The sequence below is a fragment of the Hylobates moloch genome, unplaced genomic scaffold, assembly GCF_009828535.3.
Source record: "Hylobates moloch isolate HMO894 unplaced genomic scaffold, HMol_V3 SCAFFOLD_5, whole genome shotgun sequence".
Classification (NCBI taxonomy): domain Eukaryota; kingdom Metazoa; phylum Chordata; class Mammalia; order Primates; family Hylobatidae; genus Hylobates; species Hylobates moloch.
The window spans coordinates 77,972,691-78,044,779 of record NW_026652280.1 but is presented as its reverse complement, the minus strand read 5'-3'; the positions used below and the strand labels follow the sequence as shown (position 1 = coordinate 78,044,779).

The 72,089-nt window shown below is 38.4% G+C and overlaps 3 protein-coding genes and 2 pseudogenes across 3 annotated transcripts in view; 4 read left to right on the top strand and 1 right to left on the bottom strand.

The window, feature by feature from the left end:
• LOC116468208 (olfactory receptor 5AN1) overlaps positions 1-7,022 on the bottom strand; it is a 12,818-nt gene extending 5,796 nt beyond the window's left edge. The window contains exons 1-2 of the mRNA XM_058439883.1: positions 6,645-7,022; positions 1-1,471 (exon numbers count right to left, since the gene is read on the bottom strand). The exon at positions 1-1,471 is cut by the window's left edge and continues 5,796 nt beyond it. Of these exons, the coding sequence (XP_058295866.1) occupies positions 523-1,458 (936 nt within the window). The 5' untranslated portion in view covers positions 1,459-1,471; positions 6,645-7,022 and the 3' untranslated portion in view covers positions 1-522. The remainder of the gene's footprint in view (positions 1,472-6,644) is intronic.
• A 29,285-nt stretch (positions 7,023-36,307) lies between these two features.
• On the top strand, positions 36,308-36,879 carry LOC116467867 (olfactory receptor 5AN6-like; annotated as a pseudogene).
• Positions 36,880-51,138: 14,259 nt separating this feature from the next.
• On the top strand, positions 51,139-51,976 carry LOC116468821 (RNA-binding protein 3-like). Its single transcript, XM_032755401.2, has one exon. The coding sequence runs from the start codon at positions 51,236-51,238 to the stop codon at positions 51,707-51,709; it is 474 nt and encodes a 157-aa protein (XP_032611292.1). The 5' UTR covers positions 51,139-51,235; the 3' UTR covers positions 51,710-51,976.
• Positions 51,977-61,340: 9,364 nt separating this feature from the next.
• Positions 61,341-62,141, top strand: LOC116467865 (olfactory receptor 5AN6-like). Its single transcript, XM_032151507.1, has one exon. The coding sequence runs from the start codon at positions 61,341-61,343 to the stop codon at positions 62,139-62,141; it is 801 nt and encodes a 266-aa protein (XP_032007398.1).
• Positions 62,142-68,634: 6,493 nt separating this feature from the next.
• Positions 68,635-72,089, top strand: part of LOC116467864 (macrophage-expressed gene 1 protein-like) — a 15,162-nt pseudogene continuing 11,707 nt past the window's right edge.

The following is a 72,089-nucleotide window of genomic DNA, read 5'->3' as shown; positions in this document are numbered from 1 at the left end:
TACATTGCTTTTTTCCCTTTCCAATGGCAGAACCCCTCTGTCTGTTTATTCTCTCCTGTCCAGAAACACAGAATAATCAATGGTTACCACCATGTCTTTATTATGCTGTATCAGCATATATGGTAGATGATGTTTCTAAACTCCTGGGCATCTGTGCCAGGCCTCATTTCTCTAGTGGCAAATTCTTAACATTGAGCCATCTTTGACCTGAGAAGCCACAGGAAACAAAAGATTTCTAAATCTTGTTGTTTCACAAATACTTTTGGACAAATTAATAAATGGTGAGGCCACACCTGATGTAGGATAAAAATAATGAACCTCCAGGACCTAAAGATCCTGATGTCTGTGGCATTGAGCCATCTGTTGGTCCATATTGGCATATTTTCTGCATCAAATCAAGCCTTCTTTGTCCAAAAGGCAGTAGGCAGCGTGAATTTTGTTATAGTCCATTCATGATCATATTTTGTGGGTTAAGGGGATTCTGATGGGCCATATCTGGCAGAAATCTCAGAATCTGTAAACTCAGCAGCACCTTCTCTTTTGCAACCTCTTTAAGGCATCTTTAATTTCTTTGTTCCTCAAACTGTAAATCAAGGGATTTAACATGGGTATGACCACAGTGTAGAAAACTGATGCAAATCTGTCAAAGCTGGAAGAGCCTCCAGAGCTGGAACTCAAATAGACAAAGATTCCTGATGTATAGAAGAGGGAAACAGCTGTTAGATGAGAAGCACAGGTGTTGAATGCCTTGGACCTGCCTTTAGCTGAAGTGATCTTCATGATAGAGGTGCCAATATAGCCATAGGATATCATGATAACTAGGGCACTTGCTATCCCAAAGAACATGGTTAATATAGCAGTCATGACCTGTACAAAGAAAGTGTCAGTACACGATAAGATTAACAGTTGGGGCATGTCACAGAAGAAGTGTCTGATGACATTAGACCCACAGAAGTGGAATTGAAGCAAAGCACCAATTTGGAATAAAGAAGCAGTGAGGCCAGTCACGTAGGCTCCCAGTACCATCCAAACACAGAGGGTGGGTGACATGATGGATGAATAGAGAAGGGGGTTACAAATGGCAGCATAACGATCATAAGCCATGGCTGTCATGAGACAAGACTCACTCAGTCCCATCGTTGAAAAGATAAAGTACTGAATAACACAACCAACAAAAGTGATAGTTTGCTGTTCCTGTAAGAAGTTGGAGAGCATCTTGGGGACTGTGGAGCTGATATAGCATACATCTATAAAGGACAGGTTACTGAGGAAGAAATACATGGGTGTATGGAGGTGGGAATCCATCCTTATTAAAACAATGAGGGACAGGTTCCAGGCCAGAGATGTAATGTAGATCACCAGGAATATAGTGAAGAGCAGCGTTATGATCCTGGGAAAATCTGAGAATCCCAGCAGGATGAAATAGGTGATTTCTGTAATATTTCCTCCCCCAGTCATTGGCTCGGTGCTCCTAATATCAGAAAGGAGACAAGAGAATGGATTGCTAACTCAGGTGAAGTGATAACATTACCATCTTCCTATGTGTACATCTTTTCTTCCAACAAGCACTGGAAAATGAGAAATGTTTCACTCTTCTGATGGGAAGACCCCAACTTTTCTTGAATTGCCAGCATGTAACTGCACAATATTTCAGGTTCTTGATTAATTCATGGAGTATCCTGAGAATTAAAAAATATATTTTAAAAGTTGACTGGCAATTTTAAAAAAATATGCTATGGAAATGCTGAGAGTATTACGTACAAGGTAAAGATCACTAATTAAGATAATAGTTTTTCTTCAAAAAGACCTCTGGTGATTCATTATATAACTGTTGCTTTAAAATTATGAAAGCTTAGGCCGGGCATGGTGGCTCATGCCTGTAATCCTAGCACCTTGGGAGGCTGAGGTGGGTGGATCACCTTTATTCAGGAGTTTGAGACCAGCCTGGCCAAAATGGCAAAACACCATCTCTACTAAAAATACAAAAATTAGCCGGGCGTGGTTGCACAGGCCTGTAATCCCAGCTACTTGGGAGGCTGAGGCAGGAGAATTGCTTGAACCCAGGAGGCAGAGGATGCAGTGAGGTGAGATCATGCCACTGCTCTCTAGCCTACGTGACAGAGCGAGACTCTGTCTCAACAACAACAACAAAAATTATGAAAGCTTAAATGGCATCCTTCCAAAATATATTTGATGGACAACTGTCCTGTCCTGGATTGTTATCTAAGTAGATTTAAAATACTTTTTATTTTACCTTTTAGAAAAATTGCTTTCTCTGTTTATAATAACTTCTCCTATTTTAATAAAAATGTATTTAATATAACATATCCAAACTGGCCTTAACAATAATGTCATAAATTTGGATAACATTTTGAGGCAGAGAGAGCATGGGTGTCCAATAAAGTTTTGGAATAAGTCTTCTCAGGGAAGCCTTCATACAAAGGATTCCAGAAGGAGGCTAGTGCAGCTCAATCTTGGCCCCAACTATTGTCTCAATTTTAGGGTATCTGGGAAACAGCATAGTAATGTGGCTAAGAGTTGGGACTTTGGAGTTTATTTCCAATACCTTCTGCTTCTATTAACTTGTACCAGTGACATAAAAACGTTAAGCTTAATTTACTACTAATAATGTAAGGACAAGAAAAGCTTCTAACTTCCCAGTTTACTGGGAAGGTTATAAGTGAAAATTCATGCAAAAACTTAGCACACAATTAAGTATACAGCAATTGTTCAATAGAGACTGGCTATTGTTATCATGGATTGCTTACAAATAACCATGAGTGGCAGGTATACCTGTGGGTAGGAATGTGAAAAGTAATATTTTCATGGGTTAATTTGAGGAAATTCATGAGACAGCATCAGCCCTATAGACAGCCAGGCATCATTGCCTCTAGGCAGGTGTAGATTCAGACCTAGTGTCCATGCCGGTTAAACCACCTAAAGCCATGATGATTGATATAAGCCACATAAGCCATTTTTTCTTCAGTTTGCTTGCCTTTGGGTACACTAGGTTGATGGAAAACCAGCATCAAATTATGATGGATCTTAATTAGAGAAAAAGTCAAAGTAAATATTTCAATTTTCTAATAATACAGAGGTATATCTTTTCATTTTTTGGTAGATACAATCAGCAAGTTAGAGCTTACCAACAGACTTATAGTATTAGGTTGGTGTAAAAGTAATTGCACCAACCAAAGGTATGCATAGATAATGTACATACACTCTGCTCCATACTCAGGCTGTCCTTTCTTGAGATCAAAGGGAAACCAATGACAATAGCCAAGAAGATTTTGAAAAAGATGAATAATTAGAAAGGATTTTAACTTTCAGATATGAAAAAGTATTATTAACATTGATAATTCATTATTCTTATAATAATAGACATGTGCCAAAAGAACAAATAAAAATTTCATAAATAAATACGTGTTGGTAAGAATTTTATATATGAAAAAGTATTTTCAATTGATAGTGAAAGAGCAAACTCTTCTATAAATGGTCTGTGAGGTCTGCCTCACTATGAGTAAAAGAGTATTTGAGGAATAAATAGATGTGCATTTATATAATCTTTGGATGGAAGTGATATTAAATAACAATAAAACAGAAATTATAAGAGAAAAAATATGGCAAAGCAATTTAAAACTTGGTTGCGGCAGAAAAAACCCTTATATAAAGCATATTCGAAAGACAATTGATGAATGGTGGAAAATAGTGATAAAACAGAAAAAGACAATATAATTATTATCTTAATATATAAGATATTGTATAAATCAGTAAGGAATGGGCACTCATATGACCACTGATGAGTGCACAAGGTAGTTCTACTTTTCTGGAGAAAAATCATTTGCTTTTTATAAACTCTTTTGCATGCGTGAGCTCTCTCTCCCTTCCCCCAGTCTCTTCTCTCTCTCTCTGTCTCTCTCTCTCTCTCACACACACACACACACACACACACCTTACAAACCATTTATAATGTCAAACATTAAAAGTAATGAATGGTATCATTTTGATTTTCTTCTTTATACTTATCTGCATTCTCTTGTTTTCCTACAGCTTCTACATTTATGATAAAAATATTATTAAATGTAAAAATCATTAATAGGGTGGAGAAAGGGGGAGGAGGAAGGAAGAGGGAGAGGACAGAGAAAAAGGGGGAGAAAGAGATAGAATGTGAGAGAGTAGACTTTCCTGAGTCTTACTTGCTGGCTGTGTGATGTTTAGCACATGATTAACCTCTCTGTACCTCAGTTGCTTCATCTATAAGTGAAGCTGATAATCATTAAACCTCAAAGGGTTGTTGCAAGGATGGAATGACATAAAGGGCTTAAAACAATAAGGCCTCGGCCAGACGCGGTGGCTCAGACCTGTAATCCCAGCACTATGAGAGGCTGAGGCAGGTGGATTGCCTGAGGTCAGGTGTTTGAGACCAGTCTGGCTAACATGGTAAAGCTCCGCCTCTACGAAAAATACAAAAATTAGCCAGGCGTTGTGGCGCATGTAGTCCCAGCTACTCGCGAGGCTGAGAAGGGTAATTGTTTGAACCCGGGAGGCGGAGGTTGCAGTGAACCTAGATTGTGCCACCGCACTCCAGCCTGGGCAACAGAGTGAGGCTCCATCTCAAAACAAAAAAACAAAAACAATAAGGCCTCAAAAAATGTTAGCAATGATCATTCCCATCATCACTTCTCTCTTAAAGGGGAATAAAGGAAGAACTAGTACTGAAGTATTAAGGAGCTCTTAATACAATTATTTATGATTTCTAAACCAGACTAAAGAATATTGTTGACAAATGATTGTATTTCTTTCTATCTTGTAGCATTGTGTTATCTCCCACATAGCTGAATTGTCAATTCCCGATGCCGCTTTTTGTTCCAGCACCACCAAGTACCGTCAAGCTGAGAACGCTGACTGTATAGAGCACACTGATAAGTAGAGACGTTTGGTTACTTAATGCTAAGCATTGTATATACTAATATTTGCAGAACTCAACAAGTTTGTGTTTAACACATTAATAAATGGTTCTTTCACTCAGGCTTGGATGTCAAACTAGAAAATCTTATTTTTGTTTTATTTCCATTATGGTTTTGTTAACTTGGAAATCTTTCTGTTTACTCTAGAATAGTTCTAAAAAGGAATGAGATCATGTCCTTTGCAGGGTCATGGATGGAGCTGGAAGCCATTATCCTCAGCAAACGAATACAGAGTCATTATCCTCAGCAAATTAGTGCAGGAACAGAAAACCAAACACCATATCTTCGCACTTATAAGTGGGAGCTGAACTATGAGAACACATGGATACAGCCAGAGGAATAACACACACTGGGGCCTGTCAGCAGGCGGAGTGCGGCGAGGGAGAGCATTAGGAGAAATAGCTAATGCATGCTGGGCTTAATACTTAGGTGATGGGTTGATAGGCTCAGAAAACCACGATGACGTACATTTACCTATGTAGCAAATCTGAACATCGTGCACATGTACCCCGGAACTTATAAAAATAAAAATAAAAATGAAAAAAAGATTTAAAAATAAGAAAACCCTCTAATACCATATCTCAGGTATGTTATCCAAGGTGAGTTAGATTTAATGGAAATATTTTTAAAATATAAGCTCTCACAGATAACCTCCCCCAAACACGAATATAACTGGTCAATTCAGTGAAAATAAGTCAAATTGTTGATCAGTTGGTTGCACTGAAACTCCTTACTTTTTTATTACATTCTGGTGACACAGGCAGACATAATTAAATGTACTCTATGTAATCTACCATTTCCAGTAAAGAACAAGGAGTTGTGGATTGCTTTTCTTATTCATGATAAAATTTATCCTGAAAACTTACCTTGTTAACATTTGATAAGCTAGAGAAAAAGAGAAAAAACTCTGGATATATTCACTCTCTTTGATTAATTCCTTGCATATGTTCACCATCTCCTGAGACAATTCGCAGAGGAAAAGATAATTGATGTAAATATTGGTTAAAGATTTTACTAGATGAATGTAGGTGATCAAAATCCTATCCAGTGCTAATCTAATAAGGACATGGTCAGTTTGCGAAGTTGTGCAGGGTACAAAATCAGGTAAAGCCAGAAACGTTGCTGAATAAAGAACGATATATGTACAAGAAGGTTACAAGGAATATTTAAACCAACGCTTCTTGTGCTTGGAGTGGGTATCTCTGTGTTGCCCAGGACGGTGTCTTCAGATTCCAGGGTCTCCAAAAATTACAACAGAGAGCAATTTGAAGATTTCAGAAGTTCTAATAGCCCTATATAGGGGTACTCCGTCATATCATTAAGACTCAGTGTGTCTCTTGTTATTCAGAGATCATAAATCAAAGCTATGTATTTAAACAGAATCAAGTTAATTATTAGCATTTTGAAAACAGAATCCTGAAAGATAAATATTAAATTAAAGGGTCCTTGGGGTGGAGAAAACTGGGAAACATACCCAAGCAATTTTTGATCTTAGGAAATTCCTCTGAAACTCAGTAAATTATTATTTTTGATTCATCTTTCAGGCTTTATAGACAACATATATTTGACTATAGATTATTCCAACATCCCCATTTTACAGGTGAAAAAAAGAAGATAGCAGTGTTCAAGGTCACATCCTTAAGAATTCAATACCCATCCCTCACTCCAGAATAATACCTGAAATTTTATGTTTGAGGTTTTTGTTTTTACAGAAGGTTGAGTAAGGAGAAAGACAATCCAGCGAAGAACTTTAGGTACAGAATGTGGAAGTGAGGAAGAGGGAAGAGTTGAAGAATGAGAGAGACTGAGGACGATAAACTCTGTTCCATGTGTGTCCTTACTGGAAGAATTACATGGATATTGAGACGGTACAGAATCCACTGTTCTAAGTCTTGTCCTGTGACCTTGACCCAGGTCCCCCAAGAAGACAGAGTTATTGCCAAAGGTCGAAATTGCTTATTTCTTTTCCAACAAAAGTTTTCAGGTGTGCGTATCACACTCCAAGATGGGCATGTTTGACCACAAAATTGGCTGTCCACTCACAGCAAGAGAGATGGCCTCAAGTGGGGATCCTTTTAAATGTGCCTCTGAGAGCAGAGATGAAAGGAGAAAAACCAATTAGAGAGAGAAAGCATGCCAGGTACTTGCTCTCTGGTGCCATGGTTGTCATGGAGTTTTTGTCCCTGCTGATCTCATGCCCCGCTTTGCTATGTGGGTCAATTCCCTATTTCCCTATCGTCCTATCATGATGTCAGGATTGCAACTTTTTACAAAACTTGAAGTCATTGGAGCGGGAAAGAAGATAGGGATCATCTAGTCCAAAACTCAATTTCTGGGTGAAAAATATGAGACCAGAGTGCTGAAGAGTTTGCCCAAGATGACACCCTAGCCAGTAATATAGCTTGATAGCAATAAACTCGATAGGTATATGTTTCTCTGCTTACAAAACACTTTCATTCTAGGTAATTACATACATGTTTCCTCAAATACCTGACTTGAGTCAATTATCACAGCAGTCCTGCAAGGAAGGCATGGCATTATTTCCCTTGCATAAGTGAGGAAATTGAGGCACTAAGGAATACAATAAGATTAATTCATAACAAAGCCATGGCTTCTCATGGTTATGACCGTGGGTATTGATATCATAGAATTTGGGTTGAATTCTGGCTTGGCCACTTGCTGCTTGTGTGACCTTGAGCAAATTAACCTCTCTAAGCCTCAGTGTTTTCACCTATAAAATGGGGCTAACAGTAATAGCTACTTCACAGAGTAGCTTTTCATTGAGAATTAAATTGGATAAAGACTATAAAGCACTTATCAGAGTGTGTAGTATAAATCATGCTTTCTGTTTAATAGTAGATATAACTTACATGTTTTGATTTGGAGATCTTTCCAACATATTATGCTGTATTTCTATCCTTTGTTAACATTCATTAAAAATATCTGCTTATGGTCATTTCTACAAACATTTTGGGTTTCTTAGGGGTGGGGAGAGGAAGCTCATTTATCTTTGCAGTTGCAAGAGATATAGAAATGTTTTGGACAAGGTCCCATTCTTGGTTTGATCTACCTCGGCCAATCTTACTTAAAGGAAGAAATGGATGGATGGGGGCAATAAGTTAATGATCTAACTCTTGTTAATGGACGAGTACTTATATGGTTTCCGCCGATAAGGACTATAAGAATACAATATTTTAAACTAAATAGCTTTTTTAAAAAATAAATTTTATTGTATATAATCAAAGTGTACAACATAATGTTATAAGATACATATCGACAGTAAAGTGGTTACTATAGTGAAGCAAATTAACATATCCATCATTGCACGTAGTTACCCAGTTTGTGTGTGTGTGTGTGTGTGTGTGTGTGTGTGTGTGTGGCAAGAGCAGCTAAAGTCTCATTTAGCAAAAATCCTAAGTACAATAGTATTAACTACAGATTTCACTTATATGTGGAACCTTAAAATAAATAACTTCTTAAGATTTACTGTTATTCTTAAGAATAACACCAAAAGTATGGAATTTGGGCACAGTGGCTAACCAATAGAAGGATTATCTTGGACCAAGAAGAACTATTATATTCTATAACTCACACTTTGTGAGGTTCGAGATGTATTACTACCTACAGTGAGAAGAGCATGACATGCCTCAGTACACCTAAACGTTCCATCTGCAAGTGGGATAATTTCTCACCTGCCAATCTCATATGGGTACAGGAAAAATCAAATCTATGTGATGTAACTACACGAAGTATAAAATGTTGTATAAATGATAATGTAATATAAATGAAATTTAGCACATAAACTCTAGACTAGAGAAATATCTCTTACACATTTAAAAAAATCATCTTGGTCAGTCTCCGAGCCTCCATGATATCCCTAGGTCTGGTGCCTCTGCTGTTCCCTGGTCAAACTTAATGCCCTGGAGTCCCTGGGAGGCTCAGGCCTCAGGTACTTGGGTCCAGTCTCCCTAGACCTGCCACGATAGCCATCATTTCTGAGGTCTTGCACAGTCTCTGGGAGGCTACCATGAAGCATGCTCTAGGTGCACCTATGCCAAGAAATTGCTGGCTTTGACTTCCTTGCACCTCTAGGAATCTCCCCAACTCTTCACCTTAACAGTGGCCCTTTCCACCTATATATTTTTCTCCCCTACTTCTTTGTTTAAAAATTTACCTCCTTCTCTAGGCTCAAAGGGTAAGGTGGAAGGAACAGGGTTATTTGGGAATAAATCCAAACAAATATTGCCCCCCTGCACCATGCTCCCCTCCCCTCCCTTTCCTTCTGCTCCTCTCTCCTCTCCTCTCTCCCCTCCTCTCTTCTCTGCTCCCTTTTCATGTGCTCTTCTCCTCTTCTCTATTTCTCTCTTTCATTCACTTACTCTCTTTCTGTCTGTGCTTGGATGTAAATATTTTATTTTATACATTGTATTATTCTATTTTTATTGGAATATAAATAAATGCTTAACAATTAGAAATAAAATAAATGAACAGATTCAGAGTAATGTTAGCAAAATGGTCAATTACAGGTGGCTACTGTTCATTACCCCCATAAAAAAGTGCCAAAACAACAAGCAGCCACAACTTGACCTGAGTGACTAAAGGAGAATGCTGGAGTACAGCAAGGGAGCGGTGGAAATTTTGCGGTGCACAGTAACTCAGGATGGCCACCTAGAGCAGGAAGAAACCACTTTGCTTCTGCCACCCATTCCCTCCAGTGGGGATCAGCTTGGAACCAGGAATGGGTTTCTCCCCATGAGGAAAAGGTAAGCAGGAGGCCACAGCAACCCCCATCACTGTCATGGACACCTACAGTTTTCACTACTTATGAGTCCTGCGGTCCTCATAGGCCCTGTGCCCAGCTTAGGAGGCTGCCTGGGTTTCCAAAGGCTGCACGACTCCAGAGATGGAGCCCATCTCATATGCTCTCTCTGTGGTCCAAGCTGCCACTGTGCAATCTTGAAAGTGGAGCTACTGTTCCAAGGGCCCATAGCCACTGCACCCCTTCATCCCTCAGGCTCTGCCATTATTGCATCACACTCACACAGCGACAGTGCACCATTTACCAGCAGAGCTGCTGCAGCTACCTGTCACCTAAGAACAAGCTGTTTAATCTTCCTGTGCCTTAGGAACAAGCTGCTGCAGCTTCATACTGTCTGGGAACAAGCCGACAGTCTCCCCCATCCCATTTGCTGCTGCATCTCATCCCTTGCCTACTCAAAGCCTGTGCCCAGCAGAGAAGCCACATGCCCTAGGTGCTTAAGCTGATGTGGCATGTTGCCTGCCACAAACCAAAAGTTCAGGCCCAGTGGAGCAGTCACAGGTTTGCACCTCTGCCTAGTGGCTCCTGCTCCTTCAGGAACCTGACCTTCTGCCCCTATAGCAGAGCAGCTATACCCCAGCAACTAAGCCCATGTGGTGCCTGTCCCCTGGGGACTCAGAGTCCAGTATAGCAGAGCCACCCTGCCTGAGTCAAGACAGAATCCTGTCCTTTGGGGACCAGCAATCCTGGCCCTGTGGATTAGTCACACACCCAGCCCCATGGGGCCCCAGGCCTAGGGCCCAGTGAAGCAGCCACCTCCCAGGCACCTGAGCTGATGTGCTGTCCCGATCTCCAGGGAAACAGAGCCTTGGCTGAGCTGTGACTCCTGCTCTCTGGGTCAAACAGCCACAGATCCCCACCTCCCTGAATCTGGATTCCCCTGTAGAATCTGCCATGCTGAGGCTCCCTGCCTCCCTAGGGAGTAGGACCATTGTTGCCCTGCTCCCCAAGCCCCAGAGAACAAATCAGAGCTCTACCCCATCATTCCTGCATTCTTGCTGCTGCTGCACTGAGCCTTATGGAGCCTAGGCTAATGCCTTTCCTACTTCCAGAGTCATCATTACAAGATACCCACTCCCCTGGTGCCCACGTTGATACTGTGCCTCATTAGTGTGGGGACTGACAGTTACGCCCCACTAGCCATGGCTTGAGTCTCTGGAACACCCCTTCTTCCTTAGAGCTGTGTCAGTGCTGTACACTGATTCCCAGGATCAGAGTCACAGCTACATCCCTGCTTTTTGGGACTAGGCTATTGGGGAATGCCTCCGAGTCACAGTCCCCAGATTTGTTGGAGAGCTGTGTTTACTTATGTTCCAGAGAAGGAACCTGAGCCCACATTACAGGTACCACAGTAGTTCAGCAAGACACTGAGCACAGATTCCCAAGACCTCAGCCATTTCAAAATCGTTTTGAGCCCTGGAACACAGTTTCACTGAGTCTGCTTGTGATCCATGTCAGACCCAACACCATGAGTGATTCTCTCAGCTAAGGTTCTTCACCATGGGGAAAGTAAGAACAGGAGGACCCCTAACACCTTTGCCACCAAGAACTTTAATAATCTTCACTGCCAAAACCATTGCTCAAAACACCTGCGCCCTAGGCCACTGAGTCACCGGCAGTCATTACTGATGTTAACTATAGTTGAAGAAGCTGTACACAGACTACACTACTGGGCCTATCCAGAACCAGAGCCAACACACCCTCCCAAGTGACACCCTAGGACCCGTCTTCACGTGAAACTCTACATAAACTATAAATTCGGAATAAGTGACTGTTCCACCAGATGCTCGGACAACAATGGAGGGAATTAGGAAACATGAGAAAGCAAGAAACAAAACACCACCAAAGTAACATGGTAAAGTGTTGGCAACTGACTCCAGAGAAATAAAAACATATGAATTGGCTGAAAATAAATTTAAAATAGAGATCTTAAGGAAAGTTAGCAAGGTACAGGAGAATACAGATATATAATTCAGTACAATCAGGAACACAATTTATGATCTAAATGAGAAATTCAATGAAGAGATAGATATCATTAAGAAAAAAACACATGAAAATCTTGGGGTTGAAAAATTGAATGAATACAATTAAAAATACAATTCAGGGCTTCAACAGAATATATGGCCAAAGAAAAATGAATATGTGAAGTTGAAGACAGGTCTTTTGAAATAACCCAATCATGGGGGAAAAAAGCAAACAAACAAACAAAAAAAGTGAAGACAGGCTACAGGACTTATGGAATATCATTAAGTAAACTTTTTTTTTTTATTGTGGAAGGTCCGTAAAGAGAAGAGAAAAAGTCACAGAAGTCTTATTAATAACATAAGTGTTGAAAACTTGCCATTTTAGCTTAAGGACACACATAGGCAGAAAATGAAAGAATGAAAAAGATATTTCTTTTTTTTTTTTAACTATACTTTAAGTTTTAGGGTACATGTGCACAACGTGCAGGTTAGTTACATATGTATACATGTGCCATGTTGGTGTGATGCACCCATTAACTCGTCATTTAACATTAGGTATAGCTCCTAATGCTATCCCTCCCCCCTCCCCCTACCCCGCAACAGGCCCCGGTGTGTGATGTTCCCCTTCCTGCGTCCATGTGTTCTCATTGTTCAGTTCCCACCTATGAGTGAGAACATGAGGTGTTTGGTTTTTTTGTCCTAGTGATAGTTTGCTGAGAATGATGGTTTCCAGCTTCAGCCACGTCCCTACAAAGGACATGAACTCATCATTTTTTATGGCTGCATAGCATTCCGTGGTGTACATGTGCCACATTTTCTAATCCAGTCTATCATTGTTGGATATTTGGGTTGGTTCCAAGTCTTTGCTATTGTGAATAGTGCTGCAATAAACCTATGTGTGCATGTGTCTTTATAGCAGCATGATTTATAATCCTTTGGGTATATACCCAGTAATAGGATTGCTGGGTCAAATGGTATTTCTAGTTCTAGATCCCTGAGGAATCGCCACACTGACTTCCACAATGGTTGAACTAGTTTACAGTCCTACCAACAGTGTAAAAGTGTTCCTATTTCTCCACATCCTCTCCAGCACCTGTTGTTTCCTGACTTTTTAATGATGGCCATTCTAACTGGTGTGAGATGGTATCTCACTGTGGTTTTGATTTGCATTTCCCTGATGGCCAGTGATGATGAGCATTTTTTCATGTGTCTTTTGGCTGCATAAATGTCTTCTTTTGAGAAGGGTCTATTCATATCCTTTGCCCACTTGTTGATGGGGTTGTTTGTTTTTTTATTGTACATTTGTTTGAGTTCCTTGTAGATTCTGGATATTAGCCCTTTGTCAGATGAGTAGGTTGCAAAAATTTTCTCCCATTCTGTAGGTTGCCTGTTCACTCTGATGGTAGTTTCTTTTGCTGTGCAGAAGCTCTTTAGTTGAATTAGATCCCATTTGTCAATTTTGGCTTTTGTTGCCATTGTTTTTGGTGTTTTAGACATGAAGACCTTGCCCATGCCTATGACCTGAATGGTATTGCCTAGGTTTTCTTCTAGGGTTTTTATGGTTTTAGGTCTCACTTAAGTCTTTAATCCATCTTGAATTAATTTTTGTATAAGGTGTAAGGAAGGGATCCAGTTTCAGCTTTCCATATATGGCTAGCCAGTTTTCCCAGCACTATTGTTTAAATAGGGAATCCTTTCCCCATTTCTTGTTCTTGTCAGGTTTGTCAAAGATCAGATAGTTGTAGATATGCAGCATTATTTCTGAGGGCTCTGTTCTGTTCCATTGGTCTATATCTCTGTTTTGGTACCAGTACCATGCTGTTTTGGTTACTGTAGCCTTGTAGTATAGTTTGAAGTCAGGTAGCGTGATGCCTCTAGCTTTGTTCTTTTGGCTTAGGATTGACTTGGCAATGTGGGCTCTTTTTTGGTTCCATATGAACTTTAAAGTAGTTTTTTCCAATTGTGTGAAGAAAGTCATTGGTAGCTTGATGGGGATGGCATTGAATCTATAAATGACCTTGGGCAGTATGGCCATTTTCATGATATTGATTCTTCCTACCCATGGGCATGGTTTGTTCTTCCATTTGTTTGTATCCTCTTTTATTTCATTGAGCAGTGGTTTGTAGTTCTCCTTGAAGAGGTCTGTCATGTTCCTTGTAGGTTGGATTCCTAGGTATTTTATTCTCTTTGAAGCAATTGTGAATGGGAGTTCACTCATGATTTGACTCTTTGTCTGTTATTGGTGTATAAGAATGCTTGTGATTTTTGCACATTGATTGTGTATCCTGAGACTTTGCTGAAGTTGCCTATCAGCTTAAGGAGATTTTGGACTGAGACGATGGGGTTTTCTAGTTATACAGTCATGTCATCTGCAAACAGGGACAATTTGACTTCCTCTTTTCCTAATTAAATACCCTTTATTTCCTTCTCCTGCCTGATTGCCCAGGCCAGAACTTCCAACACTATGTTGAATTGGAGTGGTGAGAGAAGGCATCCCTGTCTTATGCCAATTTTCAAAGGGAATGCTTCCAGTTTTTGCCCATTCAGTATGATATTGGCTGTGGGTTTGTCATAGATAGCTCTTATTATTTTGAGATACGTCCCATCAATACCTAATTTATTGAGAGTTTTCAGCATGAAGTGTTGTTGAATTTTGTCAGAGGGCTTTTCTGCATCTATTGAGATAATCTTACGATTTTTGTCTTTGGTTCTGTTTATATGCTGGATTACGTTTATTGATTTTCATATGTTGAACCAGCCTTGCATCCCAGGGATGAAGCCCACTTGATCATGGTAGATAAGCTTTTTGATGTGCTGCTGGATTCAGTTTCCCAGTATTTTATTGAGGATTTTTGCATCGATGTTCATCAGGGATATTGGTCCAAAATTCTCTTTTTTTGTTGTGTCTCTGCCAGGCTTTGGTATCAGGATGATGCTGGCCTCATGAAATGAGTTAGGGAGGATTTCCTCTTTTTCTGTTGATTGGAATAGTTTCAGAAAGAATGGTACTAGCTCCTCCTTGTACCTCTGGTAGAATTCAGCTGTGAATCCATCTGGTCCTGGACTTTTTTTGGTTGGTAAGCTATTAATTATTGCCTCAATTTCAGAGCCTGTTGTTAGTCTATTCAGAGATTCAACTTCTTCCTTGTTTAGTCTTGGGAGGTTGTACGTGTCGAGGAATTTATCCATTTCTTCTAGATTTTGTAGTTTATTTTCATAGAGGTGTTTCTAGTATTCTCTGATGTTAGTTTGTATTTCTGTGGGATCGGTGGTGATATCCCCTTTATCATTTTTTATTGCATCTATTTGATTCTTCTGTCTTTTCTTCTAGTGTTGCTAGCGGTCTATCAATTTTGTTGATCTTTTCAAAAAACCAGCTCCTGGATTCATTGATTTTTTGAAATGTTTTTTTTTTGTGTCTCTATTTCCTTCAGTTCTGCTCTGATGTTAGTTATTTCTTGCCTTCTGCTAGCTTTTGAATGTGTTTGCTCTTGTTTCTCTAGTTCTTTAAATTGTGATGTTAGGGTGTCAATTTTAGATCTTTCCTGCTTTCTCTTGTGGGCATTTAGTGTTATAAATTTCCCTCTACACACTGCTTTGAATGTGTCCCAGAGATTTTGGTATGTTGTGTCTTTGTTCTTGTTGGTTTCAAAGAGCATCTTTATTTCTGCCTTCATTTTGTTATGTACCCGGTAGTCATTCAGGAGCAGGTTGTTCAGTTTCCATGTAGTTGAGCACATCAAAAAGCTAATCTACCATAGTCAAGTAGGCTTTATCACTGAGATGCAACGTTGGTTCATCACAGACAAATCAACAAATGTGACTCTTCACATAAACAGAACTAAAGACAAAACCACTTGATCATCTTAATCGGAAAAGGCTTTTGATAAAATTCAACATTTGTTCTTGTTAAAAGGCTTCAACAAACTAGGCATTGAAGGAACATGTCTCAAATTATAAGAGCCATCTATGACAAACCCACAGCCAATATCATACTGAATGAGCAAAATCTGGAAATATTCCCCTTGAGACCTGGAAGTAGAAAAAAATGCTCACTCACACCATTCCTATTATTGGAAGTCCTGGCCAGAACAACCAGGCAAGAGAAGAAAAACAAAAGTTATCCAAATAGGAAGAGAGGAAGTCAAACTATCTCTGTCTGCAGACAATATGATTCTATACCTAGAAAACTCATTAGTCTTTGCCCAAAAGCTCTTAGATCTGATAAACAATGTCAGAAAAGTTTTAGGATGCAAAATCAATGTATGAAGATTAGTAGCATTGCTATACACCAACAACACCCAAGCTGAAAGCCAAATCAAAAATTCAGTTCCATTCACAATAGCCACAAAAGGAATAAAAACATAGAAATACAGCTAGCCAGAGAGGTGAACGATCTCTACGATAAGAATTACAAAACACAGCTCAAAGAAATCTGAGACAAACAAGTGGAAAAACATTCCATGCTCATGGATAGGAAGAATCAGTATTGTTAAAATGGTTATACTTCCCAAAGAAATCCACAGATTCAATGCTCTTCTTATCAAACTACCAATAACATTTTTAACAGAATTAGAAAAAATACTTTAAAATTTGTATGGAACAAAAAAAGAGCCCAAATAGCCAAGGAAATTCTAAGCAAAAACAACAAAGCTGAAGGCATCATGTTAACTGACTTTGATTACTCTACAAGGCTACAGTAACCAAACAGCATGTTACTGACACCAAAACAGACACGTAGACCAGTGGAACAGAACAGAGAGCCAGAAATAAAGCTACAAACCTATAACCATCTGATCTTCACAAAGTTGACAAAAACAAGCAACGAGGAAGGGACTCCGTATTCAATAAATGGTGCTGCAATAACTGGCTAACCATAAGCAGAAGACTGAAACTGGACCCATTTCTTACACTATGTACCAAAATCAACTCATGATGGATTAAAGACTTAAACTTATAATCTAAAATTATAAAAACTTTGGAAGATAATCTAAAAAATACTATTCTGCACATAAGACTTACAAAGATTTTATAACGAAGACACCAAAAACAATTGCAACAAAACGAAAATTGACAACGGAAACTAATTTAAAAAAAGAGTTTCTGCACAGCAAAAACAGAAACAACAACAACAAAAAACACACAAACAACTATCAACAGAATAAGCAGGCAACTTACAGAATGGGAGAAGATATTTGCAAACTATGCATCTAACAAAAGTCTAATGCTCAAAATTTATAAGGAACTTAAACAAATTAAGCAAAAACCAAACAACTCCATTAAAAAGTGGGAAAAGACATAAACAGACCTTTTCAAAGGAAAGCACACATGCAGCCAACAAGCTCATGAAAAAATGCCCAACATCACTAATTATTAGGGAAATGCAAATCAAAAACACAATGAGATATCATCTCATGCCAATCAGAATGGCTATTATTAAAAAGTCAAAAAATAACAGATTCTAGTGAGGTTGCAGAGAAAAGGGAATGCTTATACACTGCTAGAGAGAATATAAATTAGTTCAGCCATTGTGGAAATCAGTGTGGTGATTTCTCAAAGAACTCAAAACAGAATTACCATTTGACTCAGCAATACCATTATTGGGTATATACCCAAAGGAATATAAATTGTTCTACCATGGAGACACATGCATACATATGTTCACTGCAGCACTATTCACAGTAGTAAAGACACGGAAGCAATCTAAGTTCCCATCATCAGTAGCCTTAATTTCAAAAATGTGGTATGTATACACCATGGAATACTGTCCAGCCATAAAAAAGGAACAAGATTATGTCCTTTGCAGGAACATGGATGGAGCTGGAGGTCATTATCCTAAGCAAACTAATGCAGGAACAGAAAACCAAATAAACCAAATACTGCATGTTCTCATTTATAAGTGGGAGCTAAACATTGAAAACAAGCAGACCCACAGGAGGGAACAATAGACCCCAAGGCCTACTTCAGGGTGGAGGATGGGAGGACCGAAAGATAAAAAACCACTTATTGGGTGCTATGTTTATTGCCTAGGTGACAAAATAATCTGTAAACCAAACTCTTGTGACATGCAGTTTACCTATAACACAGCTGCACATGTACCACTGAACCTAAAATGAAAGTAAAACAGAAAAAGAGTTAACTTGAACTAAGCTACTAAGGACCCCAGGATGCCATCAATGCTGAATACTGCAGATGGTTGCCAATGGCCACATATCTGTTGCAGGCTATGGTGGCCAATAGGCAGCACTCATCCAGACCATCCAGTCCCCAACAAAATACTGAGTAGTACAGGCCAGAAAGGAAATTTTTTTTCATCTTTAAGAAGTCTGATAGCTTCCTTGGCTGATGGCAGAAGAATAGCAGATGTCTATAAATGACAGGAAACTGAGAAAAAAGTACATGGGTGTGCGCAGGTGAGAGTTCATCCTGATAAGGATGATAAGAGCCAGGTTTCAAATCAGGGTCACAAGGTAGTTCCCCAGGGAGACTGGAAAGAGGATGAGCTGCGGTTCTTTTTCATCTGAGAGTCCCAGGAGAACAAACATGGCTACAGAGGTATGGTTTCCACTGCCTTCCATGGATCTGCTTGGTACCATCTGCTGAAAAAAAAGAAAGGGGGAAAGAAGGAAATGGGTTTATTTCCGAAAAAAACAAAAAAGAAATTTTTCTTTTCAGTCGTGAAGCTAGCTAAATATAAAACCTTGAATCATCAATGTTGAGTTAATTTATACCTTGCATGTACAATCATCAAACTTAACTGAAAAATTCTCTTTGATAAATATTATCATTGTTAATTTTGCTGAGGGAGAGCATTAAAAATATTATCATTCCAATAATACTTATGTATTAATGATGGATGGGTATCATTAGTATAATATCTCTTAAAATGATTTAATTTCATGTTTTCTTATGCCGGAATTTGCAAATATATGTGACTATATATATATATATATATATATATATATATATATATATTGTCATCTCTGTATGATGAAAAAGGAAGATTCTGCCCAGGCATGGCTCTGCCATTCACTCAATAATTGGAGAAGCCACTGACTCATGCTGAGGCATATGTGTAAAATGGAGATGGTGGAGTAGTTGCTTTTAAAAATCTCCTTGATAACTGACATTCAATGAAAGTATAATCAGGAAATATTGACAATTCTTTAACTGTCTTTTTGCTTGCACAAAGTCTAGAGAGATATAAGAACAATGTAGCAGAATGGTAGCAGAGTCAAACAGAAAGAAGCAACTTGGAAACTGATGTGGTTTAACCAAGTTAATTACTCTAGGAAGGTTCCTGAGAAGTTAGGTAAGACAAGGCCAAAAGCCATTATGCTCTCTTCCTTGGAGGTGCATATATTTTTTTTTTAACATTTATCACGTATATTTTAGCCTTCATAGCCTTACCTGAATTTCTTTTCTATAGAATTTTTTAAATTATTATTTTTACTTTAAGTTCTAGGGTACATGTGCACATGTGCAGGTTTGTTACATATGTATACATGTGCCATGTTGGTGTGCTGCACCTGTTAACTCATCATTTACATTAGGTATATCTCCTAATGCTATCTCTCCCCCCTCCCCCCACCCCTGGCAGGCCCTGGTGTGTGATATTCTCCACCCTGTGTCCATGTGTTCTCATTGTTCAATTCCCACCTATGAGTGAGAACATGCGGTGTTTGGTTTTTTGTCCTTGCAATAGTTTGCTGAGAATGATGGTTTCCAGCTTCATCCATGTCCCTATAAAGGACATGAACTCATCCTTTTTTATGGCTGCATAGTATTCCATGGTGTATATGTGCCACATTTTCTTAATCCAGTCTATCATTGATGGACAATTGGGTTGGTTCCAAGTCTTTCCTATTGTGAATAGTGTTGCAATAAACATATGTGTGCATGTGTCTTTATAGTAGCATGATTTATAATCCTCTGGGTATATGCCCAGTAATGGGATGGCTGGGTCAAATGGTATTTCTAGTTCTAGATCCTTGAGGAATTGCCACACTGTCTTCCACAATGGTTGAACTAGTTTACACTCCCACCAACAGTGTAAAATTGTTCCTATTTCTCCACATCCTCTCCAGCACCTGTTGTCTCCTGACTTTTTAATGATGGCCATTCTAACTGGTGTGCGATGGTACCTCATTGTGGTTTTGATTTGCATTTCTCTGATGGCCAGTGATGATGAGCATTTTTTCATGTGTCTGTTGGCTGTGCCCACTGGGCCCAGTGCCCAGTGGCAGGCTGCTGTGGTCCAGGGGCTATGCATCCTGACTGACTTGCAAGGATGCAGTCACAAGGGGTGGCAGAACAGTTTTGAGAACAAAAAGATTTAGTGAGTAGCTACAATTCACACTGATATTCTCTTTGAAACTATAAAGATACACACACCAGCCTGGGCAACATAGCAAGATCCTGTCTGTACAAAAAATACAAAAATTAGCTGGACATGGTGGTGTGTACCTGTAGTCCCAGCTACTTGGGCGAATGAGGTGGGAGGATCACTTGAGCCTGGGAGGTGGAAGTTGCAGTGAGCTGAACTGGCGTCACTGCACTCCAGCCTGGGTGACAAAGTGAGATCCTGTCACAAACAAACAAAAAACTGATATGCACAGCTGCCTCTAATTTCCATTCAATATAGTAACCTTAGATCTAGTGTACTGTTTACTAAACACAGTATTTGTATTCTGAAAATTGCCTCCATTTCTGTTGTGTGTCTCTGGACCCCGAGTTAAATGTTCATTGGATCTTTTTGCTCTATCCTCCACATTAGTGAAACATTCATTACTTCTATTTCCCTGTTGTTTTCTGTTTTATTTTTACAGACCTCTCTTCTAATAAATTCACTCTATCATAAATTGTGTTAACTGGCTGTTTATCACATCCATCGAGTTTCAGATTATAGTCATATTTTGTGTTCTATAGGTCCAATTTTTCCCTTTTCCCAAATAGTTGATTTTGATAGTCTCTTATTGTTTCTTCATACTTTTAATAGCATCCTTTATTTAAACATATTAAACATACTCATTCAAATTATTAGATAACTTAAATATTTAATTCTGCAAGGCTGATTCTATGGTTTGATGTTATAGTTGACTCTTGTTTAAGATGCTCTATTTTCCTGTGTGTTTAGTGAATTTTGATCATAAGTTCATGTTTCTTTAAACTCTATCTGCAGGAAGCATTGTGGCTTTATTCTAAAATGTGTTCCTTTAGATATTATTTATCTTACTTCTGTTAGGGCAATACCTCCCTAGAATCCCTTTAATCAATAATTTTACTTGGGGTTTCTCAGGGCCACAGTAGTTGTAAGATTTAGGCCCCACAGCAAAATAAGCACAAGTTTGAGGTTAAGAATGATCAGAGGAGGCTTTTTACTTTTTCTTTGTCTCCCAAACTTATACTGAGAGAGTTGTGTACATAACTGTCTCAATTTGTTGGGTTAGGTTTTTTTCTGTGTTGCTCCTTGAGAGTGTCACTCTTGGGAGCTCTTTTTCAGTGGCATGGAGGCTGCCTCCTACCAACCTCACTCACCGTCTTTTCCTCCTATCTCTCATCCACAGACCCATTAAAACTCACAAAGATTCTTTGCTTGGCCAAACTTTAGTCAGGCTTCTGAAGCTTCTCCTAGGCCTATCTGCGCAATTCCTCATAAATTCCAGTTTTAGTAAAAATCTCTCCTAAGTTAGTTTAGCCGGAAGCCCCCATCTTCGATACCTGATTGGATTCCTCATCCTTCATCATCCCCCAGTTGATGTGTAATCATCCTGACCTGTCCTAAACAAGAATTCTGTTAGGTCAGTTTAGTCAGAATCTCCCTTAACAGAGAATTGTTTCCACTTGGTAATTTTCCATCCACTGATCTCCATGGCTCTTTGGCTATACATTTCCACTTGTCCATGCTGTATTGGAAATTGAATCTGATCCCTCTCCCCCACTGCACAACCCCATTGCAGTGGTCCGATACCTATAGCAATGGTCCTGAATAAAGTCTTCCTTAGTGTGCTTTTACAAGCATCATTAAATATTTTTTTTTCCTTTAACGAAACCAAGTGTAAGACCACCAGGGTTTAGTAGATCCCTCCTGGGAAAATGTTGGCCACAGTCAACTACCTTCTTAGGTTTGTACTTTCTTATCATCTGTGTACTTTCAGGAATTTATTCATTTCTCAATGGCCAATACATGAAAAAATGTGATTTAGGAGATATGTAGCATTTTTAGTGGTTTCTATGAATGTATAACCTACCATATTCCCAGGAACAAATCTAAAAACAATGGTTTTATGAAAGTTTTGGTTATTTCAGCTTATTACTGGCTAGTTTTTGAAAAAACTCCAAATTATTTGATTTGCTTATATTTTCCCTTTCCCTTTTTTGGAGCTGGGATACTCTTTTCCTCCTGCCCTTGAACATCAGAACTCCAGGTTCTCCAGCCTTTGGACCATAGGACTAGCCAGTGGCCCCCTAGTTCCTTAGCCCTTCAGCCTTAGACAGAATGGCACCATCAACTTCCCTGGTTTTTAGTCCTTTGGACTTAGACAATCATGTTACCAGATCCCAGGGTCTCCAGCTTGCAGATGGCGTCTCATGGGACTTCTCAGGCTCTATAGTCATGTGAGCCAATTCCCCTGGTAAATTCCTATCATCTATCTATCTATCTATCTATCTATCTATCTATCTATCTATCATCTATCTATCTAATCTATATATCATCTATCTAGAGAAATAAAGAGAGGTAGATAGATATGCATCCTATTGTTTCTGTCTCTTTGGAGAACGCTGACTAATATACAAATCATCATGGGAAGAAATCATTTCTGGCAGGACTAGAACAAGGGATTCTGTACTTGTATGACCCTGAAAGTGAGTGTCTTCTTAAAGTTTTTAAAATGAGTGTTTCACTTATCGCATTTTAGTTCTGGCCTTGAATCCTAAAGCAGAAATTAAGAACTCAGTTAATAGCTGGTGAAATATATATTTTTCTCAACCTTGGGCATTTGGAAGCTAAAGCATTAGCTGGGGAGTCATATTCCAGGCAGTCATATTGGAAGGAAGTCATCTGGCTTGTGCTACCCAGCAGGACCCTAGAGGACAGGGCTAAAATAGCTTATATAAGACCACTGTGGATGGGCATGGCCTAGAGAAATGAGACCTCTCATATCTCATCTGCAGTTTTTGGCTACTCTCGAAATCAACATTTGCTTTTGTTCTTTGCCAGTCTTTGGGTAGACTATGTCAGAGGGAAGATCTGGGACTCAGGGGCTGCTGTTCAGATTCTCAGACAAACAAATGCTGAGAGAATTTTGTGAGGCTTTTACAAATTTTTCGGTAGTTATATTACAGGCTTAAAATCAGCAATCTCTTTGGGATTAAGGGAATGAAAAAGTAGAGGAGAAGAAAATGGGAGAGATTTGCTGAAAAGCAAGGCAGCAATCTACAACCTGATTTCTGACTGTGAAGGCAATGACAACTTGAAATAACCCGGAGAACACTACGATTTCTTGGGGCTTCCCAGGAATATTTTCCTAGGTTCCCTTAGAGGGAAATATTGGACTTACGCAGTTACGCAGGATGTCAACTTGCACTTTAAAAATTGTATATGAAAAGAAATTGTAGCCACAGGCTGGTGAGATCAAGGACATATGGATACTGTTTGTAATACTTAAAACTTGGTTATAGAAAAAAAATGATGGCACATAGGAAGCAAGATTAACTTGGAGCTCCCACTCAGAGAGACAGAGCAACAGTAGAGACTCACATAATGAACTTTTGCTCCAAGAACTACCACAGAAACATACCAGGAAAGCCAAGAGATTCCATAGATCCTTAGAAGGAGCTAGATCACTGCTGCAGGCTCCATGAGACAGCCAAAAAACCGTGAGTCAGCTTGCTTTCTCAGTGGGAAGGCCTGTAGCCTGGGGCAAGTTCTGAGCCCTGATTACAGGCTGCCTGGAGATAACTCAGTGCTGTTGGGGGCGCATAGTGGGAGTGAGACCGGCCATTCAGGCTGTGGGCTGCGTGGAAGCTGGGTGAGGTCTGTAACTGCCAGCTTTCCCCCACTTCTCTGGTGGCCTGTATGACTCAGCAGTGGCAGCTATAATCCTCCTAGGAACAAAATCCCATTGGCCTGAAAAATCACACTGCCATCCCTCACAGCAGCCACAGCAAGCCATGCCTAAGGAGAGTCTGAGCTCAGACATGCCTATCCCTGCTTCCACCTGATGATCTTTCTCTATCCACCCTTGAAATTGAAGACAAAGGATATAATCTCTTGGGAGTTCTATGATCCTGCCCACTACCTGAGAATCCTGAAGACTTACCCAGCCAACCCTAGGGCAAGTTTGCATCCTGCCTGTGTTACTGCGGCTGATGCACTATTGAAAATGCCACATCCTGGCTGAAGAACAACCAACGCAAAACCAGTGCACTAAACAAAAATACAATCAAGAACCCTCATAGAGTTCACTTCACTCCCTTGCTACCTCCACTGGAGCAGGTGCTGGTAGCCATGGCTGAGAGACCTGAAGATGGATCACATCACAGGACTGCAGAAAATACCCATACCAGCCTGGAGCCTGGTAGCTCTGCTGGGTGGCTAGATTTAGAAGAAAAATAACAATCATTGCAGTTCTGCTCTCAGGAAGCCCCATCCCTAGGGAAAGGGAGAGAGAATCACATAAAGGGAGTAGCCTATGGGACAAAAGAATCTGAAGAGCAGTCTCTGAGTTCCAGATCTTTCCTCTGACAGTCTACCCAAATGAGAAGGAGAAGGAAAATAATTCCAGTAACATGATAAAATAAGGTTAACACCCATAAAAGATCACACTAGTTCACCAGCAAAGGATCCAAACCAAGATGAAATCTCTGAATTGCCAGAAAAAGAATCAAAAGGACCACTATTAAGCTAATCAAGGAGGCTCCAGAGAAAGGTGAAGTCCAACTTAAAGAAATAAAGATATGATACAAGATATGAATGGAAAAATCTCCAGTGACATAGCCCAAATAAAAAACAATCACAACTTCTGGAAATGAAGGACACACTCAGAGAAATGCAAAATGCACTGGGAAGTCTCAGAAATAGAATCAAATAGGTAGAAGAAAGAACTTCAGAGCTTGAAGACAAGGTTTTCAAAGTAAGTCAATCTATCAAAGAGAAAAAAAAGAATTAAAAAAATGAACAAAGCCTCCAAGAAGTATGGGATTATGTTAAACATCCAAACCTAAGAATAATTGTTGTTACTGACCTAGAAGAGAAATCTAAAAGTTTGGAAAACATATTTGAGGGAATAATCAAGGAAAACTTCCCTACTCTTGCTAGAGATCTAGACATTCAAATACAAGAAGCTCAAAGAACATCTGAGAAATTCATCACAAAAAGATAATCACCTAGGCACATAGTCATCAGGTTATCTAAAGTCAAGACAAAGGAAAGGATCTTAAGAGCAGTGAGGCAAAAGCATTGGGTAACCCATAAGGGAAAACCTATCAGAGTAACAGCAGATTTCTCAGCAGAAACCCTAGAAGCTAGAAGGGATTGGAGTTCTATTTTTAGCCTCCATAAACAAAACAACTGTCAGCCAAAAATTTTGAATTCAGCAAAACTAAGTTTCATAAATGAAGGAAAGTTAGTCTTTCTAAGACAAATGCTGAGAGAATTTGCTACTACCAAGCCAACACTGTAAGAACTGCTAAAAGGAGCTCTAAATCTTGAAGCAAATCCTTGAAATACACCAAAATACCTAGGAATCCAACTTACAAGGGATGTGAAGGACCTCTTCAAGGAGAACTACAAACCACTGCTCAACAAAATAAAAGAGGACACAAACAAATGGAAGAAAATTCCATGCTCATAGATAGGAAGAATCAATATCGTGAAAATGGCCATACTGCCCAAGGTAATTTATAGATTCAATGCCATCCCCATCAATCTACCAATGATTTTCTTCACACAATTGGAAAAAACTACTTTAAAGTTCATATGGAACCAAAAAAGAGCCTGCATTGTCAAGACAATCGTAAGTCAAAAGAACAAGGCCGGAGACATCACGCTACCTGACTTCAAACTATACTACAAGATTGCAGTAACCAAAACAGCATGGTACTGGTACCAAAACAGAGATATAGACCAATGGAACAGAACAGAGCCCTCAGAAATAATACCACACATCTACAACCATCTGATCTTTGACAAACCTGACAAAAACAAGAAATGGGAAAAGGATTCCCTATTTAATAAATGGTGCTGGGAAAACCAGCTAGCTGTATGTAGAAAGCTGAAACTGGACCTCTTCCTTACACATTATACAAAAATGAATTCAAGATGGATTAAAGACTTAAATGTTAGACCTAAAACCATAAAAACCCTAGAAGAAAACCTAGGGAATACCATTCAGGACATAGGCATGGGCAAGGACTTCATGACTAAAACACTGAAAGCAATGGCAACAGAAGCCAAAATAGACAAATGGGATCTAATTAAACTAAAGAGCTTTTGCACAGCAAAAGAAACTACCATCAGAGTGAACAGGTAACCTACAGAATGGGAGAAAATTTTTACAATTTACCCATCTGACAAAGGGCTAATATCCAGAATCTACAAAGAACTTAAACAAATTTACAAGAAAAAATCAAACAACCCCATCAAAAAGTGGGCAAAGAATATGAACAGACACTTCTCAAAAGAAGACATTTATGCAGCCAATAGACACATGAAAAAATGCTCATCATCACTGGCCATCAAAGAAATGCAAATCAAAACCATAATGAGATACCATCTCACACCAGTTAGAATGGCGATCATTAAAAAGTCAGGAGACAACAGGTGCTGGAGAGGATGTGGAGAAATAGGAACACTTTTACACTGTTGGTGGGAGTGTAAACTAGTTCAACCATTGTGGAAGACAGTGTGGCGATTCCTCAGGGATCTCGAACTAGAAATACCATTTGACCCAGCCATTCCATTACTGGGTATATACCCAAAGGATTATAAATCATGCTGCTATAAAGACACATGCACACGTATGTTTATTGTGGCACTATTCACAATAGCAAAGACTTGGAACCAACCTGAATGTCCATCAATGATAGACTGGATTAAGAAAATGTGGCACATATACACCATGGAATACTATGCAGCCATAAAAAAGGATGAGTTCATGTCCTTTATAGGGACATGGATGAAGCTGGAAACCATCATTCTGAGCAATCTATTGCAAGGACAGAAAACCAAACACTGCATGTTCTCACTCACAGGTGGGAATTGAACAATGAGAACACTTGGACATAGGTTGGGGAACATCACATACTGGGGCCTGTCATGGGGTGTGGTGGGATAGCATTAGGAGATATACCTAATATGAATGATGACTTAATGGGTGCAGCAACTAACACGGCACATGTATACGTATGTAATAAACCTGCAGGTTGTGCACATGTACCCTAGAACTTAAAGTATAAATGAAAAAAATTAAAAAAAAGAGGGATTAAAAAAAGAAATACACCAAAATAGAACCTCCTTAAAGTATAAATCTAACGGGACCTATATAACAATCACACAATGAAAAAAAACAAGGTATTCATGCAACAAATAGCATGATAAATAGAATAATACCTTACATCTCAATGGTAACATTGTATTTAAATGGCCTAAATGCCCCACTTAAAAGATACAGAATGGATAAGAATTCACTAACCAAGTTTCCGAGGTCTTCAGGAGACCTACCTAACACATAAGAACTCACATAATCTTAAGGGAAAATGGTGGAAAAAGATATTCCATGCATATGGACAGGAGTAGTGAGCAGGAGTTGCTATTTTTATATCAGGCAAAACAAACTTTAAAGCAACAACAGTTAGAAAAGACAAAGAGGGACATTATATAATGATAAAAGGACTAATCCAACGGGAATATATCACAATTCTAAATATACATATGCACCTAACACTTGTGCTCCCAAATTTATAAAACAATTACTACTAGACCTAATAAATGACATAGAGAGCAACACAATAACAGTGGGGAATTTTAGTACTTCACTGACAACACTAGACAGGTCATCAAGACAGAAAGTCAACAAAGAAACAATGAACTTAAACTATACCCTAGAACAAATGAACTTAACAGATATTTACAGAACATTTTACCCAACAACCACAGAATACATCCTGCAAGATGGATTACATAATAGGCCACAAAATAAGTCTCAATAAACTTAAGAAAGCAGAAATTATATCAAGTACTTGTTCACACCACAGTGGAATAAAATGGGAAATCAGCTTCAAAAGGAACCCTCAAAAGCATGCAAGTACATATAAATTAAATAACCTCCTTCTGAATAATCATTGATCAACAATGAAATCAAGATGGAAATTAAAAAATTATTTGAATTGAGTGATAATAGTGACACACCCAATCAAAACCTCTGGGATACAGCAAAAGCAGTGCTAAAAGGAAAATTCATAGCACTAAATGTCTACATCAAGAAGCCTAAAAGAGCACAAATAGACAACATAAGGTCACAACTCAAGGAACTAAAGAAATAAAAACAAAGCAAACCCAAACCCAGCAGAAAAAAAAAGAAATAACAAAGATCAGAGCAGAACAAAATGAAATAGAAACAAACAAAAGAAATACAAAAGATAAATGAAATGAAATGCTGGTTGTTTAAAAAGATAAATAAAATTGATAGACCAATTGGTGAGATTAACCAAGAGAAAAAGAGAATATCCAAATAAGCTCAATTAGAAATGAAATGGGAGGTATTACAACTGATATCACAGAAATACAAAAGACCATTCAAGGCCACTATTAACACTTTATGCACATAAACTAGAAAACCTAGAGGAGATGGATAAATTCCTGAAAATATACAACCCTCCTAGGTTAAACCAGGAATAAATAGAAACTCTGAACAGACCAGTAAGAAGCAGTGAGGTTGAAATGGTAATAAAAAAAAAGTCAACAAAAAAGTCCAGGACCACATGGATTCACAGCTGAATTCTATCAGATATTCAAAGAAAAATTGGTACCAATCCTATTGACACTACTCCACAAGATGGAGAAAGAGGGAATTCTCCCTAAATTATTCTTTAAAGCCAGTATCACCCTAATATCAAAACCAGAAAAAGACATAATAAAAAGCAAAACTACAGACAAATATCCTTGATGTACATATGACATGGTTTTGCTGTGTCCCCACCCAAATCTCATATTGAATTGTAGTTCCTGTAATCCCCACATGCCATGGGAGGGACCCAGTGGGAGGTAATTGAATCATGGGGATGGTTATCCTCATGCTTTTTTTGTGATAGTGAGTTCTCATGAGATCTGATGGTTTTAGAAGGGGCTTTTGTCACTTTGCTTGGCACTTTTCTCTTCTGCCACCATTTGAAGGAGGACATGTTTGCTTCCCCTTCTGCCATGATTGTAAGTTTCCTGAGGCCTCCCCAGCCATCCAGAACTGTGAGTCAATTAAACTCTTTTCATTTATAAATTAAAAATAAAAATCTTGAGTATTTCTTCACAGCAGCATGAGAATGAAGTAATACAACATAGATGCAAAAATCCTCAGTGAAATACTAGCTAATCAAATCTGGTAGCATATAGAAAAGATAATTCACCATGACCAGTGAGTTTCATACCAGGGATTCAGGGATGGTTTAACATATACAAGTCATTAAACATGATACACCACATAAACATTATTAAAGACAAAAATCACATGATCATGTAAATAAATGCAGAGAAAGCATTTGACAAAATCCAGCATCCCTTTATGATTAAAATCCTCAGCAAAATTGGCATAGAAGGGACATATCTTAAGGTAATAAAAGCCATCTGTTGCAGACCCACAGCCAACATTACACTGAACAGGAAAAAGTTGAAAGCATTCCCCCTGAGAAATGTAACAAGACAAGGACACCCACTCTTACTACTTCTATTTAACATAGTACTGGAAGTCCTAGCCAGAGCAATCAGACAAGAGAAAGAAGTAAAGGGCATCCAAATCAGTAAAGAGGAAGTCAAACTGTCACTGTTTGCTGATGATATAATCGTATACCTAGAAAACCCTAAAGCTTCATCCAAAAAGCTTCTAGAACTGGTAAATGAATTCAGTAAAGTTTCAGGATATAAAATTAATGTACATAAATCAGAAGCTCTACCATACACCAACAGTGGCCAAGCTGAGAATCAGATCAAGAACTCAATCGCTTTTACAATAGCTGCAAAAACAAACAAAAAAAACTTAGGAATATACCTAACCAAGGAGGTGAAAGACCTTTATAAGGAAAACTACAAAGCATTGCTAGAAGAAATCACAGATAACCAGACAAATGGAAACACATCCCATGCTCATGGATGGGTAGATTCAATATTGTAAAAATGACCATATGGCCAAAAGCAATCTACAAATTCAATGCAATTCCAATCAAAATACCACCAACAGTCTTCACAGAACTCGAAAAAACAATCCTAAAATTCATAAGGAATAAAAAAAGAGCCTGCATAGCCAAAGCAAGACTAAGCACATAGAAAAAATCTGAGGCATCACATTACCCACTTCAAACTATACTATAAGGCCATAGTCACAGAAACATCATGGTACTGGTACAAAAATAGGCACATAGACCAATGGAACAGAATAGAGAATCCAGAAATAAAGTCAAATACTAACAGCCAACTAATCTTTGACAAAGCAAACAAAACCATAAAGTGGCAAAAGGACACCCTATTCAACAAATGATGCTGGGATAGCTAGCAAGCCACATGTAGAAGAATAAAACTGGATCCTCATATCTCATCTTACACAAAAACCAACACAAGATGGATTAAAGACTTAAATCTAAGACCTGAAACCATAAAAATTCTAGAAGATAACATTGGAAAAACCCTTCTAGATATTGGCTGAAGCAAAGACTTCATGAGCAAGAACTCAAAAGCAAATGCAAAAAAAAAAACTAAATAGATGAGACTTAATTAAACAAAAAAGCCTCTGCACAGCAAAAGGAATACATCAACAGAGTAAACAGACAACCCACAGAATGGGAGAAAATCTTCACAATCTATACCTCTGACATAGGACTAATATCCAGAATATATGAAGAACTCAAACAAATCAGCAAGAAAAAATAAACAATCTCATAAAAAAGTGGGCTAACGACATGAATAGACAATTCTCAAAAGAAGATATACAAGTGGCCAACAAGCATATGAAAAAATGCTCAACATCCCTAATTATTAGGGAAATGCAAATCAAAACCACAATGCAATACCACCTTGCACCTGCAAGAATAGCCATGATAAAAAAAAATAGTTGTTGGCACAAATGCGGTGAAAAGGGAACACTTTTACACTGTTGGTGGGAATGTTAACTAGTACAACCACTACGAAATACAGTGTGGAGATTCCTTAAAGAACGAAAAGTAGATCTACCATTTGATCTCGCAATTCCATTACTATGTATCTACCCAATATGCTTCACAACTCTTTTATTTATTTATTTATTTTGAGATGGAGTCTCTGTTGCCCAAGCTGGAGTGCAGTGGTGTGATCTTGGCTCACTGCGACCTCCACTTCTTGGGTTCAAGTGATTCTCCTGCCTTGGCCTCCTGAGTAGCTGGGACTACAGGGGTGTGCCACCACGTCTAGCTAATTTTTTGTATTTTTACTAGAGATGGGGTTTCACTGTGTTATCCAGGATGGTCTTGATCTCCTGACCTTGTGATATGCCCGCCTCAGCCTCCCAAAGTGCTGGTATTACAGGCATGAGCCACCGCACCTGGCCCACAACTCTTAATTGGTTCACGAAGGGCCCATAAAAGATGGTCGGATGGGACCAGCTGAGAACATTTCCCACTCATGTTCCTTATCCAGCACTCCTGAGAATAATTAATGGAAAATACTGTCTTCTGATAATTGCTTCTTCTTTGTCTTTTTGTTTCCCTAAGGAAACATTTAAGAGAATCTCTAGTGGATGGCATGTCTCCTAAAAAATAACTCTATGCTATTCTGAGGACCAAGGGCAAGGCTGAGGTATAGGACCAAGACAAACCAGCAGTGTTAGCCATACTCCCAGGTTCCACTTAGGCACAGAATTGTGAAGGATATCTTTGTAAGTAATATTGGCAGAGGCATCCAAGAACAATTTTTCTTCAGTGTCTCCAATTCACCATCAACACTTGCTTCACACTGTTCTTTGCTTTTCCCTTTCCTCTTCTGTCTTGCTCTCCTAACCCATGGGTGGCGCTTCAAGTAACAATGTTTGTTCCTGCCTCTTATTGTCTAACTATCCTCCCTTTTCCAATACCTATTATTTGTTGTTTTGTCATATTACCTTTACTTCTTATGTTTTAATAGACACTTACGTTTTAATAGACACCAAGGTCTCTTAGCTAAAAGTGAAACCTCTTGTGTGGAAAGTTAAGCGTTACCCAGGATGTGGAGTGGTAATGAAGAGTAGAGATTTCCTGAGGCCACAACGTGTAGGACCATGTTTCCAAATTCCACGTTGCCAAATGATTCCCCTTTTTGCTATTATTAACCCCAGCCTTGAAAGATTTACTCTCAAAACACCATTTAATAATAATAATAATAATTAACAATAATAGTAAAATAATAAACTCTTACTGTAACAACTATTAATCAAGAGCCTGCTCTTGTATTAGGTACTATTTCCTGTCTTAACTAAGAGCTTTAAACGACCCTGCAAGGTAGGCATCATTATTATTTTATAAAAGATTAAGATAAAGCTCAGAGGAATTAAGTAATCTAGCTAAAAGTCATACCATAAACAAATATTGAAATTTAACTTTCCTCTTAATAATAGATTTCTCCATTTTTATTCATCAAAGACAATAAAATATTCATAGTCTTACATAGAGAAACCACAGTAAAGTGCTGTTATTCTCATAGAAAGCAAAGGAATTTAATGGTTTAATTTCTCTGTATAGCGTACTTTAGAATAAATGTACATATTTCTACTAGCATTTGAAATATTGATAATGGCTTGTTGCTATTTTCGTAGGCTCTGGCAATTAATAAATATTGTAATTCTTGATATAGGAGGTGACTTGCCAATAATTGATAGTGGGCCTGCATACCCCTTTTGACCTCTTACATTATTTTTTAACTTTAAAAAGCCAAAACCTCACAGATTATTGGACCCCCAAAATGGCTAATATGTATATTTTTCCAGAAAAATCTTGGATGATGTTAATTTAAGTCTGTTCAAAGGCAGGAAGATGAACAAAACAACATCTGAAAATTCCCATTAATACCAGGAAGGTGATAGTATTTTCCAGCAATAAGAAAATCCAACATTGTTCTTTCCATTTGTTTAGATTGGAATGGTTCAACCTAAACAAAGCTTTGTAGGTCCTGACAGAGTCTGTTGATTCTTGCAAAAACTCATCTCTGCTCTAGAGTATTTGGACTATTGGAAGGGTTCACAGAAATTTACAGGAATGAACATGGGTCCCTTTTGGAATGAGTTGAGTTATTTTCCTTTATTCTGTTGGAATTTTTTGTTTCAAAACTGGCCTTTATGCAATGAGGAAACGTTACTTAAATCATTTATTTTTAAAATTTTTCTTGTTTTGGCTTTTTATTTTAAAATTTTTACACACGAACAAAATACATAAAGTATAAATGTACACTATAATGGTATACAAAAACACTAGTGTAACCACAACTAACATCAGGAAATACAGCACACCATCATCCAGAGGCCCTCTGTGTCTTTCTGAATCACAAAAGCCTCTTTCCACATCTGATGTAACCGTTTATTGCTTTACTTTATAATTTCGCTATGTATGTATGTATCACTAACCAAAGTAGCTTAGTTTCGCTTCTTCCTAAGTTTTAAATTTTTGCAATCCTACTTAAATATCCTTTTGTGTTTTGCTTCTCTTACTTACTGTTATAGTCACAACTTTCTTCCATGTAATAATGCAACCCGTTTGTTTCATTTTTATATAGCATTTCAGTGTATAGACTAAAATTCACATATCCATGCCACATTGATGGGTATTTGAGGCTAATACAGTGTTGTTCTGAGGTAGAATTACTGAGTCATAAGGAATAACCATGTTGTGTGAATTTTCAGCTTCCCTGTTTTGCAAAGTCGTTGTCCTAGTTTGGAACTCCAGAAAAGAAGCTGTGAGGCCAAAATTTGCCTGCAGGAGATTTATTGGGGAATATTCTCAGAATCAACACTTGAAATAAAGTGGCTTTCCATGTACATTTTAGAATCAGTTGTCAACAATTGGTCACTTTGTGTATTAGTCCGTTCTCACACTGCTATAAAGAAATACCGGAGACTGGGTAATTTACAAAGGAAGGAGGTGTAATTGGCTCACAGTTCCACAGGCTGTATAGGAAGCATGGCTGGGGAGGCCTCAAGGGACTTACAGTCATGGCAGAAGGAGAAGTAAGGCACATCTGACATGGTGGCAGGAGAGAGAGCAAGCCAGGGGAGGTGACTCACCTTAAAACTGTCAACTCTCATGAGAACTTACTCTATCAGGAGACTAGCAAAGGAAAAATCTACCCCCATGATCCAGTCATCTCCCACCAGGTCCTTACTCTGACACGTGGGGATTACAATTCAGGTTGAGATTTGGGTACGGACAGAGTTAAACCATATCAGTGGCCCCACTGCTGCGGGCATCAGGGTTGCTACCAATGGCTCACACTTTGACCCTGTGGCAGCAGCTAGCAGAGGCAGTGGCGGGGGGTGGAGTATGTCCATGGGGTTCCAGGCATGTGGAGATGCATGGGCTGTTGTGCCCCAGGGCAGGATGCAATCTGTTAGAGGCTGGGCTTTTAAGTTGGCACTGTGCTGTAGCTGCTTAGGACTCAGGGAGTATGTGGGATCCAGTGTGAGCTCCCTCTCTGGAGCAATGCCATCATATGGTCTTCAGGCAGCTCTCTAGGTTAGCCTAGGACCCACATAGATTGATGGTTCTCTTGTGGTTAAGATTGCAGGAGTTCTTGGTGGAAATGTGGATCATTGGGGTTCTCTCACTTACGCTTTGCTCACATTGGGGAGCCTCTGCAGGCTCCCAGCTGATCCCAGCTGAGTAGGCTGCCTTGCTTCCCTCTCCTTCCTTGCCATAGGTGTTTCTTGTTACTTCTCTGTAGAATTCCAGTGTTCTTTCTCAGACAATCTTCTTGAAGTGTGATTATCTACTTGCTATTTTGGTTCTTCTTTGTGGTGGAGGAGAGTAACAGATGCCTCTAGTCAGCCATCTTAAAGCTCCTCCTCCTCTTTCCCTCTATTTTTAAAAGCTCTTTCTTTTTTCCAGATTTCATTTTTCTCACTTTTCTTGCAGCCTATTTTCTACATCATTTGCTGTTTTTAGCAGCTTATTTTTATCCTCATTGCTGCTCCCACACAAATTTCATTTTTGCATTTCTGTGGTGTATTTTTTTCTCCTTCATAGCTGAGCTATGCCAATGCATTTTTCATCCTCTTCTGTTGTCTTTTCATTTCTGTCTTAAGCTTTCATATCTCTGTTTTAACTTTTGCATTATTGGTTTTAAAGAATTAACTGTTTTGATTTCATGGCAATATGTAGAAACCTTGTTTTCATCAGCTATTGGACAGTAATTTTTAGGTGTATTTTCTTCATTTGCCATTTGTTTTAGTTGTTCCCTTATTTTTCTTTGGTATTTTTGATGAATTTTATAAAGATTTATTTTGTTTTTATTTTCATTATTTCTTGGTCTTTTCGGATAGATTAAAAATCTTTTTACATTTTCTCCTCTACTTGTTGAATTTGCACATTCTATTTCTATTCCTTTAGTGATTACCCCAGAAATTTAATTACGTGTGTATCTTATCAAATTTTAACTTTAATCAATATTTTTATCATTTTCCTGTGTGACTCAAGGACTTTTGAAATTTTTAATTCTAATTACCCCTGAATTTGTGTATGATTTTTATTTGTATTTTGATTTCATATAATTATCTCACCACATAAAATATCTTATTACCAGTTTTATATAATATGTATTTTTAAACTTTATTATATGTTTTCTACTTCCTATGCTTTTCACTGTTGCTACATCTCATAAGCTTCCATTTAAAATCACTTTCCTTTTGCCCAAAGTACAAACTTCTTCAAGAATGCCTTTTGTCCGTGTCTCTGTTTGGCCTGTCCAAAAACATGTTGTATTTCTCTTCATTCTTCAAGTTACTTTCACTGGGCTGAGACTTTTAGGTTGACTGACTTGTTAACGTGTGTTGGTGGGGAGTATTAATCAGAGCTATTTCCTCTAACTTGGATCAATATTTCACTTGGTTCTGTGTTCAGTGTGTGGATACATGGTGGTTTATTTCAATAGAAATTGGGGTAACAACTGACTTACAGATTTATACAGATTTTAGAATCACCGGTGCAATGACTGTGGAAAGGAGTAGTATGACAATTACAAAGTTCATTCTCTTGGGATTCCCTGAATATCCAAAAACCACTATTTTCTCTTTTCAGTATTCCTAGGGATGTACCTCCTGACCGTGTCCTGAAACGTGAGTCTCATCGCCCTTTTCAGGATGGACTCCCATCTACATGCACCTGTGTACTTTTTCCTTAGTAATCTGTCTTTTCTGGACATCTGCTGTGTTTCCATTATAGCCCCCAAGATGCCCTCAGACTTTTTCAAGAAGCATAAATTCATCTCCCTTATGGGGGTGCACCATGCAGTACTTCTTCTCTAGCCTGAATGTGACTGAGTGCTGTCTTCTTACAGCCATGGCTTACGATTGATATGCTGCCATTTGTGATCCTCTGCTCTACACGGCCATCATGTCACCTGCTCTCTGTATGCCAATGGTGGCAGGATCTTGTACAACTGGATTCTTTGCCTCATTTATCCAACTCTGTGCCTTGCTTCTGCTCCATTTCTGTGAGTCAAATAGCAGCCATTTCTTTTGTGACCTGCCCCAACTGCTGATTCTATCCTGTTCTCATACTGTTTTTTTTTTTTTTTTTTCAAGTCATGACCTCTATGCTTACGGTAACCTTTACACTCACCTCTGTCTTGGTTATCATGATATCTTATGGTTATATCATTGCCAACATTCATCTCTTTTATGGGATTCACCATGTAATACTTCTTCTCTAGCCTGGGTCTGACTGAGTGCTGTCTTCTGGAAGCTATGGCTTATAATTGATATGCTGCCATTTGTGACCCTCTGCTCTACATGGCCATCCATGTCCCCAACCTCTGTGTGCACGTAGTGGTTGGAACCTGTGTAACTATTATCTTTGGCTCATTTATCCAACTATGTGCTTTGCTTCAGCTCCATTTCTGTGGGCCAAATAGCAACCATTTCTTCTGTGACCTGCCCCAATTCTTGATCCTATCTTGCTCTGATACCTTTTTCTGTCAAGTCATGACCTCTATGCTTATAGTGGTATTTGGACTCAAGTATGTCTTAGTTATCATGATATTTTATGGTTATGTCATTGCTATCATTCTGAAGATCATCTCAGTTGAAGGCAGGTCTAAGGTCTTCATCACTGATGGTTCTCCCCTGATAGCAGTGACTCTCTTCTATTGCTCAAGAATCTTTGTCTATTTGTGCCCTCACTCTGATGCTTCTCTGAGTAGAAACAAGGTGGATTCTATTGTATACACTGTGGTGATCCCCATGTTGAATCCATTGATCTACAGCCTAAGTGACAAGTAAATCAAAGATGCCCTAAAGAGATGGACGAAGAGAATCTTCTCCTGGCCTTATTGATTATAGGGTGCCTTTTGGAGCTGTGGACATAACACATAGAGAACAGTGAATGAAAAATGAAAATAAGACTTATGAAACCTGGAATAGACTGTGTAGCTCTGCATCAAAATCTGCTTCCCTTCCACTCCCTGAGATTGTACTGTAGTTCTTCATACCTTAGAAGTCCATGTGACTTGCTCTGGAAAAAGAAATGTAAGAATATGTGACACATCTCACTTCCAGGCAGAGGCTTTATATGTATGTGTTTTATACCTTCTCCTTTCCCAATGCTCCCATTCATAACTGACTCATAAGGAACATGAGGATGATGCAGGAGAAGCTCTCCCAGGGGACCCAGCATGGACACATAGTGTTAGCAAGAAATAAATCTATTTTGGATTGTTTTCTACTATAGCGTACTCTATTACAACTGTTAAGGAAATTTGTATAGGTAGTAGTGTGCTATTGTAAAAAAAAAAGTGTTAACATTTGTCAGTTTCTTTGGGGGCAAGCAGGAGGTGTCAAAGAATCTGTTATTGCCAACTGGAAACATAGCAATTCATGTTTGGTACAATAAAACGTTTGGTACAACTGTTACCTGTGATAACTTGGAAGGGAGATTATGTAAGAAAACAGAATGCTTGTAGCATTAAGTGGTTCTTAGATGCATATAACAAGGTTCTACAAAAGCACACAAAACAACTGGTCATTTTGTAAGCAAGAATGAAAGAAAATATAGAAGGAGTTGAGAAATTTGGGGACTTTTAGAGTTAGAAGAGAAAACTGGTTTTCATTTCCACCCAGTCAAAGTAAAAAAGACCAATAAAACTCAGACTTGCAGCAAAGAGCAAAGCAAGATTATGGTCATCTGAGTACTCTGCTAAAAGCTCTAAATGGCTGAAGATGATGTAAAGAGGTAAATATTTTAAGTCTGACAAAATGGCTTACAGAAAATAAGTTTAAGTAGAGTGACTCTCCCAGAGAAGGCTGATGGCCTTGGGGTATTTGAAATTAAAAGAAGATAGAGAGCTATAGATAGAGATAGGGATGATGATGGAGACAGAGATAGGCATAGAGGTAGAGGTAGAGAGGGAGAGAGACACACAGAGAGAAAGACAGATCTGGAAAAAATTATGAATGTGGCTGGCTATTGATTTATGCAGTTGACTTGATTAGGTAGATAAGAAGTGAACTATTAATCTGGACTAATAAAAATTTCACTATTTGAGACTTAAAAGAATCCTTGGGCCATCAGTCTTCAATGGCCAAGAAGCAGACTGAGGCAGCTAACCAGGCTTCCAAGGAGGAGACATTCTTCAGGTTCCTCTTCAAATGTAGCCAAAGAGGATAAATGCCCAAGTAAGAACTTGACAGAGGAAACAACTACATGTCATGGAAAAGAATAGATTGAGGAAAATGAAAACAGTGCCTAATCATGGAATAATCCACACCTCCAGTGTAGGATTCCTCATAAGATCTGCCTGGTAGGATTTTGGGATTGCTCTAGACCATCGAGTGTCATATGTCATTGATTCTTAACTTTCTAAAGAGGAGGATTTGTTGCCATTATCCAACTCATGTTTCACTACTGAAGTTTGGGTGTGTGGAAGAAACATAACTTGTCTTTTAGTCTACAGGTCTCCAAAGCAAGAAGAACCATATAGGTATTATTATGAGATTTCTAGAAGTCCCTCAAAGATTCTGAATGCTAAGCATAAAGCAGTATTTGAGGGGAGTTTGGATTGCCTCTTTTGTAGAGGACATAAGTAGGTTCTACATGGGGGAGCAGGAAGAAATAAAATATTATGTGGTTGGAAGGTAGATGGCAGTAGATTGTACTACTATGCCTCAATTTGCTTTCCTTTCTTTTGTGGGATAGGGTTATACTTTGAAAATGATCAAACTTACTTTTGATCATGAGGCTTTTTTAGGCCAACGAAATAGGAACAATAGTTATGTAGACTTCTAGACAGAAGCCTTAAGAAATAGTTCATCCTTTGTGTGTTTAATTATTTTGCCATGGGGACTGGCAGTGTTGCAGATGGTGGTTGCTCTATCAGTCATGGTGTGAAGGTGAGAGAAAATTCACTAAACCTTGATGGAATGTAGTGTGAGTAAGAAGTAAACCTTCATTGTTTTGAGCTACTGAGCTTTTTGGTTGTTTGCTGCTATAGCAGAACTAAACCTGTGTTAAAGAATACACAATTGGAGTTAATATGGTCTGACACTGTAAGCTCATGATAAGCTAAACATTATGGATTCTGAGTTCTAACTATTTCTTTTACCTTAAGCCAATGAAAGCCTAATCAATGAATGCCCATGTATTTATATGACTAGCTGCAAAATACCTCTTATAATACCTTTTTAGTAGTTGGAGAAGGACAAATGGAATTTCATGAGGTCATCAATAATCCTAAGCTTGAATATATCAAGGAGTATAAGATAAATGGATTCTCACAACTCAAGGGTGAGACTTTTCCAATAAGTTTATCATTTACCTGGAATGTAGGAAGAGACTTTAAACTATTCTTACCTGAAAACACAACTACAGATTTTACTGATATTATTCAATTTTTTTTCTGGATCTTATTTGAGTATGTTCTTTCAGTAAGCTTTCTAAAAATATTACTGAATAACTTTTAGTGCAAAAAATTATGAGGAAGTATTTACCCATAAATTTGAGGACATACATTTTTCATATCTAGATTTGATCTATGTTCCCCAAGGCCATTAGAGCTGTGTCTACCCACAGCTAATATAATACCCAATAATGAACAGTTGGAGGCTTTTTCTCTAAGCTCATGAACAAGACAAGGATGCTCAATCTCACCACTTTAATTGAAAATAGACTGGAAGTTCTTGTCAGAAAAATTAGGCAGAAAAAGGAAATAAAAGGCATCCCAAAAGAAAAAGCTATTTTTTTTTCTGTTTGCCAATGACATAATCTCATCAATAGAAAGCTCTAAATACTGTACTTCAAACTGGTGGAACTGGTAAATAAATTCAGTGAAGTTGCAGATTATAAAATTAACATATAAAAATCAGTGGCATTTCTATATACTAACTTGTTGTTAGTATATAGAACCTCTATTTTTTTTTTTTTTTTTTGTGCCTCGGGGACTGGCAGTGTTGCAGATGGTGGTTGCTTTATCAGTCATGGTGTGAAGATGAGATAAAATTAACCAAGCCTTGATGGAATGTAGTGTGAGTAAGAAGTAAACCTTTCCTTTGTTGTTTTGAGCTACTGAGATTTTTGGTTGTTTGTTGCTATAGCAGAACCAAGCCTGTATTAAAGCATACACAATTGGAGTTAATATGGTCTGACACTGTAAGCTCATGATAAGCTAAACATTATGGATTTAGAGTTCTAACTATTTCTTTTACCTTAAACCAATGAAAGCCTAATCAATGAATGCCCACGTATTTATACGACTAGCTGCAAGATACTTTTTCAGATTGTTTGTTACAGATCAAACAATCTGAACAAACAATCGCCTGAGGTCAGGAGTTTGAGACCAGCCTGGCCAACATGGTGAAACCCCGTCTCTGCTGAAAATACAAAAATTAGCCAGGCATGGTGGTGCACATCTGTAATCCCAGCTATTCTGGAGGCTGAGGCAGGAGAATCGCCTGAAACTGGGAGGTGGATGTTGCAGTGAGCTGAGATCGTGCCATTGCACTCCAGCCTGGGCAACAGAGCAAGACTCCATCTCAAATAAAATAAAATAAGATAAAAATAAACAACAAAAAAGAAATTAAGAAAACAATCTCATTTACAATAGCATCAAAAACTTAAAAAAATACTTAGGAGTAAATTTAACCAAGGAGATAAAATATCAGTATACTGAAAACTATAAAATGTTGATAAAAGAAATTGAAGATAACACAAATAAGTGGAAATATATCCTGTGTTCATGGGTTGAAGGAATCAATATTGTGAAAATGTCCATACCTCCCAAAGTAACCTAAAATTCAGTGTAACCCCTATCAAAATTTGATGTAATTCTTCCCAGAAATAGAAAAAAAAATCCTAAAATAGCCAAAGCATTCTTGAACAACAACAACAACAACAACAACAACAAAAAAAAACAAAGCTGTAGGCATCATACTACCTGATTTCAAAATAGACTACAAAGTTGTAGTATCAAAACAGCATGATACCAACATAGAAACAGACACATCAACCAATGGAATAGAATACAGAGCCCAGAAATAAACCCACAAATCTATAGTAGATTGATTTTTGACAAGGTTGTCAAGTATATACAGTGGGAAAAGGACAGTCTCTTAAATAGATGATGTTGGAAAACTGGCTATACACATGCAGAAGAGGGAAGTTGGATCCTCATCTCACTCCTTGTACAAGAATCATCTCAAAACAGAGTAAAGATTTAAATGTGAGACCTGAAACTGTAAGACTACTAAAAGAAAACATAGGAGAAAAGCTACATTACATTAGTCTGGGCAATGATTTCTCACCTCAAAGGCACAGGCAACAAAAGCAAAAATAGACTAATGGGATTATATCAAACTAAAAAGCTTCTGTAGAGAAAAAAGAAAACAGAGTGAAGACACAACCCACAGACTGGGAAAAATATTTGCAAATCAGACATCAGATAAAGGGCTTATGTCCAAAATACATAAGGAACTCAAACAACTCAACTACAAGAAAACAAATAACCCAACTTAGAAATGGGCAAGGACCCTAATAGACATTTCTCAAGAGGACGCATTCAAATGGCCAACAGATATATGAAAAAATCCTCAACATCACAGATTATCAGGGAAATGCAAATTAAAACCACAAAGAGATATCACCTCACACCTGTTAGAATGGCTATTTACAAATATAAGAGATAACAAGTACTGCCAAGGATGTGGAGAAAAGGGAACCCTTGTACATTGTTAGTAGGGATGTAAATGAGCACAGCCAATGTGGAAAACTGTACAGAGGTTCCTCAGAAAACTAAAAATAGAATGACCATATGATGAAGCAATCCCACTTGTGGGCATATATCCAAAGAAATTAAAATCAGTGAGTTGAAGAGCTGTTTGCACTCCCATGTTCATTGCAGCATTATCCACAATGTTCAAGATGTGGAAGCAACCTAAGTGGATTTTAAAATGGGGGTATACAGAATGCAATACTATTTAGCCTTTAAAAAGAATAACATTCTCTGACTTGTGACAACATGGATGAATCTGGGGAGCATTTTGCTAAGTGAAATAAGCCAGACGCTGAAAGATGGATCTAGCGTGATCTCACTTACATGTGGAATCTAAGAAAGTCAGATTCATAGAAGTAGAGAGTAAAATGATGCTTTCCAGAGGCTGGTGAGGTGGTGGGCAGGGAAAAGGGTGCTGTTGGCCAAAGGACATAAAGTTTCAGTTAGAGAAGAGAAATAATTCTGGTGATCTATTGCACAGCAAGGTGACTATTTAATAATAATGTGTTGCATATTTCAAAACTGCTGAAACAGTGGATTTTAAATGTTCTTAGCACAAATAAATGATAAGTATGTTAGATGATGGATATATTAATTAGCCAGATTTGCTTAATCCACAATGTATGCTTGTATTGAAAAATCACACTGAGCTCTATAAATATATACAATTATTATCTGTCAATTACAACTTAAAATTTAAATTTTAAAAGAACTATGGCTAGCAGACATTCAGATATTGCACACTTTTTTTTTTTTTTTTTGAGATGGAGTCTCTCCCTCTGTCACCCAGCCTGGAGTGCAATGGCACTATCTCGGCTCACTGCAACCTCTGCCTTCCGGGTTCAAGTGATTCTCCTGCCTCAGCCTCCCAAATAGCTGGGACTACAGGTGTGGGCCACCACGCCTGGCTATTTTTTTGTATTTTTAGTAAAGATGGGGTTTCACTGGCTTAGCCAGGATGGTCTTGATCTCCTGACCTCGTGATCCACCCACCTTGGCCTCCCAAAGTGTTGGGATTACAGGCGTGAGCCACCTTGGTTGGCCTATTGTGCACATTTTATAAGCTAATTTATACTCTTTTAACTTCACCTGTCACTACTCCTTCCTAGAGACTTCTCTGTTAATTCCAAGATAACCAATGCCAATCAATTGATACCCATGCATATTTAACATGAAAATATGAATAAATTAACAATGAGGCAAATCTTTGAGCAATAAGAGAAGAAAACTGAAGGATAAAGTCTTCTACCTTACTTTTCCAGGGCACATTGTTCAGAAACATGCTTTATGCAGCTTTTTTTGAGAGGAGTCCTCTGAGATCAACCAATTAGTTGTATATTGCAATAAGCAACTTGATTATGCACTTTTGTATTGGTTTCCTTCCTTTTCCTGTCTCATTCCCTAAAAAGTAGTGGTTCATAAAACTTTGTTTCAGCTTTCGTTTTCTAGGAAACCCAGATTAAAGCATTCCACGACCAGTGGTACTGTAAGCAGGATGGTGATAACTCCTGGCTTGCAGTGGCATAAAATTCATGTAGCTAATAGAGATGAGGTTTGAGTGAAACATGAGATATTTGAATATGCAATGGCTGTGGTTTGAATTGGTGTGGAGGCAATGGTAATTATGAAGATTTGTTGAATGAACTGACTTTTATCAATGACAATGGAAACATTCATAAAAAGAAAATAATAAACTCAGAGCAGGCAATTACCAACACAAGCTGATATGGTTTGCTGTGTCCCCACCCAAATCTCATCTTGATATAATCTCCATGTGTCATGGGAGGGATGTGGTGGGAGGTAGTTGAATCATGGGGGTGGTTTTCCCATGCTATTCTCATGATGGTTAGTAAGTTCTCATGAGATCTGATGGTCTTATAAGGGGCTTCCTCCTTTGCTCAGCTCTCATTCTTCTCCTTGCTTCCACCATATGAGGAAGGATGTGTTTGCTTCCCCTTCTGCCATGATTGTAAGCTTCCTGAGGCTTCCCCAGCCATGCTGAACTGTGAGTCAATTAAACCTATTTTCTTTATAAATTACCCAGTCCCAGGTATGTCTTTATTAGCAGTGTGAGAATGAACAAATACACAAGCTATGCTGTGAAAGCCAGAGGACCTCTCTGGAAGCTTCTATAAAAACTAGTATTTCCTATAACTGTAGCAGAAACTCTGTTATTAATAAAAATATAGTCTACTTTTTGAGAGTAGCAGAGCTGCAAAGAAGAATGAAAGAACTGCCTTAAGTCTTCTATATCAACATCAGGGAACTTTCAGAAAAGACTGGTACTTTAAAACAGTTTAGGGAAAATCGTGGATAAGAGCCTAACAGTTCTGATTGCCCGGATTTTGCTAAACCCTCTAGCAGAAGCTGGCCTTTTCTTTTTGAAGGAAAAGAGTTGCCACCCCTTGCCTGCTTTCCAAGCAATAACTTCAGTCTAAGGCAGCTGCCTTGTAAAATGGTACTTGTTGATGTTGAGATATGCTGTGCCCTCTCTCATTACTTATAGTTTAATAACCATAGTCAGTTTTCATCACCACCCAAATGGATAAATAGTCCAGCTCTAAGAGGAAATAAATTACATACAAAACATTTTGGAGTACATGGAAAATATGTGATCACAAGAAAGTAAATCTTGAAGATGCTGGACCAGGGAACATGGAATATAATATCAGTGGAAAATTTATGGACAGGATTCAATATTTTGACAAATACACCTGGAAGTGATGCTAACAGCCTATTAGAAAGGGCTCCATGAAATCAACCTAGTGATCAGTCAATAGTAGATTGGATCAAGAAAATGTGGTATACATCTACCACTGAATACTATGCAGCCATAAAAACGAATGTCATTTGCAGCCATATAGATGGACCTGGAGGCCATTATCCTGAGTGAATTAATGCAGAAACAGAAAATCAGGTACTACATGTTTTCACTTATAAGTGGGAGCTAATCATTGGGTACTCATGGACATAAATATGGCAACAACAGGCACTGGGAAGGGAGAGGTGGGGCAAGGGTTAAAAACCTACCTATTGGATTCTATGCTTACTGCCTTGGTGATGGGATCCATACCCCAAACCTGAGCATCATGCAATATACCCAGGCAACAAACCTGCACGTGTACTCCTGAATCTAAACTAAAAGTTGGAAAAAAAAAGAAAAAAATAGAAATGGCTTCATGAGTTTGGACAATCTGATGGCTTACATGCATGAGGTAGAAATGCCAGAAGTTTCATAGGATAGTGTTGAGAAATAGGTCACAAGGCCCAAAGTAGTAGCAAAGACAGCATGAATTTACCAGGTAACGGCTGAGAACCCACTACCTCACTATGTTTTCAGTGGATACCTTTTTTTCTATAAGGTACTAAATAATGCATGGGTGTGGGGTACTCACACATCTTTGAGAAGCTTGGGGATGGTTATCTTCTGTAGAATAAAGCTGGTAGTGGAATGGAACTTGGAATTGGGCTCACTTTTAGGCTTTGACCCAAGCAAGTCCAGAAGGCATATGTAAATTACAGGAATAAGTGGCCCAAGCTCTGATGTCACCTCCTTCAATTCTACCTATGGCCTCGTCTAGGCCAATTACCTATGACCAACTGAAGGGTATAGAAATAATTCAGGACTTATTTACAGATGTGTTGGTGTGCCAATGTAGCCATGTGATCCACTGATCTTATATTGTATATTATTATCCAGAAGTATCTGGCTTGACAGCCCAATTAAGGTGTCAGCTAGAGAAAACATAAATTTGTGGTTAAGACAGTATTCTCCAGGAAGCTGTATGTGCACTGATCAGTTAATATATGATGCTGTTCCTGCAATAACTAGAATATATGCAGCTAGGAACCAAAGAATGGAAGCAAGATTTTTACTCCTTGACTGTCATTCTCAATGACCCACTTCTATGGCTTGTGCTTTCTTTCCCCACAGATTTAGATTCCATCAAGTTAGAGGTTCTAGATTTCAGGGGCAAAAACATCTTCCCGGCAACACAGTAGGATTCCAGTAAACATGAAACTGAGACTTCCACCTGATGCTAACAGGCTAGCAGGCAAATAAAGGACTTCCTCTATGGTGGGTATAATTGACTTGAGAAGTTGGGGTTGCTTTTATGCAACAGGGACTGGAACATGTCTGGAGCCCAGAGGATTAACTGGAATATCCTGGGACATTTCAGTGCTTGGGGCAAATATTTAATTAGAAATTGCAGCAACCAGTAACTATTAAGAGCAAGGCAACTAAGGGATCAGATTCTTCAGGGGTTTGGGGTCTGGATTAACCCTCTAGACAATCTAGACCAGGTTAAGCAATGGCTAAGAATGAGGGAAATCTGAAATCAGTGGTGGAGAGGGTTAAATTTAATCAGTTCTGACCTCAGAACAACCTGCTATAGCAAGGATGATAACCTGCTTAACTAGCCAATTCATTGTATCTCACCTTTTGGGGAAGAAGTGAGGACATCTAGTTCTTGCAAAAATGGAAGCTCCATACTGTAGCATTGGAGTCTGATACAATGGGAAGCTGTAAATGGGTCTGAATGGTACAAAGGGCAGATACTTCTTACCCACCTTGTCAGATCATCTGAGCCTCACCTATGTCTGAGAATTTTTGTTGTAGCCCCAGCTATTGATGTGGCACCCAGTCTGTGGACCTTCTAACTCTTCATTCAGATGCTGCCTGACAATATCTTGCCTCACGATTGCCCCTCATTCGACACAAAATATTAACTGTATCTCTAATCTAGAAGAAAAAAACCCACCTACTTTTTTTCTTTTTCTCTTAATTGTTCTGAAATATTTGAACAGGTAGGCACACATTCTCTAGTCAAAACCAACTCATTGCATAGCAATGAACAATGCTAGGGTAATGAAAGAGAGAAAAGTCTTTGGGGGGCTGAGGTGAGTTGATCACAAGGTCAGGAGATCGAGACCATCCTGGCTAACATGGTGAAACCCCATGTCTACTAAAAAAAATACTGAGCTGGGCATGGTGGCATGCACCTGTAGTCCCAGCTACTTGGGAGGCTGAGGCAGGAGAATCGCTTGGACCCAGGAGGCAGAGGTTGCAGTGAGCTGAGATCACGTCACTGCACTCCAGCCTGGGTGACAGAGTGAGACTCCATCTCACACACACACACACACAAAAAAAAAAAAAAAGAGGGAGAAAAGTCATCACTCACATGAAAGATGCACGAGTTTAAAACCAGAAGATATATTTAAATAATCAGAATAAACCTCTATGAAATGTACTTACTGGTGAGGAAAATAGAAGCAGAGAAAGGCTTTTAAAAATCCACTGAATGACATTTAACAGCCATCTATGAATCTACAGGACTTGTGATCATTTCTCATGGCTTCCCGTAGGCTCTCAGAGAGGGGATCCAAGCAAAGTGCCAGGCTTGTAAACTGACACAGGTAGAGGCATGCATCTTCTAAATTTGGATATTAAAAACAAGTATGCAGTATTACCTATGAGACAGTCTTGCTAAAAATATCAATACTGAATCATATTAAGTATATCCAGGTCAGGCGTGGTGGCTCCTGCCTGTGATTCCAGCACTTCAGGAGGCCAAGGCAGGATTAGGATTGCTTGAGCCCAGGAGTTTGAGACCAGCCTGGGGAGCATGATGGAACCCCATCTCTACTAAAAATACAAAAATTAGCCAGACATGGTGGCATGCATCTGTGGTCCCAGCTACTTGGGAGGCTGAGGCGGTAGGATCACTTGAGCCCAGCAAGTTGAGGTTGCAGTGAACTGTGATAGCACCACTGCACTGCAGTCTGGGTGACAGAACGAGACCCTGTCTCAAAAAACAAAAAACAAAAAAAGGGAACTCCAACTGCCAATTTATAGGAAATATGGAGGACAGAAAATCAGATTAAACTACTACAGGGAGAGAATCAGCAAAATTCAGATTGTGAGAAGCTCCAAAGGAAAAACAAACAGACTTGAGAGAGAGACAGGGAGGGAGGGAGGTAGAAAGAGAGAGAACTGACACATTTTAAAAAGCCAAAGCTAGTCTTAGCAACTTGACATTTAGGTATGTACATTTGAGTGATAAAGCTATAAGGAAAAGTAAGGAAATAATGTAATTATCACAAGATCAGAATAGTGGCTACTGTTAGATGTGAAGCATATTTTCATCATAACTCATTAAGCTGAATATTTTAATGCTGTTTTCTGTATTTGATTATTTTTGAAAATAAAGTTAAAAAATTTAAATAAAATCCAAGTATAACCTGATATTTCTTAATGTTTAAAAGTTAGGGTTCCATTCCAAGATGGCCGAATAGGAACAGCTCCGGTCTGCAGCTCCCAGTGTGATTGACCCAGAAGACGGGTGATTTCTGCATTTTCAACTGAGATACCTGGTTCATCTCATTGGGACTGGTCGGAAAGTGGGTGCAGCCCATGGAGGGTGAGCCAAAGAAGGGTCGGGCATCACCTCACCCGGGAAGTGCAAGGGGTCGGGGGATTTCCCTTTCCTAGCCAAGGGGAGCCGTGATAGACTGTCAGGAAAATCAGGACACTGCCACCTAAACACTGTGCTTTTCCAATGGTCTTAGCAAATGGCACATGAGGAGATTATATCCTGTGCCTGGCTCAATGGGTCCCACACCCATGGAGATCGAAATGCAAGGTGGCAAGCCAGGCTGAGGGAGGGTTGTCCACCATGGCTGAGGCTTGAGTAGGTAAACAAAGCAGTTTGGAAGCTTGAACTGGGTGGGGCCCACTGTAGCTCAACGAGGCCCACCTGCCTCTGTAGACTCCACCTCCAGGGGCAGGGCATAGCTGAGCAAAAGGCAGCAGAAACTTCTACAGACTTAAATGTCCCTGTCTGACAGCTCTGCAGAGAGCAGTGGTTCTCCCAGCATGGTGTTTGAGCTCTTAGAATGGACAGAAGATCTCCTCAAGTGGGTCCTGAATCCCATGTAGCCTAACTTGGAGACACCTCCCAGTAGGAGCCAATTAACACCTCATACAAACAGGTGCCCCTCTGAGACGAAGGTTCCAGAGGAAGGATCAGGCAGCAATATTTTCTGCTCTGCAATATTTGCTGTTCTGCAGCCTCCACTGGTAATACCCAGGAAAACAGGGTCTGAAATGGACCTCCAGCAAACTCCAACAGACTGAGGACCTCCAACAGGCTGAGGGACATAACTGTTAGAAGAAAAACTAACAAACAGAAAGGAATAACATCAACATCAACAAAAAAGACATCCACACCAAAACCCCATCTGTAGGTCACTGACATCAGAGACTAAAGGTAGATAAAACCACAAAGATGGGGAGAAACTAGAGCAGAAAAGCTGAAAATTCTAAAAACCAGAGTGCCCCTTCTCCGAAGGATTGCAGCTCCTCACAAGCAATGGAACAAAGCAGGACAGAGAATGACTTTGATGAGTTGACAGAAGTAGGCTTCAGAAAGTTGGTAATAATGAACTTCTCTGAGCTAAAGGAGGATGTTTGAACCCATTGCAAGAAAGCTAAAAAACCTTGAAAAAAGATTAGATGAACAGATAACTAGAATAAACAGTATAGAGAAGACCTTAAATGACCTGATGGAGCTAAAAACCATAGCATGAGGACTACATGACGCATGCACAAACTTCAGTAGCTGATTCCAAGTGGAAGAAGGGTATTGGTGATTGAAGATCGAATGAATGAAATGAAGCAAGAAGAGAAGTTTAGAGAAAAAAGAGTAAAAAGAAATGAACAAAGCCTCCAAGAAATATAGGACTATGTGAAAAGACCAAATCTATGTTTGATTGGTGTACCTGAAAGTGACAGGGAGAATGGAACCAAGCTGGAAAACACTCTTCAGGATATTATTCAGGAGAATGTTCCCAACCTAGCAAGGCAGGCCAACATTCAACTTTAGGGAATACAGAGAACACCACAAAGATACTCCTCGAGAAGAGCAACCCAAAGACATATAATTGTCAGATTCACCAAGGTTGAAATGAAGGAAAAAATGCTAAGGGCAGCCAGAGAGAAAGGTTGGGTTACCCACAAAGGGAAGCCCATCAGACTAACAGCGGATCTCTTGGCAGAAACTCTACAAGCCAGAAGAGAGTGGGGGCCAATATTCAACATTCTTAAAGAAAAGAATTTTCAACCCAGAATTTCATATCCAGCCAAACTAAGCTTCATAAGTGAAGGAGAAATAAAATACTTTACAGACAAGCAAACGCTGAGAGATTTCATTACCACCAGACCTGCCTTGAAAGAGCTCCTGAAAGAAGCACTAAATGTGGGAAGGAACAACCAGTACCAGCCACTGTAAAAACATGCCAAATTGTAAAGACCATCGATGCTAGGAAGAAACTGCGTCAACTAACAGGCAAAATAACCAGCTAACATTGTAATGACAGGATCAAATTCACACATAACAATATTAACCTTAAATGTAAATGGAGTAAATGCCCCAATTAAAAGACACAGACTGGCAAATTGGATAAGAGCCAAGACCCATCAGTGTGCTGTATTCAGGAGACCAATCTCATGTGCAGAGACACATATAGGCTCAAAACAAAGGGAGGTAGGAAGATCTACCAAGCAAATGGAAAGCAAAAAAAAAAAAAAAAAGCAGGGGTAGCAATCTAGTCTCTGATAAAACCTACTTTAAACCAACAAAGATCAAAAGAGACAAAGAAGGCCATTACATAATGGTAAAGGGTTCAATTTAACAAGAAGTGCTCATCAATCGTCTTCCCGCACAGCCCCTTCTCTGTTTTCTGTGCTCCTCCGAGCTCACTGTTTGTCCAGGTATTTTATGTTTTAATTTCCAGGACTTGAACTGCCATGTCCTCTGAAGAAGGAAAGCTCTTCGTGGGAGGGCTTAACTTTAACACCGACGAGCAGGCACTGGAAGACCACTTCAGCAGTTTCAGACCTATCTCTGAGGTGGTCGTTGTCAAGGACCGGGAGACTCAGCGGTCCAGGGGTTTTGGTTTCATCACCTTCGCCAACCCAGAGCCTGCTTCAGTTGCCATGAGAGCCATGAACGGAGAGTCTCTGGATGGTCATCAGATCCGTGTGGATCATGCAGGCAAGTCTGCTCGGGGAACCAGAGGAGGTGGCTTTGGGGTCCATGGGCCTGGTCACAGCTACTCCAGAGGTGGTGGGGACCAGGGCTATGGGAGTGGCAGGTATTATGACAGTCGACCTGGAGGGTATGGATATGGATATGGACGTTCCAGAGACTATAATGGCAGAAACCAGGGTGGTTATGACTGCTACTCAGGAGGAAATTACAGAGACAATTATGACAACTGAAATGAGACATGCACATAATATAGATACACAAGGAATAATTTCTGATCCAGGATCGTCCTTCCAAATGGCTGTATTTATAAAGGTTTTTGGAGCTGCACTGAAGCATCTTATTTTATAGTATACCAACCTTTTGTTTTTAAATTGACCTTCCAAGGTAGCTGAAGACATTTTAGGCAGTTCCATCTTTTTTAAAATTTTTTCTGCCTATTTAAAGACAAATTATGGGACGTTTGTAGAACCTGAGTATTTTTCTTCTTACCAGTTTTTTAGTTTAAGCTCTTAGGATTATTGGAGCTAGCAATAATTGGTTCTGGCAAGTTTGGCCAGACTGACTTCAAAAAATTAATGTGTATCCAGGGACATTTTAAAAACCTGTACACAGTGTTTATTGTGGTTAGGAAGCAATTTTCCAAATGTACCTATAAGAAATGTGCATCAAGCCAGCCTGACCAACATGGTGAAACCCCATCTGTACTAAACATAAAAAAATTAGCCGGGCGTGGTGGTGCATGCCTGTAATCCCAGCTACTCGGGAGGCTGAGGCAGGAGAATCGCTTGAACCAGGGAGGCAGAGGTTGCAATGAGCCAAGATCATGCCACTGTACTCCAGCCTGGGCAACAGCGAGACTCCATCTCAAAAAAAAAGAAAAAAGGAAATGTGTATCAAGAACATGATTATCCAGGGGTATTTTCTAATTCAGATCATCAAACTGATTATATAGAAGAGTTGGCTTTAAAATGTTTGCAAATGTCTTTTTTTTTTTTAATACTGGAAGAAAAAATATTCTGTTGTGTCTCATACAGTGATTAGGATGTCTTTCACAGAGCTTATTAAAAGATGAAACCTGAAAAACAAAACAAAACAAAAAAAATCACAAAAAACAAAAAAAAAAACAAGAAGAGCTAACTATCCTAAATATATATGCACCCAATACAGGAGCACCCAGATTCATAAAGCAAGTCCTTAGAGACCTAAAAAGAGACTTAGACTCCCACACAATAATAATGGGAGACTTTAACACCCCACTGTCATTGTTAGATCAACAAGGCAGAAGGTTAACAAGGATATCCAGGAATTGAACTCAGCTCTGCACAAAGCAGACCTAATAGACATCTACAGAAGTCTCCACACCAAACCAACAGAATATACATTCTTCTCAGCGCCACACCGCACTTATTCCAAAATTGACCAAGTAGTTGGAAGTAAAGCACTCCTCAGCAAATGTAAAAGAATGGAAATCACAACAAACTGTCTCTCAGACCACAGTGCAATCAAACTAGAACTAGGATTACGAAACTCACTCAAAACCGCTCAACTACATGGAAACTGAACAACCTGCTCCTGAATGACTACTGGGTAAATAACAAAATGAAGACAGAAATAAAGATGTTCTTTGAAACAAATGAGAAAAAGGACACAACATACCAGAATCTCTGGGACACATTTAAGGCAGTGTGTAGAGGGAAATATATAGCACTAAATGCCCACAAGAAAAAGCAGGAAAGATCTAAAATTGACACCCTAACATCACAACTAAAAGAACTAGAAAAGCAAGAGCAAACACATTCAAAAGCTAGCAGAAGGCAAGAAATAAGTAAGATGAGAGCAGAATGGAAGTAGATAGAGACACAAAAAACCCTTCAAAAAATCAATGAACCCAGGAGCTGGTTTTTTGGAAAGATCAACAAAATTAACAGACTGCTAGCAAGACTAATAAAGAAGAATAGAGAGAAGAATCAAATAGATGCAATAAAAAAAGATAAAAGGGATGTCACCACCCATCCCACGGAAATACAAGCTACTATCAGTGAATACTATAAACATCTCTACACAAAGAAACTAGAAAATCTAGAAGAAATGGATAAATTCCTGGACACAAACACCCTCCCAAGACCAAACCACGAAGAAGTTGAATCGCTGAATAGACCAATAACAGGCTCTGAAATTGAGGCAATAATTAATAGCCTTCCAACCAAAAAAAGTCCAGGACCAGACGGATTCACAGCCGAATTCTACCAGAGGTACAAAGAGGAGCTGGTACCATTCTTTTGGAAACTATTTTAATCAATAGAAAAAGAGGGAATCCTCCCTAACTCATTTTATGAAGCCAGCATCATCCTGATACCAAAGCCTGGCAGAGACACAACAATAAAAGATAATTTTAGACCAATATCCCTGATGAACATTGATGCGAAAATCCTCAATAAAATACTGGCAAACTGAATCCAGCAGCACATCAAACAGCTTATCCACCATGATCAAGTTGGCTTCATCCCTGGGATGCAAGGCTGGTTCAACATATGTAAATCAATAAATGCAATCCATCACATAAACAGAACCAAAGACAAAAACCACATGATTATCTCAATAGATGCAGAAAAGGCCTTCAACAAAATTCAATAGCCCTTCACGCTAAAAACTCTCAATAAACTAGGTATTGATGGGACATATCTCAAAATAATAAGTGCTATTTATGACAAACCCACAGCCAGTATCATATTGAATGGGCAAAAACTGGAAGCATTCCCTTTGAAAACTGGCAAAAGACAGGGATGCCCTCTCTCACCACTCCTATTCAACAGTGTTGGAAGTTCTAGCAGGGCAATCAGGCAAGAGAAAGAAATACAGGGTATTCAATTAGGAAAAGAGGAAGCCAAATTGTCCCTGTTTGTAGATGACATGATTGTATATTTAGAAAACCCCATCATCTCAGCCCAAAACCTCCTTAAGCTGATAGGCAACTTCAGCAAAGTCTCAGGATACAAAATCAATGTGCAAAAATCACAAGCATTCTTATACACCAATAACAGACAAACAGAGAGCCAAATCAGGAGTGAACTCCCATTCACAATTGCAAAAGAATAAAATACCTCGGAATCCAACTTACAAGGGATGTGAAGGACCTCTTCAAGGAGAACTACAAACCACTGCTCAATGAAATAAAAGAGGATACAAACAAATGGAAGAACATTCCATGCTCATGGATAGGAAGAATCAATATTGTGAAAATGGCCATATTGTTCAAGGTAATTTATAGATTCAATACCATTCCCATCAAGGTACCAATGACTTTCTTCACAGAATTGGAAAAATCTATTTGAAAGTTCATATAGAACCAAAAAAGAGCCCGCATTGCCAAGACAATCCTAAGCCAAAAGAACAAAACTGGAGGCATCACTCTACCTGACTTCAAACTATACTACAAGGCTACAGTAACCAAAACAGCATGATACTGGTACAAAAACAGAGATATAGACCAATGGAACAGAACAGAGCCCTCAGAAATAATACCACACATCTACAACCATCTGATCTTTGACAAACCTGACAAAAACAAGAAATGGGGAAGGGATTCCCTATTTGATAAATGGTGGTGGGAAAACTGGCTAGCCATATGTAGAAAGCTGAAACTGGATCCCTTCCTTACACCTTATACAAAAATGAATTCAAGATGGATGAAAGACTTAAATGTTAGACCTAAAACCATAAAAACCTAGGCAATACCACTCAGGACATAGGCATGGGCAAGGACTTCATGACTAAAACACCAAAAGCAATGGCAACAAAAGCCCAAATTGACGAATGGGATCTAATTAAACTAAAGAGCTTCTGCACAGCAAAAGAAACTACCATCAGAGTGAACAGACAACCTACAGAATGGCAGGAAAGTTTTGCAATGCCCACCAAACAAAGGGCTAATATCTAGAATCTACAAAGAACTTAAACAAATTTACAAGAATAAATCAAACAATCCCATCAAAAAGTGGGCCAAGGACACGAACAGACACTTTTCAAAAGAAGACATTTATGCAGCCAACATCCACATGAAAAAATGCTCATTATCACTGGTCATCAGAGAAACGCAAATCAAAATCACAATGAGATACCATCTCACACCAGTTAGAATGGCGATCATTAAAAAGTCAGGAAACAACAGGTGCTGGAGAGGATGTGGAAAAATAGGAATGATTTTACACTGTTGGTGGGAGTGTAAACTAGTTCAACCATTGTGGAAGACATTGTGGCGATTCCTCAAGGATCTAGAACTAGAAATACCATTTGACCCAGTGATTCCATTACTGTGTATATACCCAAAGGATTATAAATCATGCTGCTATAAAGACACATGCACACGTATGTTTAGTGCAGCACTATTCAGAATAGCAAAGACTTGGAAACAACCCAAATGTCCATCACTGATAGACTGGATTAAGAAAATATGGCACATATACACCATGGAATACTATGCAGCCATAAAAAGGTTGAGTTCATGTCCTTTGTAGTGACATGGATGAAGCTGGAAACCATCATTCTGAGCAAACTGTTGCAAGGAGAGAAAAACAAACACCACATGTTCTCACTCATAGGTGGAAATTGAACAATGAGAACACTTGGACACAGGATGGGGAACATCACACACCGGGACTTGTCGTGGGGTAGGGGAATGGGGGAGGGATAGCATTAGTAGAAATACCTAATGTAAATGACGAGTTAATGGGAGCAGCAAACCAACATGGCACATGTATACATATATAACAAACCTGCATGCTGTGCTCATATACCCTAAACTTAAAGTATAATAAAAAGGAAAAGAAAAAAAAGTTATAAGTAAAAAGCTAGTATGACATAATATTACAGTTAAGGTTAATGAGATCAGGAACATCTGGGTTGCATTAATGTTATTAAGAAGACAAAATACAAGAGTTAAAGAGTAAAATAATTATTAAATTTTGAAGTAGAATTTACAAAGTTTTAAAAACATACAATGCCACGTAACAAATGCTGAATTTAAAAACCTATACTTACAAAATGAGCAGTTTTTTATAGAAATATGAACAGAAAATGGAGAAATTAAAACAATAATATTATTAACAAAAACAAAATGCTAACATTTATTGAGTGCTTCCACGTACTTTCCAGGTATCTCATTTAAATTCATCACAACCCTATAAGATAACCCTCTTATGACCTCCCATTTACTGATTAAGAAACTGAGGCATAGTGAGATTAAGAAGGATGATCAAGGGCCCATATCTCATAAGTAACAAAGTCAAAATTCAACCCCAAGCAAGTCTGTTCAGAGCCAGACACGTAATCACGAAAGACCCAATAAATAGCAGGTTTTGACTTAAAATGCTGGGGACCATTCAATGTCATCTGCTAAAACAATCTCTGTTTACACTTGCTGTCCTGACATGATTATTAATAACTCCTTTTTCATGCCCAAAGTTGTCCAGTTTAGGTAGTATATGTAATGGTCACTCTACCTTGAAAGTCCCTCCCAGATATCATGATTCTAAAAGTATGAAAAGAAAAATTAGAACTTGATTCAATTAGGTGATGAGGGGCACACTGTAAAGAAATGGAATCAACTGGGAATATTTATCTATGTTTTCTCTAGTGTTTCTCATCATTCTAGAGAATAATTATTGGTGCTTTCTGTTAATTGCCTCTTCTCTCCCCACACCCAAAGGAAATATTTAAGAGAATCTTTAGTTGTAAACACCTTTCTTGCAGCAATGGCCATTAGGAGCCATGGCCAAAAGCACAGAGCCCAGGGGAAGCTGAACATGCATATTTTGATGCTTGTGGCCTCTAATTTCTGAAAGAACATGACACTCATCTGGGGATAAGATCACACTCCAGTGGAAGGCAGCGTGGCAGCAGTACCTCCCAGAATTTCACCAAGATACACCTGTCAGGAGCCAAACACCTGCATGAACATTTGGGTGGGTAAAATCAGAATGGGGGCAACTTGGCTTCCATGCTTGAAACACTTTCCTTCTTTCTTCTTTCTCCTGTAACCCTGCTCTCTTATGCACTTGACAAAGACCTCATGCATCCAGGCTCAACATCTGTTTTTGTTTGTTTTTTGGAAAACTCATGATCCCTCTTCCCCACTCTCATAGAATAATATTAATTTTAACAGAAACCAAGGTATTGGAGCTGAAAAAAATAATCTCACAGTGTTTAAAACACTAGCCAGTGAGTAAAGTGGAATTGGAGGCATGGAGTTTCCCTGATAGCTTATAATCTGGGCCATGGAACCTAATATTTTTACCACCAAATAATCCCATTTTCCCTATAAAAATGTGTTTTAGTTAGCAAACTACCTTTAGGATATAGTTATTATTATTCATTATTAGTATAACAGCTACCGTTTTTGACAGCCTAGTTGTTACTTTACATATCATACTTGCGAAAGCCTATGAAGTGATGATGATTCTTCCCATAGAGATGAAGAAATGAAGGCACATAAAGGTGAATTACTTTGCCCCAAATCACAAAGTCGATTAATGGTGACGCCAAATATACTCTGCTTTTCAGGAGTTAGTTTCCCAAGTTTATTTATCAGAGATAATTAAAACTTTTGCTGAGTCTAAAATAGAGTAGCCAAAGGGAGTTAATGTAATTTTATGCTAAAGCAACTTGATACTGTTTTTTGTATAAATATGTAATTTTAATAACTTTATGAAATATTAAAAATGATCATTTATGGCCATCTTTGCATGCCAAGGGGATATTAATCATTGCAATAGTTGATGCAGAGGGCGATTTACTTTAGCTACAATTTATGTTGGGCTAGTGTGACCTTTAGACTCCACCTACTTTTATTTTATTTATAATTTAAAATGAATCCTCAAAGCTCTAACAACTTATTCATTAATTTAATTAAATGGTGCAATGCTAATAGTGACCAGGAAAATAAAGATGAAAGAGATAAAAACTGTATGTAAATTGGTAGTATAGCATAATTGTTCAATGCTGGACCCTGGTGTCAGTCTATCTGAGAGGGTTCCTAGCTGTATCACTTATTAATATTGAGATCATCGGAAAGTTCCCTGACTTCCTGTGCTTTATATTAAAATGAGGTTGTTGTGAAGATTAAATAAATATATTAGAAGAATGGCTAGGACAGTAAGTGCTGAATAACTGTTACATATTATTATTATTGATGACATACTCTAAAAATTATAGTTGATTTATCTTTTTGTACTCAAAATCCATCAGTATGCAAACAATGTTGATAAGTTTAAGCCACTTATCACTCACTAGTTCTGTTCTGCTTATTTTCTTCACTCATTATATATTAATTATGCCTAGTGTTCAATTATTGGAACGCTAAGCATGTGGGAGTCATTTATTTATTTATTTTATTTATTTTTATCTTTTATTTTTTCACTGTGCTTACTTTAAGGTAGTAATTTTTTTATTATTACTATACTTTAAGTTCTAGGGTACATGTGCACAACGTGCAGGTTTGTTACCTATGTATACATGTGCCATGTTGGTTTGCTGCACCCACTAACTCGTCATTTACATTAGGTATTCCTCCTAATGCTATCCCTCCCCCATCTCCCCACCCTATGACAGGCCCTGGTGTGTGATGTTCCCCACCCTGTGTCCAAGTGTTCTCATTGTTCAATTCCCACCTGTGAGTGAGAACGTGCGGTGTTTGTTTTTCCGTCCTTGTGATAGTTTGCCCAGAATTATGGTTTCCAGCTTCATCCGTGTCGCTATGAAGGACATGAACTCATCCTTTTTTATGGCTGCATAGTATTCCTTGGTGTATATGTGCCACATTTTCTTAATCCAGTCTATCAGTGATGGACATTTGGGTTGGTTCCAAGTCTTTGCTATAGTGAATAGTGCCACAGTAAACATACGTGTGCATGTGTCTTTATAGTAGCATGGCTTGTAATCCTTTGAGTATATACCCAGTAATGGGATAGCTGGGTCAAATGGTATTTCTAGTTCTAGATCCTTGAGGAATCGCCACACTGACTTCCACAATGGTTGAACTAGTTTACACTGCATGTGGGAGTCATTTATATCCTACTGCTCAAGGTCATCACAAAGGTCTGATTTTTCAAATTCAAAAAATTGCAACCTCAGGCATAAATTGGTTAATGTGAGTAAAATATTTTAATAAAACAGTGTATAAAAATCAATAATTATCTAAAACAAAAATAGCTTGTGAGCAGTAGCATTGTTCTACAGTTTTGAAAATGTCATAAATCTCTGCTTCTTAGAAGGCTGCTGGATTCTTATATTTGTTTCTCTTTCAATCTGTTGCAATAAACAGTTTTGGCTGAGGAAATCTGGCCTCACATAGATATATAATTGGAAAAAGAAGGAGTATTTTAACAGTCTTTTCAGAGAGTCATGTATAAACTTCTTTAATACTATACCAAAACTCCGCAGATGGTAGTTTCTTAAAGGGTAGTTGTAAAATTGAAGACCATTATCAATGAACTTAGCATACATAGTTACATCCACTAGTCTATCTTGACTTTGAATGGATTTTTTTTACCCAGGCAGAATTTTGATCTTTCAGACCACCTTTGAAAGGGTTTCAGTGGCCTCAAAATAGAGCACCACACTTGGACTCAACTCTCTACTAGCCCTTGTATCTATTATTTGAGTTTTTGTTTTACAGAGGATTTTGTTTTCTAGAGAATACACTTAGTATTGGAATTTGAGGGTTATATTGTGTTTACATATTCTTCCATATTAAATGTGACTGAACTGCTTTCCAAAGCAATCATAGTAGTTTGCAGTCCCAATAACAGGGGATGAGGATTCCATTTATTTTATGTTCTAGTCAATACTCGATATTGCCCCACTTCTTAATTTTTGTCAAAATGGCAAGTGTGAAAATGTATCCACTGTTTTAATTTGCATTTCCATAATTATTCATTAGATTTAACATTATTTAATATTAATAATGTTAGTGAATAGTTTCAAAATATGTAATTAGTTTTCAATTATGATATTTCTCTAATTATCAATTTGCTACTGATTTCTAACTTAATAACACTGTAGTCAGAGAATGTTACCTATATGACCCATTAAACATTTAAATTTAAGTTTTTCACAAACCAAAAGAGTGCTTCAAAATTATGCTAGAAAGATATCCCCTAATGACACCACTTTCATACAATTCTTGCTATGTGCATGACAGATACCATACATAACCTCAGTTAAAACCTGAGACAGGTTTACTATCCCTATTTTACTGATGAAATAACAAGCACAAAGATACTAACACAGTTTGTAAGTAGCAGAACCACAATCCAAAAACAGCAGTATGACATGTAAGTCCATGCTCTTAGTCACTGAATTATGCACAGGGATTGTAATTCCATTAGCAATATGCTAAAGTTTCCAAAGTGTCTTTTAACAAGTCCCTTCCAAATGTTCTTATACTTTCTTTTGTTCTCATAAGAGCTTGATAGGTTAACAATGAAAAGTGTAGTTATCTTCTTTTACATGTGGAAAAACTGCTGCACAGAACCATTGTAGTTCTTAAGGGCCAAGGTTAATCAGGGTTATTTCCTTTAACTTGGATCAATATTTCACTTGGTTCTGTGTTCAGTGTGGATACAAGGTAGTTTATTTCAACAGAATTTGGGATAACAACTGACATAGAGATTTATACTCTTTTTTCCTACAGATACTAGAATCACCAGTGCAATGACTGGGGAAAGGAACAGTACAAGAATTACAAAGTTCATTCTCTTGGGATTCTCTGAATTTCCAAAGCTCACTATTTTCCTCTTTTCAATATTCCTAGGGATCTACCTCCTGACAGTGTCCTGGAACATAAGCCTCATCACCCTTATCGGGATGGACTCCCATCTGCATACACCTATGTACTTTTTCCTTAGTAATCTGTCATTTCTGGACATCTGCTATGTTTCTACTATAGCCCCCAAGATGCTCTCAGACTTCTTCAAGAAGCATAAATTCATCTCCTTTATGGAGTGCAGTATGCAGTACTTTTTCTTCTCTAGCCTAGGTCTAACTGAGTGCTGTCTTCTGGCAGTCATGGCTTATGATCGATATGCTGCCATTTGTGACCCTCTGCTCTACAGGGCCATCATGTCGCCCATCCTCTGCGTGCAGATGGTGGCAGGATCTTGTATAACTGGATCCTTAGGCTCATTTATCCAACTCTGTGCCTTGCTTCAGCTCCATTTCTGTGGGCCAAATGTCATCAACCATTTCTTCTGTGATCTGCCCCAGCTGCTGATTCTATCCTGTTCTGACACCTTTTTCTTTCAAGTCATGACCTCTGTTCTCACAGTGATCTTTGGACTCACGTCTGTCTTAGTTATCATGATATCTTACGGTTATATCATTGCCACCATTCTGAAGATCTCCTCAGCTGAAAGCAGAGCCAAAGCTTTCAACACTTGTGCTTCTCACCTGACAGCAGTGATCCTTTTCTTTGGCTCAGGTATCTTTGTTTATATGTATCCTAATGCTGGTGATTCGCTGAGCCAAAACAAGTTGGCATCAGTCTTATACACAGTTATAATCCCCATGTTAAATCCAGTGATCTACAGCCTGAGGAACAAGGAAATCAAAGATGCCCTAAACAGATGGAAGAAGAGAATCTTCTCCTGGTGTTATGGAATGAAATAATGGAATTTATTTCAGATGTATAAATAGTGTAGGAAGAACAACAACTAAACATTTATTTTCAACTCTCCTGATTGTCAGAATTGCAGTTGCTCCTTATATAAACCCAGGGCTGGCACAAAATCAGGCAAATGCATAAAAGATGTCTTCAAATTTAATAGCCATTCTTTATCAGTTGTAATCTAATAAATCAATAGGCCAGGCAAACCACAAGTATTTTTTGTAGCTAGTTGTGGCAATGGGACAGTTCACCTTGAATATTCAATTTCTATCTAAAATAGCACTACCTTAAGAACCAGAGGTGCTATTACTGGTCAGGGCTTCCAGGAGACTAGCAAGCTTTCTCATAGCATCTTATTTTAGGTAGAAGAAGGATTACTGTTAATACAGAGAGATCCTTTTAAAAATAATTTCCCAATTAAGTTAAAACTCACGTTTAACCTATTCTTTCACATCTGGAAATTTTGGATTAATTTCTTCATTTATGCATTTGTCCAAAGCCAAATATTCATATCAGGTAAAAGGCTTGCTGAAGTCACACAGACAGAAATTTGTTGTAATAGGAATGCTTAACATGTCTGCTAAGTTAAGATTTGGTTGACCAGCTAGCTAGCTAGGTATTCCTAGACAATTCCTTGTATGTTATTACTATAGTGTCTTTGTTTTTCCATCTTATCTCTACCATGTAACCAGAAAAGAGAATCAGAAACTGGTCCCCTGTTGGTGAGGTAATCTAGTTCCCGATTTTGGCATTTCCAACCGTCTTACTGTTAACATCTTTGGCTTGTTTAATAGGCCAAGCCCCTATTAGAAAGTTGTTTTTCCAATAATTAACAAATAGGAAGTGGTTGGTAAAATTATCTATAAAGAACAGAACCTCTGGAACCACAAGAAAGTCTGAATTTGGCTGTTTCCCTTATAACTTACTACAAGATACAGAGGAATACTAGAGAATTGAGACTTAAAATACCAAACAAGGAAAGGAAGCTGAGGCAGAAGGCACAGTTCTGTTGTTTAATCTTCTGGTAGGATTCTGACTTCCATAATCTTAGGCCCAAAATCATGGAAATTTTCAAGAGATTATTTCCAGTAAAAGGCATTTTGTATATCCCCCCACTTCCCTCTGTATTCAGAAGGGAAAATTTCAAATCCCCATGAGTGTTCAGTTGGTAAAAAACTTACAACAAACCTTTTAGATAACCGTAGGCACTACAACGTGAGAAGTTCTGCTTCTAATAGATACTCCATATCCCTGGGGGTAGAATTCAATTTCAGGGAGCTTGGAGATGAAAGGGAAAGTTATTTTGGAAGACAACTGATTTACAGTTATTGGATAGGATTTTGTCAAAAGAAGTTTGATATGGGGTTGCAGGCCTAGGTTTCATGTAAAGTTTTTTGTTGTTGTTTTTGTTTTTTGTTTTGTTTTTAACTAACTCTTGTTAGTGACCCCATTCAGACCTCGCTTGGCTTTAGTTTAAAACAAAGGATATTAGCTGATGACTCTACTGAGACTGAGAGAGAAGTAACTTCCTAAGTGCCATTTGTTTCATTTGGTTGGGTGTTTAATGCTTTTATGGCCACTGATTATTAGAATCTCTGAAGAGAAATACTACTTGGAGTTGATATCACAACCAGCAGAAATGCTTCATTATGTTAAATTCAAATTCTCCTTAATTATGAAAAATATGATCTTCAGAAAAGAATGATGTAGCCTTTGAGTCAGAAAGCCCTATCTCTACAGAAGGCCAGAATACTTTTTATTTTGATATTCAAATCATCTCTAGGATGTGGGTGTATAGGATGCATATCCCTGTGCAGAAATTTCTTATGAACAACAAAGGTTCAGAGATTAACTGGTCATAACAGAGGCTCACAAATTAAAGACAAACTCTTGGACAATATCATATATTTCTCTTTTTGTAACTGCTTGTGATTAACATTTTTGTATTGGTGATGTATTTTTAGAACAAAAAATGTACTTTATGTGGTGTACTATGGGAAAATTGTCTGCATGTTTTAATTATATTCTATAATATTTTATCGGTCTCTGGGCTGCTGCAGAAGCTTAGCACCATGGCTGGGAATGAAAGTCCTTGGGATATGAAACAGTAAATTCTGTGTTTTAAGAAGATGCATTTTCCTTGCTGTGTTAGTAGATGAGGATAGGCTTTAATAGCTTCTAGGACTCTGGGCATGGGCTAAACACTCCTGACTCAGCACTGATTGCTGATTGGCAGTTCTGTTTATCACTATGTATCTCAATTAATTTATATTCAAAATTTGGAAAATGATTTTATATATGCCTATATCACATTTTGTATAAGTGCTCTAATAGCTTATTTTTGGCACATGAAGGTAGAAAAGTGAAGATAATAGTGGAGCTTTCAACAGGTCCCTAAGTTTTCTAAGTTGAGCCACATCCAGGGAAGTAGATCAATGGTTGGCTATACCTATGCAAAGGATGTTTGAGCAGGGCTAGCACCTGGTACACAGGGAATCAGTATGCCTGTTTTTATCTAAGGACATGATCACTATGCCCACTGTAAAAACAAGATCTGACTTGTTTTACGAGATACGCTTCCTACAAGAAACTCACTTCGCTTATAAAGACACATATAGACTGAAAATGAAGGGATGGAAAAAGATAGTTCATACAAATGGAAAACAAAAAAGAGCAGGAGTAGCTATACTAATATCAGATAAAATAGGTTTTAAGAAAAAACCTGTAAAAAACCAAAGGTCACTATATAATGATAGAGGGGTCAATTCAGCAAGAGGACATAACAATTGTAAATACATATGTACCCAGTGCTGAAGCACTCACATATCTAAAGCAAATATTATTAGAGCTAAATACAGAGACAGACCCCAGTGCAGTAATAGTTGGGAGTTCAACACCCCACTTTCACCATGGTACAGATTATCTAGACTACAAATCAAGAAAGAAAAATCAGACTAAATTTGCGCTATAGATCAAATTGACCTAATAGATATTTAGGGAACATTTCAGCCAACAGCTTCAGAATACACATTCTTAAGAGGATGTAAAACATTCTTCAGCATAGACAAGGTTTTAGGCCACAAAATGAGTCTCAAAAAATTTAACAAGGTTGAAATAGCATCTGGTATCTTTTCTGACCACAAAGGAATAAAACTAAAAATCAATAAAAGAAATTTTGAAAACTATAAAATACACAGACATTAAACAATCTGTTCATGAATGACCATTGAGTCAATAAAAAAGAAGTAAATTTAAAAATGTATTGAAACAAATGAAAATGGAAACACAACGTACAACATCTATAGGACATAGCAAAAACAGTACGAAGAGGGAAGTTTATATCAATAAACATCTACACTAAAATAGTAAAAGACTTTGAATCAATAATCTAAACAAGAGTAAAGTGAACCCTAAAGTTAGTAGAAGAAAATAAGTCATAAAGCTCAGAGGAGAAATAATTAATTGAAACTAAGAAAACAGTACAAAATGTAACAGGAAAAGTTTGTGGTTCAAAAGATAAACTAAATTGACAAAACTTTATCTAGACTGAGAAAAAAGTGAGAAGACACAAATAAGTAAAATCAGAGATGAAAACGGAGGTATTATAAATGATATCACAGAAATTTAAAGGATCGTTAGAGACTATTATCAGCAACTATGTGCCAATGAATTGGAAAACCTAGAGACAGATCAATTTCTAGACTCATACAACCTACTAAGATTGAACCATGAAGAAATAGAGAACCTCAATAGCCCAATAACAAGTAATGAGATAGAAGGAGTGATAAAAAGTCTCCCATCAAAGGAAAGACCAGAATCTGATGGCTCACATTTTCTTTGCTGTGTTAGTAGAAGAGGATGGAGTTTAGCAGCTTCTATTCATTGCTAAATTCCACCAAACACTTAAAAAAGAAGTAATACCAATCCTACCCAAATTAGTCAAAAAAATCAAACATGAGGGAATACTTCCAAATTCATTCTATAAGGCTAGGATAATCCTGATACCAAAACAAGACAAAGACACAACACAAAAAGAAAACTCTAGGCCAGTATCACTGATGAACATAGATGGAAAAGTTCTCAACAAAATACTAGCACACCAAATTCAACAACACATTAAAAAGATACTTTATCATGATCAAGAGGATTCATCCCAGGGATACAAGTATGGTTTAACATATGCAAATCAATAAATGTGATACATCACATCAGCCAAATAAAGGACAAAAAACATGATAATTTCAATAGACAGTGAAAAATCATTCCATAAAATTCAACATCCCTTCATGATAAAAGCTCTCAACAAACTGGGTATAGAAGGGACCTACTTCAACATAATAAGGGCCATATACAACAAACTCATGGCTAGTATCATACCAAATAAGAAAAAAATGAAAGCCTTTCCTCTAAGATGTGGAACAAGAAGAGAATGCCCACTTTCACCACTTTTATTCAACATAGTACTGAAAGTTCTAGCCAGAGCAATTAAACAAGAGAAATATAAGGCATAAAAATTGTAAACAAAGAAGTCAAATTATTTCTGTTTGTAGATATATAATCTTATATTTAGAAAAACCTAACGACTCCACTAAAAGCTATTCAAACTGATAAATTTAGTAAAATTGCAGGATACATAATCAACATACAAAAATTAGTAGCATTTTTATATGCCAACATTGAAAAATCTGAAAAAGAAACCAAGAAAGCAATCCCATTTATAATAGCTACGAATAAAATAAAATACCTGTAAATAACTTAACTGAAGAAATGAAAGATCTCTGCAATGAAAAATATAAGACACTGATGAAAAAAATTGAAGGAGGACTCAAATAATGGAAAGGTATCATATGTTCATGGATTGGAAGAATCAATATTGTTAAAATGTCAATACTACCCAAAACTATCTACAGATTCCATGCCAACTCTATCAAATTGCCAATAACATTCTTCACAGAAATAGAAAAAACAATACTAAAATTTATATGGAACCACAAAATACCCAGAATAGTCAAAGTGATCCTAATCAAGAAAAACAAAATTGGAGGCATCACATTACCTGACTCAAATTATACTACAAAATTATAGTACCAAAGCAGCATGGCACCAGCATAGCAACAGACATACAGACCAATGGAACAGAATAAAAAACCCAGAAATAAATACACACATTTACAGTAAATTTATTTTTGACAAAGCCGCCAAGAACATACATTGGGGAAAGAACTGTCTCTTCAATAAATGATGCTGGGAAAACTAGACATCTATATGCAGAATAATGAAACTAGACCCCTCTCTTACCATATCCAAAAATCAAATCAAAATGGATTAAAGACTTAAGTGTAAGATCTGAAACTATAAAACTACTAGAAGAAAATATTGAAAAAATGCTTTAGGACTGGTTTGGACAAAGATTTTTTTAGTAAGACGTCAAGAGCATAGGCAACCAAGGCAAAAAATGGGCAAATGCAATACCTTTTAAGCTGGAAACCTTCTGCACAGAAAAGTAAACAATCCATAAAGTGAAGAGACAACCTCTTGAATGGTATAAAAAATTTGCAAACTATTTGAAGAGAAAATCTCTTACAACTAAGAGTGCCACATATCATGTGTAGAATTAATAAAACCAGTTTAAGGTAGATTCAAATATTAAATAAAGTCTAATTGTTCTGTAAGACTCTTAAGCAATATTTTATTTTTAAAGCTGAAGACCACCAACTTTACAAAACCATTTTTGCTCTGAAGACAAAGAGAGGAAATTGACAATTGTGATAAAGTGAATTTTACCAAGATCATTTTGTCCATTTCTCAGATAATAAGTTCCATCTCATAACAAAATGACTGTGTAATGATTAACACATCTCTATCCAAAAAAGCCAGGATAGTAGAAATAAACATCTCCTATTAATAAATGGGTCAGAAGGCATTCTTTGGCATTCCCAGCCAGGCGTGGCTGCTTTTAAATTGATTGTCTGAATCTATTGATGAGCAATTTAAGAAGAGTGATGTCTTGAGAGCTCAATCAAAGATATAATGTAGGCAGTGCACAGAGAGAACATGGTATTTTTTCTGTCTTCCTGCCTCATCTGGCAGAGACAATTTCAAGACTAATTTTAGATTTTCAGTACTAATTAATGATTCAGTAAAATAAACAGGCTCTCCCTCCTCTTTGCCCCTTTTCCCTTCCCCAAACATTCAATGTCCACATAGACAGAAGCGTCCTTTATTTGTCTGGATTTTTATGGCCTCCTATAGATGAGGTATTTCCCACCATCTGGGTTGCATCTGGGCAGCCCTTTCCAGTGAACATTCATCAACCTAACTGCCTGGCTCCAAGCCATAACTGCCTCTCTTCCTTGAGATTGAGCCCAGCCAACAAAATGCCACTTTCAAGATCAAGCAAGTTCAGGGTGATTATATTTTTCCCAAGTCACATCACCTCTGGATAATTTTCAGAGCTATTTTCAGGTCTATTTTAAGGGATAAGTCGATGTCGCAATGTACATCAAGTTAATTGAGTCAATTGGATGCATGATTCCCAATGACTCCATGCTTGCCCATATTCCTGGTCTCAGAAAGCTTTTTAAAGAAAGGCACAGGGTGAGCTCTCTCAGCAGGGGATACCACAGCATTGTGGCTTCCCAGAAGAGGGTCTACCCCTCCCATCACTCCAAGCAGGATCAAAGAATCAGTCTCTTCAAAGAACAGACAGCAGACACTATGGGTGGAAGGCCACAGATGCCCTACAGATGTGGTTGGGCAATTATTTTCTAGGTTTTACCAGGCTGGTTTATAAGTCTATTTGAAAACTGAGAATGATTTTAGAGAACACCTTCTTCTATTTATCCTGGACACAGTAAAATAAATAAATGAGTGTTTACGTTATTTTCAGTGAGCGAAAACAGCTACTTACCAAGACAGACAAGACCTGCTTTAAGCAAAAGCATAAAATTCTACAACTTTGTCCTCTGTGTCCCTGCCTCCCTCTTTAAGCCCCTCTTATCCTGATTCTGGGTTCTTTGTTCTTTCCATTACCACTTGCCTGTGTTCTCATGCAGCTGTCTTTTCCTGTGACTGAAGGCGTCAGCTAAATTCTGGCCCTAACAATGACTGGCTGTGATAGTGTGAGCACTGCCTCAGAGAATCCCTCTCTGAAAAACACTGAAGTGTTTGCTTCAATCTCAAAATCTGGTCCAGTTTCCCTAATTTTGAGGATTCCTTTGCTTGACAATGCCATCTACTGTTCCTACTTTTCATTTTCTTCTCTCCTTTCACTGCTACACTGGCATAACTTCCTTCAATACCTGGCCTTGCTCTAATTCCCTCTGAGCCCCATTTCAGATATCCCTATCTGAGACTGGTGAGTTCTACCCTTACAAATCTGTTGAAACTGTGCTGGTAAGACCACATCTTCCTTCATTCTTGCCAAATCAATAGCCCCCGTTCATATTTTTCCCCCTTGAGTTCCATGTCATGTTCACTAAGTATCACCGGGTGGTGACAGCCTTGAGGATCAGGATAAGGAATTTGGATGTCATCAGGACATGAATGAACAACAAAACTGATGAAGGCTCTTGAGCAAAGAATGACATGATTGGATTTGTACTTTAGGGAGGTTCACTTGCAGATTAAGGAGGAAGGATTGAATTGGAGAGAGTCTGAAGGCAAATTATTAACAATCACTTTAAAATTGAGTGAGTCCCCACTGACCCCAAAAAATTGCCTGGAGGTAGAGATGGCATGAAAGAAGGATTCTATTGATTCTATAGATAATTAGATCTATGGATAAGTAGTATCAAAGAACAGGAGAATCCATTCTGAAGGAGGGAGCAAGGGAGGCAGGAATTGTAAAACACCACAGTCTTCTCTTCTAGTTTGCTATCCTTACACCCTTCAGTCCACAACAAGAAGTGAAAAAATAGAGATTTGTTTAGGTTTTCAGGGTTTTTTTTATACAAAAGATTTAACTACAAACTACTGCATTGGCCATAGTAATCATTTCCCCAATATCTAGCCTTAGAGAGAGACCCCAAGAATGCAGGCATGATGCCCAGAGCTGGGAACTCGAGGAGGGAGTATAATTTGCTTAGCTTCACAGTAGGAGACTCTGGCCCTGGCAGAGGAGAAACTGATTGAGTTTTGGGTGGAGAAGGGAAACTGTAATATATTTTTCTCATCTGGATGCAAGTTGAAGAGCTGCCAACATCAGCAGGGTATGGCCACCATCTTTCACAAATCCTTGAAAGAAGCTGCAGTGTCCTGTGGGTTTACACAATGCCCACTTCCTTCTGTTTCTTGCATGTTCCTCCCCAAATCGAGCCCCAAGCTATTTTTGTAAATAAAGGCTTATTGGAACAAATTCATGCACATGCATTTTCTTATCACCTACTTTTGTGCTACAATGGCAGAGTTAGATAGTTACCACAGAAATCATTTGGTTGCAAAGCCTAAAATATTTACTAGCTGATCATTTAAAGAAAATGCTTGTCAACCGCATTCTAAAAAAGTCCTAAAATGAATTTTTTGACAAAGCAACTAAATCACTTCTTTTTTTTTGGTGGGGGGAAGAGTCTCTCTCTGTCACCCAGGCTGGAGTGCAGTGGCTCAGTCTCGGCTCACTGCAACCTCCGCCTCCCAGGTTCGAGCAATTCCCCTGCCTCAGCCTCCCTAGTAGCTGGGATTACAGGCGTGTGCCACCAAGCTCAGCTAATTTTTGTATTTTTATTAGAGATGGGGTTTCACCATGTTGGCCATGCTCGTCTTGAACTCCTGACCTCAGGTGATCCACCCACCTCAGCCTCCCAAAGTTCTGGGATTGCAGGTGTGAGCCACCATGCCCGGCCACAACAGATCACTTCTCATTTACCTGTGTCATTAATTCAGGTGACATTGCAGTCAGATTGTTTTCCTTAGAGAGATTCATGGCTTTGTTTAGGATATTAGTAAACAATATTCAGGTGGTCTCTCTGAGTCAATATGATGTCCCATACTGTCAAATAGGTAACCAGGGAGAAAGTCAAGTTCCTTAGACTAACATGCCTTTTCCCCCACTCCCATCCTGAAGACTGCACAGCAAGCTCAGCAAAGCTGAGAGCTGATGTACATTGAGCTCCTGTCTGCACCTTGTAGAGCTTTACATGGAGGATTGCAGCCAATCCTCTTAGCAACTGTGTATACTGTATAGAGGAAGCTCCTATTGTTTGTGTTTCACAGTTGGTAAGATGAGGGCTCAGGGAAACTCCAGGACTTGTGCAAAGTTACCTGTTGGGCTAGAATGTTGTCTATATTTCAATTCTGAAATCTCTATTTCCCATCCATATTTTATTCTAGCAGTTGAGATATTTGAGTGACTAGCAAAGCAAGAACAAAATCTAGAGACTGAATAGACTCACAATCCAGGCTTTGCTCTTAATCTCATATTGAGATTACCAACAAATAGAAGAGGCAATAGGAATATTTCAATAGAGGACCCAAAGCTCCCAATTCTACATAATTCTGTGATGGAAGAACCACTTAAAGTGCTTTATTCATCTTAACGTATTCATGGTTATTTCAGGTAGAAAGAAAAATGGTGGCAATTTTTACTTTGCTTTAGCTCAAGTTTATCTGAATATCCCATGGTAAAAGAGGAAAAGATTGAATGTGAGATTGGCTTTATGTTACCCAATAATGTAACAAATTTAGAAATATGAAATCTGCCGGTGGTTAACCTAGAGAGACCAAGAACAGTTCAGTCTCTTCTTTTGTTCAAATCTTCCTCAAGAAGGAAGTCATGTGACAGGGAAGATGTGGAGACTGTGAAATGAGGACATAAGAGAAATTCCACTGTGTGTGTTTCCAATCTTGTGTGTGCAAAGCTCTTCATATTAAATCATTTTCAGCTGAAGGAGAATGTAAGAGGCACTTTTTAGGTTAGGTCGATGTCATTTGGAAGCCTGAAGGCAGATGGGCAG

What these genes read in the sequence shown, in the direction of transcription:
- LOC116468821 (XM_032755401.2), top strand. Translation starts at nt 51,236, where the DNA reads ATGTCCTCTGAAGAAGGAAAGCTCTTCGTGGGAGGGCTTAACTTTAAC.
- LOC116467865 (XM_032151507.1), top strand. Translation starts at nt 61,341, where the DNA reads ATGGACTCCCATCTGCATACACCTATGTACTTTTTCCTTAGTAATCTG.